The sequence below is a fragment of the Girardinichthys multiradiatus genome, chromosome 2 (genome assembly GCF_021462225.1).
Source record: "Girardinichthys multiradiatus isolate DD_20200921_A chromosome 2, DD_fGirMul_XY1, whole genome shotgun sequence".
NCBI classification, from domain to species: Eukaryota; Metazoa; Chordata; class Actinopteri; order Cyprinodontiformes; family Goodeidae; genus Girardinichthys; species Girardinichthys multiradiatus.
Window position 1 is genome coordinate 22,456,288 of NC_061795.1, and position 72,089 is coordinate 22,528,376.

The 72,089-nt window shown below is 39.4% G+C and overlaps 1 protein-coding gene across 1 annotated transcript; it reads right to left on the reverse strand.

The window, feature by feature from the left end:
- Window positions 1–15,535: 15,535 nt before the first annotated feature.
- LOC124878515 (homeobox protein aristaless-like 4) lies at window positions 15,536–42,632 on the reverse strand. Its single transcript, XM_047382498.1, has 4 exons — window positions 41,962–42,632; window positions 28,182–28,495; window positions 18,785–18,913; window positions 15,536–17,036 (listed from the first exon to the last, which is right to left on the reverse strand). The coding sequence occupies exons 1-4, from the start codon at window positions 42,281–42,283 to the stop codon at window positions 16,716–16,718; spliced, it is 1,086 nt and encodes a 361-aa protein (XP_047238454.1). The 5' UTR covers window positions 42,284–42,632; the 3' UTR covers window positions 15,536–16,715.
- Between the last annotated feature and the right edge of the window lie 29,457 nt (window positions 42,633–72,089).

Below are 72,089 nucleotides of genomic sequence, written 5' to 3' on the forward strand. Positions count from 1 at the left end.
TCATAGCCTGCTTGCATTAGGTCAGATTGATCTTTATTAAAATAAATAAAAAGGAAAAAGTGAAAAAAAAACATTTGAAACCAGACTGAAACTGATGCTAACATTCATAGAAAAATTAAAAACCCTGAAGAACAGGATGAACTGTGAGGTTTTAAATCTAACCATTGTATAAAAACTGCACTACTTTGAATGACCTTGGATGGATCAAAACATGCTGTCATTGCAAGACGTAAGCAGAGCTTCTGTCAGGTAGTGATTAGTCGACCATGGGGATTGGCTTTGAAAGGAAGATCCACCTACTTGTTCTCCACTCAGAAGTAGTTATTTTCATGTCACAAGCTCTGATACCTCTGATCACCAGCCTGCAAGCAACTCTGGTGCTGTAGGTGCTGTCCCTGTTTTCTCTCTGCCATCCCGGTTATGTCTCCAGTCCTTTTGTAACACTAATTCTTTTCCGAATCTGCATTTAGCGCTCCGGGTGTTACTAGAGCCAACTGTGTGCAGCTTCCAACCAACCAACGGTTTTTGGCAGTATTTGGGTCTAGACAGCATGCAATACAGGCACCGCTATATTAGTATTCGTGCATTTCGCCTCCTCACCAACACCACTGTTGAACTGTGGAACGAACCATTGTACTGGACAGAGGCAAACAGATTGAAATATCAGGAACTGTCCTCTGAGATTTTTTGTAAATTTAGAAAATTCATCGTCGTACTCGTCGTCTTCCGCTTTATTCTGGACCAGGTTGCGGGGGCAGCAGACTCAGCAGAGACGCCCAGACGTCCCTCTCCCCAGACACCTCCTTCAGCTCCTCCAGGGGGAGCCCAAGGCGTTCCCCGGCCAGCCGAGAGACATAGTCCCTCCAGCGTGTCCTGAGCCTCCTCCCGGTGGGACGTGCCTGGAACACCTCCCGAGGAAGGCGTCCAGGAGGCATCCGAAACTGATGCCCGAGCCACCTCAACTGGCTCCTCTCGATGTGGAGGAGCAGCAGCCTCTACTCCAAGCCCATCCCGGATGGCCGAGCTCCTCACCCTATCTCTAAGGGAGTGCCCGGTAACCCTACGGAGGAAGCTTATTTCAGCCGCTTGTATCCGGGATCTCGTTCTTTTGGTCATGACCCAAAGTTCATGGCCATAGGTGAGGGTAGGAATGTAGACCGACCGGTAGATCGAGAGCTTCACTTTTTGGCGCAGCTCTCTCTTCACCACAACGGACCAGCACAGTGCCCCCATTACTGCGGCAGCCGCATCGATCTGTCTGTCGGTCTCCCGCTCCATTCTTCCCTCACTCGTGAATAAGACCCTGAGATAGTTGAACTCCTCCACTCGAGGCAGGAACTCCCTTCCAACCTGAAGAGGACAAGCCACCCTTTTCCGGTCGAGAACCATGGCCTCGGACTTGGAGGAGCTGATCTTCATCCCGGCCACTTCAGACTCGGCTGCGAACCACCCCAGCACATGCTGTAGGTCTTGGCTAGAGGGGGCCAGCAGGACCATGTCATCCGCAAAAAGAAGAGACGAAATCCCTTGGTCCCCAAACCAGACCCCCTCCGGCCCTTGGCAACGCCTAGAAATCCTGTCCGTAAAAGTTATGATCAGGACCGATGACAAAGGGCAGTCCTGCCGGAGTCCAACATGCACCGGCAATGCGAACCAAACCCCTGCTCCGCTTGTACAGAGACCGGATGGCCCCTAATAAAGGGCCCCCTATTCCATACTCTTGGAGAACCCCCCACAGGGCACCACGAGGGACAAAGTCGAATGCTTTCTCCAGGTCCACAAAACACATGTGGACCGGTTGGGCAAACTCCCATGAACCCTCGAGTACCCTGTAGAGGGTATAGAGCTGGTCCAGTGTTCCACGGCCGGGACGAAAACCACACTGAAGCCGAGGTTCGACTATCGGCCGGACTCTCCTCTCCAATACCCTGGTGTAGACCTTACCAGGGAGGCTGAGGAGTGTGGTCCCCCTGTAGTTAGAACACACTCCCCGCTCACCTTTCTTATGAAGGGGGACCAGCCCCCCAGTCTGCCAGTCCAGAGGCACTGTCCCCGACCGCCACGCAGTGTTGAAGAGGCGTGTCAACCATGACAGCCCTACAACATCCACAGACCTGAGGTACTCAGGGTGGATCTCATCCACCCCCGAAGCCCTGCCACCGCGGAGCTTTTTAACCACCTCAGTGACTTCAGCCTGGGTGATGAAAGAGTCTAACCTCGAGTCCCCAGCCTCTGTTTCCACCAGGGAATGCGTGATGGCAGGATTGAGGAGATCCTTGAAGTACTCCTTCCACCGCCCGATAATGTCCCACTCCCACTGTCAACAGTGTTGGTGAAGCGCTGTTTCCCCCTCCTGAGGTGATAGACAGTTTGCCAGAATCGCTTCGAGGCCAACCAGTAGTCCTTCTCTATGACCTCACCAAACTCCTCCCAGGACCAGGTTTTTGCCTCCGCCACAGCCCGAGCCGCGGCACGCTTGGCCTCACGGTACCCATCAGCCACCTCAGGAGTCCCACAAGCCAACCAGAGCCGATAGGACTCCTTCTTCAGCTTGACAGTGTCCCTTACTGCCGGTGTCCACCACCGGGTTCAGGGATTGCCGCCGCGACAGGCACCGCAGACCTTACGGCCGCAGCTACGGACGGTGGCATCGACAATAGATGCGGAGAACATGGTCCACTCGGACTCTATGTCGCCAACATCCCCCAGAATCTGGTCAAAGCTCTCCCGGAGGTGGGAGTTGTATACCTCCCTGGCCGAGGGCTCTGCCAGACATTCCCAGCAGACCCTCACTATGCGCTTGGGCCTGCCAAGTCTGTCCGGCTTTCTCCTCTTCCAGCGTATCCAACTCACCACCAGGTGGTGATCAGTGGACAGCTCAGCCTCTCTCTTCACCCGAGTGTCCAAAACATGCGGCCGAAGGTCTGAAGACATGACAAACAACAAAGTCGATCATCGACCTCTACCTAGTTCTGGTGCCAAGTGCACTGATGGACACCCTTATGCTTGAACATGGTGTTCATTATGGACAATCCGTGACCAGCACAGAAGTCCAATAATGAAACACCACTCTGATTCAGATCGGGGATGCCATTCCTCCCGATCACGCCTCTCCAGGTGTCACTGTCGTTTCCCACGTGGGCGTTGAAGTCCCCCAGCAGAATAATGGAGTCCCCGGGAGGGGCACTATCCAGCACCCCCAACAGGGACGCCAAGAAGGCCGGGTACTCCGCACTACCGCCCGGCCCATAGGCCGGAACAACAGTTAGAAACCTGTCTCCAACCCGAAGGTGCAGGGATACGACCCTCTCATCCACTGGGGTAAACCCCAACATGGGAACAGCTGAGCCGCCCAATCCTCTTTGCACCGGTCCCTCACGGTTCCCCCTGCAGGTAGTGGGCCCACTGGGGGATGGCCTCGTGTCTCTCCATTGCGCTTGGCCCGGCCGGGTCCCACGAGGAGCAACCCAGCCACAAGACACTCTCTGACTGGTCCCAACCCCAGGCCTGGCTCCAGGGTGGTGACCCCGGCTCCGCCATACCGGGCTACATCACGCATCACGTCCCTCGATCGTATAGTCCTCATGAGGGTGAATTTAGAACATTGTTAATTGGAATATTGTGATCTAAACAATGGAGTACCTCAAGGCTTAGGTCTTGGTCCCACACTTTTTAGTTCTATACAGTGCCTTGCGAAAGTACTCGGCCCCCTTGAACTGGTCAACCTCTTGCCACATTTCAGGCTTTATAGATATAAAATTCAAATTTTTTGTGAAGAATCAAAAACAAGTGGGACACAATCATGAAGTGGAGTGAAATTTATTGGATGTGTCAAACCTTTTTAACAAATAAAAAACTGAAAAGTGGGGCGGGCAATATTATTCGACCCCTTTACTTTCAGTGCAGCAAACTCACTCCAGAAGTTCAGTGAGGATCTCTGAATGATCCAATGTTGTCCCAAATGACTGATGATGATAAATAGAATCCACCTATGTGTAATTAAGTCTCCGTATAAATGCACCTGCTCTGTGATAGTCTCGGGGTTCTGTTCAAAGCGCAGAGAGCATCATGAACGCCAAGGAACACACCAGGCAGGTCCGAGATACTGTTGTGGAGAAGTTTAAAGCCGGATTTGGAAACAAAAAGATTTCCCAAGCTTTAAACATCCCAAGGAGCACTGTGCAAGCAATCATATTGAAATGGAAGGAGTATCAGACCACTGCAAATCTACCAAGACCCGGCCATCCCTCTAAACCTTCATCTCGAACAAGGAGAAGACTGATCAGAGATGCAGCCAAGAGGCCCATGATCACTCTGGGTGAACTGCAGAGATCTACAGCTGAGGTGTCAGAGTCTGTCCAAAGGACAACAATCAGTTGTACACTGCACAAATCTGGCCTTTATGGAAGAGTGGCAAGAAGAAAGCCATTTCTCAAAGATATCCATAAAAAGTCTCGTTTAAAGTTTGCCACAAGCCACCTGGGAGACACATCAAACATGTGGAAGAAGGTGCTCTGGTCAGAGGAAACCAAAATTGAACTGTTTAGCCACAATGCAAAACGATATGTTTGGTGTAAAAGCAACACAGCTCATCACCCTGAACACACCATCCCCACTATCAAAAATGGTGGTGGCAGCATCATGGTTTGGGCCTGCTTTTCATCAACAGGGACAGGGAAGATGGTCAAAATTGATGGGAAGATGTATGGGTCCAAATACAGGACCATTCTGGAAGAAAACCTGTTGGTGTCTGCAAGAAACCTGAGACTGGGACGGAGATTTATCTTCCAACAAGACAATGATTCAAAACATAAAGCCAAATCTACAATGGAATGGTTCACAAATAAACGTATCCAGGTGTTGGAATGGCCAAGTCAAAGTCCAGACCTGAATCCAATCCAGAATCTGTGGAAAGAGCTGAAGACTGCTGTTTACGAACGCTTTCCATCCAACGTCACTGAGCTCAAGCTGTTTTGCAAGGAAGAATGGGCAAGAATTTCGGTCTCTCGATGTGCAAAATTGATAGAGACATACCCCAAGCGACTTGCAGCTGTAATTGCAGCAAAGGTTGGCGCTACAAAGTATTAACGCAAGGGGGCCGAATAATATTGCTCGCCCCACTTTTCAGTTTTTTATTTGTTAAAAAAGTTTGACACATCCAATAAATTTCATTCCACTTCATGATTGTGTCCCACTTGTTGTTGATTCTTCACAAAAAATTTGAATTTTATATCTTTATGTTTGAAGCCTGAAATGTGGCAAGAGGTTGACCAGTTCAAGGGGGCCAAGTACTTTCGCAAGGCACTGTATGTCCTATTTTCCTGTCTTCCTGAGAAAACCACTACTTAAACATTGAGCTACAAAAATGCTAGCAATGTTAAGAAAGAGAGCTCACATCAACCTATTAACAGTCTGCACTGACTTCACCTATTAAAATTGATTTTAAGTAGTTTTTTTTTTGTTTTTGAAATTAATGATTGTTTTTGTCCCATCTATAGCAGATTTGCTTTTATCCTACAGACCCTTCCATCTCCTCGCATCTTCTGGAAAGGGTCCTCTGTTTGCGCCTAAACTGAGAACAGAAGTTCCGAGAGAGACTTCATGTTGTTATTGCGGCCCTCACCTGTAGAGCAGCCACCCTTACCACCTGAGGGCAGTTAAGAGTGTTGATGCGTTAAAGGCAATTTATAAACTTATCTTATCTACTTAGCAGAGCTGCTCGTAATTAAACTTTAATGAAATATTAATATACTTTATCGTATAATTCTTTTCTAATTATGTTGTACTTCCAATTAGTTTAGATTTTTCCTCAGATATTTTTTTTTTTACTTTATTTAGGGTTAATATTTATGGTTTACTTTTCAGAAGTTTTGTCTGTGTCAATCGTTATTATTATTTTTGGTTTCTTCACAACATAGTTTTTCTCTAGTTCCTCAGCCTAAATTTATGTACTTTTTTTTTACTCTTAGATTTACTTGGATAATTTCTAGAGTGTCTTTTAACAGCATTATGCCTGTTTTTAGTCTGTGCAAAGCACTTTGTGTTATAGTCTTTTGTATGAAAAGTGCTTTACAAAAAAAGTTTGACTGCTCTGTAATTGCAGCAACAAGTTATATATTCTTGCAGCTGACCTTAAATGGCATCTTGTTGTGCTATAGGACATCATGAAATGTCCTGTGAGTACTGGGTCCCACAGATTAAGTGGTTTTTGACTCAACCAGACAATTTCTGTGACTCAGAGTGTAGTGGTCTGAAGTGAAGCAGGAAGTGAGCTGAGCAGGCCAGGAAACTGCTCTATAGGGACTAGTTGTTTCTCAGGCCAAGCAGCACGGCTGTCTGAGAAGTTCTCTTGTGCCCGGTGACTCACTTGCTGAGCATGTGTTTTCAGTCCCCAGGACTTGAGTATAGCTGATGAACATCACTAAATAGCTGAAGCTGTCCCATGTGAATAGACCACAAAGTAATCTTTGGTTACAATGAAGAGGAGTTATGCAAAAGAAAAAATAACACAAACGATCGCCCGTGTGATAATGGCTTTTGAGTATGCTTAATTTTTCTTCTTTTTGTATCTGTGATTCAGTTTCACAGCTGGAGGCTGACCCACTGCTTAGTCGCTCTTTGCGCAGTAACCTTTCTCACAGTGTGGTGTTTGCACTCGAGCCGTCATCTTTGCCTGTCAATCACTTCCAGAGTGACATGGTGCAGAGGCATCCACCAGAGGTCAACTGTAGTGTGTGTCTGACCTTTGTGCTCTGCCACAGGATGCCTTCATGTGCGACTGCACTGAACAAGACTGGACTTGAATGTGGAATAAATCACACACGTGCTCTACCATCCACATTTTCACGAGATTCATGATTGGAAGCATATTGTCAATGAAGAGGGATGAAAAGTTTCTCTGAAGCAAAGAGGTAGAGGGGTTGAGAACGCAACCGGAATAAACTTGAAGAGTTTAGGATGGAACTCACCACTAGAATTTGCCTTTTAATGGTTCTCTGACTGCTCACTAGCAGAAAAAAACTATTATTTAGAGAAGGTCAGTAGTCATGTGAGCCTTCATGAGTACCACATGTACTGTGTCTTTCAAAAATATCCACTGTCTAAACCTTTTCACATTTTGTCACATTACAACCTCAAACCTAAATGTGTTTTGATGACATTTTTAATGAAATCCCAACACAAAGTAGTGCAAGATTGTGAAACGGAAGGAAAATGATATACGGTATATAAAGTATTTACTTTACAAATAAAAATTGGAAAAGTGAGCGCTGTTCAAGCCATTATCGGAAAATACAGAGTGGCACAACTGCCAGCTTGCCAAGACATGGCCATTCTTATCTAACTAACAGGCCAGGCAAGGAAACCATTGATCAAAGAGACAGCCAAGATGCCCATGCTAACTCTGGAAGACCTGCAGAGATCCACAGCCCAAGGTGGGAAAATCTGTCGACATAACAACTATTGTGCTCTCTACAAATCTGTAGAAAAAAAGGCAATAGTGAAAGAAAGTCCTGTTTAAAATGCTCCACAAGCCATTTAGGGGACACACCAAGGATGAGATCAAAACGTAACTTTCTTGTCTGCATAGAAACATTTTAGTAGAAAACTATGACTGCAAATCATGCTAAATACACCACCCCCTCAGTGAGACACGGTGGTGGCAGCCTCAAGCTGTGGGGATGCTTTTCTTTTACAGGGACAAGAAAGCTGGTCCGAGCTGATGGGGCTAATAAATGGAACTGAAAGGGCAATCCTGTAAGAAAACCTGCTAGAAGCTGCAAAAGACTTGAAACTGTGGGAGGTGTTTACCCTCCATCAAAACAATGACCCTTAATGTGACCCTAAGTGCTCAAGTAGCAGGCAACTGGACTCCTCTTGTTTCTTGAAGATGGCTCAGCTCTCATCCAGACGGCTTCTTCAGTTCGAAGCAGTTTGGGTTGTCATGTTCTGTCATGATAGTGTACACATGGTGTGGCATTTAACATGCAGCTCCACTGGAATGGTTTAGATAAAATTTTATTTATATGTTAAAATGCCTAAAACCAAACTCATTCTACGTCTGAAAATCTGATGCTCACAATCCAGTCTAAATGAGCTTTGGCTACTTTACAAAGAAAAGGGTCAAAACCTTCAGTCTCTAGATGTAAGATCTCTGGTAGATCCATAACACTAAGGAATTGCAGCTGTAGTTGCAGCAAAAGATTGTTCTGCAAAGTGTTGTCTCAGGTTGGCTGAAAATAAATGCATCCCACAATTTTCACATTTTTAATTGTAAAAAATATAAACATAAATTAAAAAAACTTTGCATCCACTGTTTTTTGCTTCACAGTTATGCACAAATTGCTGTTTATCTCTCAGAAATCCTATAAAATACATTGAGGTTTGTTGCTGACAAAATGAGAAAACAGTTCAAGGGATACATACCAGTAACTACCAAAGAAAAAGCCTTAAGCATCCATTTTCCTCCTGTAATTTCTGTTTTATTTATAATTTTGAGATTGACTGTGACAATCCAATCAACCTTTTCCATCTTTATTTTAAAAGATTTTTGCATAAATTCTATTCATCTCGTTTAGTCTGACCAACTTTGTTCCCACGTGCATTTGACATTTTATATCCATTCATAGTCTGTTTATGTTGGCATCTTAAAAAGCCACACTAAACATTTTGACAATGTAATAAACTAGACTTTTCATAGCAGGAGTCCAAGAATTATTTGAGCCTTAAGGCTGTTTCTATGGTTATGGCAGAACAGGGATGGCTGTCAGACAGCTGACAGACCTTTAGCTGTTTAGCAACCACTGATTTTAAAAAAGGGAGCACAGTCCAGAGCCTCACGGCTTATTGTCAAAACAAGCTAACAGCAGCTTTAGCATGTTTAAAGGGTGATTACATAAATAGGCCACAAATGGTGTGGTTAAATCTTTGATATTAAATAAATGTATTCCTGAAAGTATTCCCAAACATATTACCAAATAATTTGCTGCACCTTTCGCCTTACGACTGCAAGTCTTTCTGAGTATGTCTCTACCAGTTTTGCATTAAATAAAAATGTTAACCCATTTTTTTTTTAAGTCAAACTCAGCAAGAGAAAAGGGAGACCATCTTTTATTACAGTCTATGCAGGTTCTCTGCATTGCTCATGACAGTCTGGGCCAAAATTATTAAATTTAAGGTTGGAAACAGAGTTAGAATTACCTACTATATTTTGGGGGCATTTTTGACCTAACGATGCCCTAGATGTGTCATCAACGTCACATGAATATGTGTCAGTTTGGGAAAAAAAAAAAAATAATGTGTCAGATGTTTTTAATGGCATTTCACCCACCTTAGCTGTTTTCCAGCTGATAGATAAACAGGATTAGCATATACTAACTGTTGCTCTTAGTGACCACACTAGTTACTGCAAGCAAAACAAATGACACTTTTTTTCTTTTTTATTGAACAGTACAGTGTGTAAGTGCATAGTTTTTTTTTCTTTTATTGTAGCTATCTTTTTATGAGTTTTGAAAACATAGTGTTAAAATAGGATCACTAAACATTTATATCCTCTTTGATCTCATCTCTAAGCTCGCTGCTCAACTATATGGAGCAACTTTTTTCTTTCCTTTGGAGTTTCCTAGAAAGTATAGTCATTTCCTTTGAAACCCTGACAGCAGAAATTTACAGTGCCCTGCAAAAGTATTCACACCTCTTGAACGTTTCCACATTTATGTCACGTTACAGCCACAAATTATAGGGTATTTTATTAAGATTTTATGTAATAAACCATCATAAAACACTACATAATGGTGAAGTGAAAGTAATTTAATACAAACAAAATGTCATGGATTTGTATACAGAACACCAAATAAAATCCAGTGCAACCATGTTAACAGTTAACCCTTGTGTAATTCAATCTCAGTATAAATCCAGCTGTTTGCCTGAAGGCCTTAGAGGTTCGTTAGAAAAGGTTAGGGAACAAAAAGCATCACAACAATCAAGGAACACAGCAGATGCAAGGTTTTGAGAAATTTGAAGGGGTTATCACACAATATCCCAAGCTTTAGAGATCTTGTGGAGCACTGCTCAATCCATTATCTAAAAATGAAAAGAGTATGGCACAAGTGGAAAGGTGCAAAACTACTAAAGATATGGCTGTCCACCTAAACTGACAAATTAGGAAAGAAGAACATTAATCAGAGAAGCACCAAAGAGGCCCATGGTAACACTGCTTGACAACTATGCACCACTTTGTGTTGCCTGATCACATAAAATCTGAATAAAACACACTGAAGACTTCTGCAAGGCACAGTATGTCTTTCTCAAGCTGCCCCCCTCTTCCTGTGTGCAAATCCTTTCCATAACACGTCTCTGTTCAAAGATCGGTCATTATTGTCCTGTGTGATTGATTTCTTATGCATGTCAAAAGTTAGAGCTAAATATGAATTGTTTTCTGGAAGTCTAGGCCTGTAATGAGGAACCTTTGACTGGGCAAAGATCTATGTGTTCCTTCATCTTTAACCACCCATTCCTCTCCATGTGGCCAAACAGAAGGGCTGTGGTGTTTGCCCATGACCACACCAGGAGGCTGCTCCTCCTTTGGATGTCTCATTGGACAGCACTTCAGTGGAGACTGTTTGAATGAGGGAACGACACTTTGGCTCCAGTCCTTTAATGTTTTTAGGAGTGAGGAATCTGATTTACAGTGCAAGCACCACCCTTCCTCTGAAGGATCTTTTAACACTGTAAACCTAAGTGCAAGCCTTTAAAATATGACCTAGAAGAGAAAGCTGAAATAAGGGCAGATTTACTGCGTTGGTCTTGCTAACGATGGCCCTTAATGAGCAGCTCAGACTGACTGATGGGTCAACTGGTAGGAAAATAAAACAGTGAATGAGGAATTGGATATTTCCCCTCTTTGCTATATCAGCCAGGCCCTAATGTAGAAGGGTGAACTTTGAAGTGCCCTAATGGTCTTAATGGTCCTTCAACTATGCAGGCCTATATTAGGAGTGCCAATGGTTTAATGAGTTTTTCTCAGGGCACAGTGGTTTGCTCTTCTTACTTGTGTTTATTTATCATTTAGCTGTGAAACAGAGGAGTTACAAGGTTTGGGTAAAGTCTCTTTAATGAGCAATCTATTGTGTCCCACTCTTTTAAACAGACCAGTGCACGAGAACAACATGGTTCAACAGAGTTCATAAAGTAGACAATAGTACATGTTCTATTTTTTTTATTACCAAAAACTTGTCCTTACAGCAGTATGTTATGTTAAATTTCTATGAACGCTGAGATTTCCATTCCCAGAAACCTATTTTTGTCATTTGAGAGTAAATGACTATTTTGTATATATTTTTTGATTTAAAAAATACTAAGGTTGTCAGGGTGTGTCACCTTTTGGACTCTGTGTTGACTTTGTGTTTTGTTTTCTTCTCAGTTATTTTGAGTGTTAGGTTGTGTTTCTCTCCCTCCTCGTTCATAGCTCCTTTAGTTAGTGTTATCTTTCTTAGTTATGACTTAGTATGGTTTTCTCTTTGTTGTCATTTTTGTTATTATTATTATGTTTATTATTATTGTGCTCTGTTTATCTTCTCCAGCCCCTCTGGTTAGGTTAGGTTGTGTTTACTTATTGTTTACATTTTGTTTGTTTACATCCTAGTCCTCATGTTCTCTGCTTCCCTTCCTGTCAGTTCAATCTGTGTGGTGTTAGGTTTCATTACTCTGTAATCTGGTTTGTTTTATGGGTTCCTTGTTCGTTCATAGGTTATGATGTTTCTTATGTTCCCTCTAGTTTCTTGGTTCATGATTATTCTTTACTCTCGTGCTTCATTTGGTTATTTGTTTATTGCTTCGTTTTGGTATTGTTTATTAGTCCCTGGTCATGTTTTAATCTATGTATTGTTTTCACCTGTTCCTCTCTGCCTTCCTGCCTTCTTGTCACACCCGTTCTTAGTTCCTTGATTACCTGCCTTTGTTCTCGCTCTGTATATTAGTTGGTTTTGTTTCATTGTCCTTTGCTGGTTCCTCATTTCACACCCGATCACAACCCCTGATTAAGTTCAGCCTTTGCTACGTTTCTGCAGTGATACTCGAGTAAGTTTTGGACTATTTTCATGCTTGTACCTGCATTGAGTTTTCACACTACCACTAAAGTGTTTTGATGACCCATTGTCATTCAACAGCTTTTCCTTATTTTATTTCAGTTCACATGGTAGGCACATACTGAAAACATCAAAATTATGAAGAAAATTGTGAAATAACTCAAAACATCCTTTATGTTTTAGATTCTTCAAAATAACCTTCCTTTGCTTTGATTGCAGCTTTGCACACACTTGGCATTTTCTTGATGAGCTTCATGGGTTATTCATCTGAAATGGTTTTGAATGATTTCCCAGAGGTAGTAAAACACACAAAGACAAACCATTGAATGAGAATTTGTGTCCAAAATTCCCTAATGTTTGTGATAATAGGGTGACCTTTACTCAAACTTCTCTGAACAGATCCAAGGTTTTTTCCAGCTTTGTTCCACTTCTGACAGAATTAGGACTAATCGAATCAGTGTAGCACTTATAGTGAAAAATTAACCCTTTAAAGAACAATCTCTTCACATTGTAATTCTTTAGAGAACAATTTATTTCAAAATTCAAAACCAACAATGACAGAAAAACAGAGAAATAATTGTGTACAAACTCCAGCACCACGAGGAAACTACTCTGATGCTGTTCTTGGTACTAAAAATGGACGGGCTTAGGAGACATTTCTTCAAAACTGGGACCACAAGCTGCTCAACCTCTGACTTGAGGGTGGAGACAACTGCCCCAGTAACAGTCTTTAAAAAAAAAAAAAGCACAGTACGTGCAATAACTTATTGCATAAATGGAAACCATCAAAAGTAAAAATATTTGATTAATATACAAAAAAAGCTGCTTAAAACCATGAAAAAGAAAGCAATTGGTTTTCAGAGTAACAAAAAACCTTTACATATTTAGCGTTATTGCTGTTATACTTCATTGGTTTAGAACTGGAGGTCCAATATTAGAAAGAGAAGCAAATTCAAATGTACAAATAAATGAACAATCTTAGTTATATTGTTCACATTCAAACAACACGGCATCTTTAACTTGAACTTAATTGCATTATTTCAGTAGTATCAACATAGATGATGCGGCAGAGGAGAGGAGCACTGAGGAAGAACACTGTCAACATGACTAATGAGGAATCTGCTTAGTTGTGAAGTCAGTCATGGATTTAGATTGGCCACATATTATACCCAAAAAGTGCGCCTAAAGGTGGTTCTGCAAACTGCATGCTAAACTTTATTAGCATTATTTTCCTTCCACCTCACAATTATGCATTATTTTGTGTTGGTCAATCAGAGAAAATCCTTGTAAAATACACTGACGTTTGTAATTGTAATGAGTATACATTTGGCTTAGCCAGTGTCACAGAGAGAGATCTGTCATTAGGTTCATCCTGGAGCCCAGCTCTGGTGATGAACCCTTTGCAGGCATTGTTAACACTGCGCTCTGGCTCTAACGCGATCCCGTAAGCCAAGCTTTACAGAAGACTGTTCAGGGGGGCCAGTAGATAGCCATGCAGTCTGTGGTAGACTCTGAACGACCAATGTTTAATAAAATATTGAGGATTTAAGAATGTTTTCAGCCCTGCAGGCTGTGATTCAACCTGGTGTTTACAGGACAGGACAACTTGGGTTGATACTAATTAAGTTTGTCTCTTTCTTTTGGTTGCTGATTGAAGCTGGCATGGTAGGGTGGTGTTGAAAGTTGCTGCAGCGTGTCTGCCAGCGGGGACTCTGTTTCCTGAAACTCAAGGCCTGAGCCCCGTGGAGGCAACCCTGGGAGAGGGAAATGACAGCTCGGTTTGAAATTACTGCCAGCCTACAAAGCCAGACTAAATTGAAACGCCATTTTTTTTTCTGGCTTAGTTAGCTTCACCTTACTGCATTAAACCTTTGGCCTTCTCTGCAGGGGAAAAAACTCCCCACAACAGGCTCGGACAAAATGATTGTTTTCTGTCATAATTGTAGTTTGCTATAGAAAGTGACAGGATATAAACTGTCTGTCCTGTGTATGCATCTGGGAATGTTCACAGTGAGCGGGCTTGTTCCCAGACAGCTTACAAAATGCCAGCTTTGTTTAGAAACATACTTAAACAGGTTTATGCAATCCGAGGAGAGATCTGAAGTGGCAGCCATATCCATTGCAGCAGAATGGTTGAAATGAAAACATAATAAAGGAGGAAAGAGACATGAATCCTGCTCATTGCTGTAAATTAATGTACTTTATGATATGGCCAATTTTTTATCAGATTCTACATACTTTGTAATGTAGATGTTTTACACCTTTTTTAATTATTATGTTTTTAAACCTGTGAGCATTTTGAATGTAACCCATGTTAAAAGGTAGTAAAACCCAGTAACTCAATGAGACCTGAGAGATTAAGGAATGTGAGCAACAGTCCTGTAAAGATGTGTGAAAAGCCTTAAAATGAATTAACTTTTATTGCAGTAACATAATCTCATAAATCTCATTTAAATCCTATCTTTAAATGAGTACCAATCATTCAGTTAAAGAAAAAATAACATATTGGGAAACAATTGCTTCTAACAAAACCCTCTTTGACAGTTATTGGCTCTTCTGATGTTAATACTTGGTACAACCCCCTTTTCCAAACAGGAAAGCACTTATTCTTCTAAAACCTTCACAAAGCTGGAGCAAACAGAAAGAGATAATTGACAATTTCTTTTTACACAATCTCTCTAGATTCCTCAGAGTACTGGATCTTTTCTTCAGCTCAGCCTACAGCTTTTCTTCTGGATTTAGGTTCTGGGACTGAGATCGCCATGTATGAAGGTTGATTCTGTGTATGGTGAACCATTTCTTTGTGAAAATAGCCACATCACCTGTTATGGATCATTATCCTGTTGAAAAGCCCAATCAAAACCCAATTTTAGCTTTTAGTTTTGGTCGGTAGAGTACATCAGGGCCCGTATTCACAAAGCTTCTCAGAGTCCTCTCAGCGAGCTCCTAACTTTGCCTAAAAATGTCTGGCTAGGACTCCTATCTTAACAGGGATTCAGTTTGCCGATGAGAGCGACTGTGCGAACAGACGACAGAGATTCCTATCTGAGTAAGGAGGTGTGGTTGACCCTGTTGTTAAGTGTGATGCTGTCTTCAAAGAGCTGTGATTGGTTGTTAAAAGAAACAAGACAAACAAACACTCCTAGTAATCAATGGAGAGAAGCTAACCGATGACAGAATTTAGACTGGATTCGGAAATGTGTAAATCATGATTATAAAACCTAGCAAAATCAAATTAATCGTCACACAGCATCAACATGTTGGAACGTAGCTTATTTACATGCTCATAATTATTCTAATTTGCTTATCATTATGTTTACTCACCACGCTGGTCGTTTTCATACTGCATCTATTTCCTATTAATTAATTTCATATTCATATTAAAATTTTGCATTTTACTGTGATTAGCTTCTTGTATAATGAGGCTTAGTTTGGTAAAATGGCCAAAACAAAATGGAGAATAAAAGGTGGAGAAAACTGAACTGAACAGAGGAGCAGAGCCTGCTGATGGAGGAGAAGAGAGGAGTGTTGAAAGGTAGATTTGGTTCTGGGATCATGGTGCAAACAAACAGGCATTCCCGAGCAGATCAATGCGTCTTTCCCTCTGTTTTCAGCACCAGCCTAAAATGTGTGCAGCGCTGGTACCTGCTGCATTCAGAAGCTAGAGAGGAGATTGCAGAACACCAGCGAACTTCTCCACAGACGGGGAGTGTTGTAGATGACCATTTAGGCTTAGGCTGCTGACATCATCATGTACAATAAAGCAAATACTTATTCACCTCATGTACATCTTCCTTCTATTTATATTTGCTTAGATTATTGTACTTTATCTTGTGTGTATATCTTGTGTGTATTTAAGTGTGTATTTAAGTATATATATATACTATATATTATTTGTTGAAAGCATTTCACATTCTGTGAATATTTAAATAATTCTGTACGATATTGATCACAATTTTGTAAACTTTTCATTCATGGATATTAATTATTGTTTCTATTATTTATTTATCCTTCCTAATATTACCTTATTATCGTTATTATGGAGACTTGGGGACCCCAGATAGCAACTTATTGCACTCTAAGGGTGAGCTTTGGATATTTCTTCTTTTACTGTGATGCCACATTAATGCCCAGCCATGGATAACTAATATAAGTTTCAAGACACTCTAACCAACTTAAAAAAATAAATTGCAATAATGGTTCAACTAAATGCATTTTAAAGGAATTGTTAGTGGTACCAAAAATGGCACCACTGGTGATTTGACTAAAAACTGTTATTTCTCAAGATGTAAATTAAAGGTTGGAGACCATGTTACTACAATAAAAAAAAAAATCTTATTTTAAGGCATTTTACACATCTTTTATCGGGAATGTGAATAAGTGCAGAGGGTGATGTTTTTTGAAAGTCACACAGCTGTAATACAGCATCTGCTGATAATCATTGTCACAGTTATCTGGCTTGCATTGGCTGCTGTTTTGGCCCCTCTTATCTCCTCCGTCTCCCCCTGTTCGTTTGACCTGTGTTATCAATAGTGCTCTCAGGAGAAAGCCTCTCCTGCTTCTCAGTGCTCGCTGATGGCTGCTCCGGAGATTAGGCCATTGAGGGGACCAGGGTGGGTCTGCGCTGGGACATCATGTAGCCCAGGAGATGGCCGCGCTGTGTTCCTTGGCCTTCATCCGCAGCGCAGCTATGCTGGAGGACTTGCGGTCTGGATCAATATTGAGATCATAGCCATTGATTCCCCCGCTGATCCCAGCGCCCCCAAACAGGCTGCCCATGTGTGTCTGTCCCATGTGGCTGCTCCCTGGACTGGGGACACCCAGGAAGTCAGAGACACCTCCGGGAGCATGAGGGTGAGGTGTCATGCAGGAGGGGACGGAATCGCATGGCACAACGCAGCCTGGCACCGGGGAGGCTGCACTGCTGCTCCCGATCCATGAAGGGTTCTGGATCTGAAGAAGAGTAGGAATTATGGTTTGGTATTACAGGTAATAAATTTGATCAACAATCTGAAAAAAAAAAATGTAATGGCACGAACATCATTGAATATGCTTCTTCGCTTAGCTTTTTAAACTCATTGTGGTAATAGAGCTCATGTATGGGAACCAAACTGGTAGCTTAATTTTAGTATCTAGGAATGCTGATAAACACAGCTGGGTGCATGTTTATCAAAGCTTCTATCACCTACTAAACTATATTTAATTTTCAACTATGATTCAGAAGACTGGGCTTCAGACGATTGGTTTAGGAATAATATGCATAAATAAATCAAGACCTTAGTGTAACTATTACTCATCACCTCCAACTAATAAAAGCATGCTACTGAACACACAACACAGCTTTAATTTCAGAAAGAAAACTAATTAAGTTGATACTTTTCAAAGCTTTTCCAATCCAAATAGATTAAGAATTTTGCAAAATGTTTTACAACAATTTGACTTCCACCATTTGCTTATTTCTGTACTGGATTCACAAAACAGATTGCACCAAATACATGCAGAAGCAAACAGCCATCGAGTCCAGCAGACGGGAGCAGTTGAGATAGAGGTTGTCCTCTCTTGAGGCACAAACACAGCAGATGCGGTGTTGCGATCAAAGAGACAGAGAAAAATGTTTTTCTGTATTAATAGTATTTTATTTAACAGAGAACACCAGGTCTTAACTGGCAATGTGTTCTTCAAAACTTTAAGAATAACATCTGACTTAAAAAATGATGTCAGAGTGGCCCTTCAAAATTAGAAAGTGATGCTGTAGAGTGTAAAAGTGAGTGGAAGGATTCATTCCTAAGACATTGCTTTAAACTAAAAATGTATCAGATTATATAATTTCTTGTAGTCAATACAAAGATACCAACATAACTTGGAATTATATCAAAGTAAAAAAACCCACTATTACATCAAGATAATATCACATATGAACTTAAAATGGTCTCTGGTTTCCAGTATGAGGTGCTGACAGTGTGCTCGCTGTTTATTAACCTGTGCTTTTAAGCAGCAGTTGGAACGTTAATCAATCATAAGGTTTCCATTCAGTGTTTAAAAACTGAAAACATCAATTTAAACACAATACAGTTTACTTGAATAGAAAAAAAATACTTGTAAAAATATCAGCTGCCTTACAACCAAACAGAGGATGAATTTTCCTTCTGGACACCCCTGACCTGTTTTTTTATATATCTTTTTTTGTTAAACTAGCAGTATAGCTGGTTGCTTTTTTTTTACTTTTTCTTCTCTTGCACCAAAATCACCACCAGCTTTTCAGCAGGTGGTATTTTTCAACATAGTTTTCATAAGACAAACAGCTTTGGTCTTTATGAATGCTTATGTATTTGCTCTGTCTGTAATTTACAGAAATATGATCAGGATTCATCCCAAATGCATGCATAATGCCTGATTTGAGTGTGGGCAACCTGCACAGGAACAGAAAGATGCTATTTTCCTTTATGTCCATGTTTTTAGCCAATAAATGCTGCTGAATTCAAATGAGACCATCTAATTCACTTGCTCATTACTATATAAAATCCAGAAAACGCTAAATACAAACTGGTGCACCAGATATTTTCTCTGGCCCCGATAGAGAGCATAACACAGTGCTAAAACAAACTGAAGCTCACATTGTTGATATGATTTCAAATGGTTCCTTTCCAGAACTCATAAATGTTGGAGGTAATTGATTACTACTTGACCGTGGAAATCTTTACCTGTGCATAGTTTTCAGGTCGAGTGAGAAGTGGCAGTTCGTAAGCAGTAGAAAAATGGGTGCGCACTTGTTGCATCTGGCCAAAACGCTCTCTCTTCCTCCACTTGGCTCTGCGATTCTGAAACCACACCTGCAAAGAAAGCAGTCCATCAGAACCACCACTTTATATTGCAAAGGGGTGTCAAAATTTAAAAGAACAACAAATGTTTACATCTTTTTTTAAACATATCTACTAAAGTCTTTATATGATTTAAAACACCAAATTAATATTGTGGGAAACTGGGCATTTTTTGCTGATCTAGACACAGTAAAAAAAAAAAAGCTATATTAATTGAATATAGTCCAGAAAATAAATTGTGCTTCACATGAAAGTCGTTTTGAGACTTGACGTGTCTTTAAAGTGTCCTCCCTGAACTATTGATGACAAAATGGTGAGTCTCCCCCAGTGCTGTGTGTTTCAGCTCCTCCCTTTGATACAAAGCCGTCTGCCTCCCTTCATGCTGCCAGCGTCGACAGATCCACATCTGGGACTGCAGCTGTTCATAAATCACTCTCATAAAGGTGTGCTCTCTCCCATATGTCAGCACAGGGAATCCCGTGGTACAGTCCGTGAAGTAAGTGCTGAACATTCGACCAGGATTATGTCTTAACTAAATGTATCTGAGTAGAGGTGTTGTTTATATTGCTTCAGGTCGATTTGTCCTTGTCTTCTGGATCAATAGATGTAAAAAAGACTGCTTTAAGTAACACACTGACAGACTGCTGGCTTCTCAGCATGGCAGTATTGTAAGAGAGTATGACTAAAGAGTCAAGGTTGAATATGATATGTGCTCTAAGCATAAAGATATCTGCAGGCTGAGAGAATTCCTCAGGAAGATTTTTAAATGTAATTCACAGTGGCAGGTTTTGATGTTACTGATATGGCTCACCACCTAGGGTGGCGTTTTGTTGAAGATGCCGTTAGTGTCATAAGTTGTGGAGTTGGAGAAAAGACCAAAATGCAGACTGATGCGACAGTGGTGCATAGTGAGTCTCACACAGAACATGGGCAGAGAACCAGCCAAAACCAACGGACATGAAAAGGCAGGCAACAGTAAAATCCAGTAGATAACAATAAAACCAGAGAGTTTAAATACAGTGGAGGATGGAGAAATGACCAATCAACCAGAAGAGCTAATCAGATGAAATGGGGAGCAGCTGGTGGTAGGGAGAATACAAGGCAATTGAAGGAGGGCGGCTAATAACACAGATGAGCAGGAGCACAGAGAAGTCCAGGGGAGTAACAGAAATTTAACAGAAAATTAACTCTAAATGGATTTAGAACATTGAAACACACACAAAAAAATAAACTAATAAGGAAAGCACCTAAACGACAGCGTAAAAAAAACAGTAAAACAAAATCAAAACTTCAAACACATGCAGATCGTGACACTGAGTAAGTTTTCTACTGCTTTTTTGAATATAGGCTGCTTTCAATGGAAAGGGATTCCAGTCTCCTGTGTTATACAGGTTAACCTGCATGCTGCTATAATAAATCACTGCTCTGTTCCTTTATTTACGGTGACAGAAGATATCAGAGATGCATGTCTAAAAACATGAATACCAGGCTCAGGTAAGCGTCACTTTCAATGACATTTGCTGTATACTTTTCTTTGTATGCTGTGTGGTGGGTGGCACCCTCTGCCTGGCAGTATTACTATTACTGTTGGTGTACACAGTTACTCACCAAAATCTGACCAACATGTGAACATCCATGAGAGTCCTGGCGACCCTAGTGGGCATGTCCAGATGGCAACATTTATGTTACACAGGCTTTGTGGCCTAGTGGACAGTAGAGGGGACTAGGAGGTATGAATTAGGCCTTCTGTAATGTAGCCCTTTACCTTCTAAGTTTGACTTGTTGTGCATTCAGGAAAAATATTCCTGGCATATTGGTTGTAATGAGTGGTTATTTGAGATACTTTTGCCTTTCAATCGTCTCTCACCAGTCTGGTAATTCTCCTCTGAGCTCTGATGTTACCAAGACATATTCATCCATACAACGACTGCTCACTATATATTTTCTATTTTTGGACAACTGTCCGTATACCTGAGGGATAGTTGTACATTAAAGTCCTAGTAAATTAACAGTTTCTAAAGTACCCACACCTACCCATCTGGCTCCGACAACCATGCCACATTCAAAGTCATTCAAAGAAAATCTTTCTGAGTTTCTCAAATGTTCCAGAAATGATGACAATATGTTTTGACATTTGACTGTTGACAAGCATTTGACCTGATGTATCTAGTAAAGCGGCTGGTGAGTATATATCCTGATGATGTGGTGAACGTCTGTTAGGTTAGTTCCTTTGTATAAATTGCACTTAGGAATAACTGTATGCCCATGGTTGTTTTTTCCTGTGGGTCTCTGTGTTGCGCTGTGATTAACTGGCGACCTGTCTAGGTTCAACCCCACCTCTCACTCAATGATCGCTGGAGATAGCCCCCCTCCAGTTCCTGTAAGGATAGGCGGGTATAGACGATGGATTTTTGGTGTATGTAAAATAATAATAAGTTACTTATTTTTAAAGGTCCTTGATCAAAGTTTTGTTGAATGCAGGCTATGTGTTTATATGTTTTATTTAAAAACATAATCACAAAATAAATAAATATGTTGTAAAAAGTACTTTTCTCCCAGAGATTATCTTTTTTTCCATTTCATTGAAGAACAACTGAATTGAAGAGGAGTGCATAGTGGGAGTCTCCACATGTTTGTTTGCATCTATTTGTTGGTTGTCTGAATCTAATTCTCTCGAGAGAAAAGTGGAAACATCTTCAAAGAGACAAGAGACAGCAATCCTGCCTCGGCGCGGGGGCTTGAACCCGTATTGTGGGTTGATTCCCAGCCCAATCAGCTTGTGGTTTTCACAGTCCCCGATATGCTATTTTCCCTGTTATTTCCTTCATATGCCACCAACCCCACCCCAACCACCCATGTTTTTCTCACTGTCATTTCTCTTGCACATCAAGGTTTAGAGACAGAACTTAGCTGTGTCGCACAAATGTGAATTTGCAGGATGCGCATGGTTGGATAGCTGTATTTTGATTTTCCAGTAAGTACTGGGATTCACTTAGACGAAACTAATCGATCAGAAGTACCCCAATATGCACCAAAATATCTCCTTTCTTTAGATACTTTCAATAGATTAGACCAAAACATCTTGTTTTTATTTATATATGAGAGATGTTGATGACATTAAATTCTAACATTCCTCAGTTCAACTGTTGAGATTAGAGGACTTCTCAGGGAAGCAGAAAACTGAGCTGGTTTCTGGAACCCCTGATGTCAAAGTGAAGGGTCGTTGCCCTTTGTATTATGTCATATGTTTGAAATGGGGCTCTGAGTCTATGTTGCATCTCCTCTGAAGGTTTGGGGTCTATTATTGTTTTCCATGGGTTTCTTTTAGTGGAACTTAAATTACATGAGCTCAGGTTTCCATAAATAAGCCCTCACCCACAACAGGGTCCTGGTTGGACTGATGTCTGCTCACACTGGATTTATATTTAGAGATATAGGAGAAAAACATAAAAAAGAAAAACGAAAAATGCCTTTTTTCAAAATTATCCAGCTGTTTTTTTAACCCTAAGTGTTATTATTTCATTCAGCATCCCTAGGGTCTGAACATGCAGACATTTCATTTGTATGCATTAAGCACTGTAAAAAATGGGATCATTCAAAGATTAATATCAGAAATGTCAAATGTTTTTAAATGCTCTACTTTCCTTAAGAGATTGACCATTTTCAGTTTATTGAGCCGTCATCTTAATTATAACAAATCATGATAAAGTCACTCCTTTTTTCCTCCTAATCTCTTTGCAGAACTCCCATTCCTCTGCCAAAGCTCATCCTCTTCTGTCCCTCAACACCCCTGCCCCCATAACACTGACCCCTTCCCTGTCTCCAAATGTCGCTTTCCTCCCACCTCCCTTTTAACTCGGCCAAGGGAAGTGGGGATATTGGAAAGTGAGATGGGAGAATGTTCAAACTGGGGCTTGTTTTCATTTCATGTTTAATTTCCTGACGCCTAAGCCCTCGGCTTCTACGCGCCTAACCTTCTCAACCTCTGGAAAGCGTACAGATGAGAGCGACAGACAAGGGGCGTCCACATACACACAGAAAGCAAAATCCCCCTTATACCTAATTCAAGTAACCAATATTTTTAAGCTGGATTAAAAAAAAAAAAAAAATGTACAAACTATTTTTGGGAACTACTATCCCCCTTGTTTTAATTCTAAAGTAAAGTGTTTTCAAATACTTTGAAAAAAGACACGATCTTCAGAAGTCAGATGTTTCCTTTGCTACTCATCGTCTTCTATATTTATGAGCATTTAGTCTTTTGCATTTCTGAGAATAAAATTTCACTTTTTTAAAGGATAGTTCACAATTTTTTAAGGAAATTTTATTAAAATGTTATAACCAGTTAATATAATCCCTGTAGCAGATAAATTCCTCTGTGTCTTCATTTATAATAAATCTAGATTAGTAGGTCCCAGAAGCTAAAGCTAAGCAGATTTCCACCATTTCAAAACAATTCCAAGCTCCAAAACATTATAACTTTTCATGCAAATGCTCTTTTCTAAACCTTTACAGTAAATGTCAGGTTTGCAATGGGCCTGATTTTAGACTACAGTAGGGTACCCTTTGTCCTGTTCGATTGTAGCAGTTCTGGTATTTAAAGCTAATAAATCAAATTTCATTCACAATTCTTTTTTTCCCCTTCAGATTAACATTTGTATAAGAGCTTGGGAATAAAGCAGTGAAAATGTTTTCTTTAAACTCCTGGGAGATTAATTAACCCCTGATAAATCTTACACTTACATCAGTTTATTGATATTTGTAATTTTAGTTCCCTCACCATAAAACTTCCCCCTGGTAATCTTAACTATGAATGACAAATTGGTGTTAGTATCGTTGTTCTTCAGATTTGTTTGCTTTGGTGTCTATTTTTACTTAATCAAAACATTGATAAGTAGTTTAAAGAAAAATAAACCAATCCCTCGTCTTGCAGCAAGAAGGTCCTGGGTTCAATTCCTGGCGGGCGGTCTTTCTGCATGGAGTTTGCATTTTCTCCCTGTGCATGTGTGAGTTCTCTCCTGGTACTCCGGCTTCCTCCCACAGTCCAAAAATATGACTGTTAGGTTAACTGGTCTGTCCCAATTGCCCTTAGGTCTGAATGGGTGTTTGGATGGTTGTTCATCCTGTATGTCTCTGTGTTGTTCTGCGATGGACTGGCCACCTGTCTAGGGTGTATCCATCCCGCCTTTCGCCCGTAGACTGCTGGAGATGGGCACCAGCTCCCCCGTGACCCTGTACGAAAGAAGCGGGTATAGAAAATGGATGGACGGACAGACGGACGGATGGATGATTCTCTGTGATTTCATCAATTGCAGCAAGTCGTCCAGGTCCTGAAGGAGTATTGCTGCCCCAGACAATTGCATGAACGCCACAATGTTTCACTTTCAGTATTATGCTCTTTTCTGAAATGCTGTGTTAGTTTTACAACAGATATAACAGGACCCACACCTTCCAAAATGTTTTACCTATGTTTTATCATAAGTGTTAGGGATCATCAGGACGTTTTTTTGACAATGGACCTTTTTGTTCTTTTTGGGCCATCAATGGTTTTCACCTTAAAACTCTCCACAGGATACCATTTTTGGCTCAGTTTTGTTCCTATTGTTGAATCATGAACTCTGGCCTTAACCCAGGTAAGTGAGGTCTGCAGAGCTTTATCTGTTGATCTGGGTTCTTCAGTGACCTCTTGGAGGAGTCATCAATGTACTCTTGGAGTAATTTTGGAAGGAGTGGCCCATTATATGTTCTTTCCATTTGTGAAAATTTGCTCTCACTGTGGTTCACTAGAATTTCAAAGCCTTAGAAATGACTTTGTAACCCTTTAATAGATGTCAGTGGCTTTGGTTCTAATCATTTTCTAAAGTTCATTGAATTTTGGCATGAGGTCGTGCTTTCTGAAATCATTTAGCCAACATCATGTTGTCAGACATTTTCTATTTAAGCAATCTCTCGATTGTATAGGTTTGGATGTGGCTAGTGAAACAGACATTAGCTTCCTAAAACGTTTGTTGATCACTGTTGTTTCATGATTTTCTAAGCGGAACAATTGTGTTTTCACAACAATCCAGGATGGCTTGTATAATTTTTACCCTTAATAAATAAAATCATCATTTGAAAACAGCATTTCATATTTGTTCAGGTTATCTTTGTCTGATGTTAAGATTTTTTTGATAATCTGAAACATTTCAGTGTAACAAAATCAACTTACACTTTTTCACAGCACCGCAGCTTGACACCATTACAAGACTTTCCAGTCAGAGTGAAACTATGAGTGTCTGATATAAAAATATCATTTTGTGATGCACCTACCCATGTTTCCCCCTTTTACATAAATAACCTTTCAATGCAAACTTGATGACAGTTCAAAGGCAAGTAAAAAAACATTTGCTCAAAACTGCTGACATTTTTCTGTTTAGTTTTGTTTTACTAAGATATAAGTCTGCTTTAGTCTTGCCCCTCTTCAACTAACAATTAGTTTTGGGCTCCAGGACATACTAATCTGGATTTATACTAAATGAAGACCTCAAGCGAGTCATCTACTGCAGATAAGATATTAACTGCTTATTACTCTTTAACGTAACCCCGCTTACAAAATCCCAGACCTTTATCTAATGCAGCTTTTTAATTTTTATACCATACTTTAGTCAGTTATCATGATGACCTTCAGTGCCCTCATCCTAAAAAGCATACCCACCAGAATGAAATCTACTGACTGCAAACACTTACTACTTTTGTTTGTTTTATTTAGCAGACATCTGCAAGGAAGGTGGCTCAGTACTCTTGGAGCTCAAAATGCTTGGCAGTGATATAGTAATTGCTAAAGACGCTGACAGCAAAATGCAGCTTACAGAACCATTATGGAGCTTTTATTTATGCGCCAGAGCCAGCAGGCAGAGAAAAAGAGAGAAAGAGGAAAAGGGAGAGAGGGAGGGCAGAGTCCACTGCTCCGAAAGCAGCTTTGAAGTCCAGCCGTCTCACCTCATCTCTGTCATCCAGGTCCACTGCAATTGATAGAGTGCCTCACTCCTTTACTCACACACGCACAGCCCCCCCCTGCTCCATTAAAACGCGGGCAGCGGGGTGAAGTCCAAGACTGAGGCTCAGAGCTAATTGTACCAAACTGGTGGCAACAAAAGTCTCATGAGTGATTACAGAAAGCTGCAGCCAGACTTTATGAAGACATTCATCACCAAACTGAGGATGAAACTTAAAGACTCTAATGGTGGCGTTTAGGCAGAGAACATCTGTAGTGTGCATTTCAATAGCTGTTCTACTGGGGATGAAACGGATTCTCCAATTGCTTGGCAAGCTCCGAGTGCCCCACAGACCTCAACAATTAGATATATTCAAGGACTTTGTCTCCACGGACCTTCACTTGAAATTGTGGGGTTTACTCTTGATTGCATGCATATCTGGGACCGGATTTTAGAAGTTTGGGTCAAACTTCACAGTGACTCTGTTGTGCGCTCACGGGATGAAAAACTTAATCATATTCATCTGGGGGAATGGACGGGCCTGTGTGAACACTACATGAATGTGCTTATTTTACTGTACCACCACGAGGACCAGGCCAGGTTCCTCCGTTCCTGACTATGTCTCAGGCCATGTGTGGAAATTGAAACTGGCATCTCATAGTGTCTTTTATATCCATGCCAAATTGCTTTGATGACTTTTCATGTGTTTTCCAGAGCTGTGCAGTGAATTGGTTTGAACATGGTAGTTGCTGCAGAGAAACCCTTGGCCTCTGACCATCATGTGAAGTTTGCACCATGTAAGTGCAATGAGCAGAGTATTCCCTTAGTCCCACCCACCCTATACTCTGATCTAAAACTGGCAGGGGGAGAAAGACATTCGAAACAATAGGCCTCTCTTTTCTGCTGATCAGAACAATCTCTGTCAGCTTGCCAGAGTTAACTCTCCCAGCTTTATCTGTCAGGTCCCCAAGAGAACAACTGTCCTTATACAGGATGCGACGTTTGAGCCCGTCCGCCTTAACAGTATTCTGTACCAGAGTTGAAGGCACAAAGTTATCTAGTGCATATAAGCAGAAAACATCAAACATTTTCAAGGTTTGATCCACCTTCAATTACCGCTCTTATTATTGTTCCTACTATGAAAAACAGTCATATCTAAACTTAGTGTCAAGAAGTATAACATTGTTTCATGTAAAATAAAATTAACATGCCAAAACCAAGTTATCCTGCTAATAGTGCTGCTCTTTTGTCCAGAAACAACAGATGTATATAAAACCTAAGCAGAGTGGTTAGTCTGTTTTATTTTTTACATGAAACCAACCTGACATTGTCAATTAGCAAACAGGCGCACATTTTAAGTTTGCTGGTCTGGTGGTTGTTTTAGTCATTGGACCTTCATCTGAGGCTCTAGAGTCCTGCATGATGTCAGTGTGGTTGATTTTAGGTGTTGTCTCTCATTTTTGTTTAGTTTTATCTGTTTAAAAGTGATCAGATGTGACAACAAAACAACTTAATGTTTTGAAGAGTTGGTAAAGAAATGATAAATCATATGTTGCCAATAAAAGGTGTCTAACGGTCTGATAAACTTAAAAAAAGTATAAAGCATATTGGTTCATTTCCATTTACTTTTGAGGAATTACTAGGCATGCCAATACCTTTGGTGCTGGTGATATCGTTAAGAATTTCTTAAAATAATTTTTTTTGTCTGTAGGTTATTGTACCCAAATAAAGTTTAAACGCTTCATGATTTTTCAAGATTTTAACTCATTGTAATTCTAAATAAGGCAGCTGCTTACAGGTAACAATGGTATTATTTTCAGAAATCAGATGTTATTTTCCAGGAACTTAGAGATTGCTTTTTAAAACTTACCAAAAAGGACGTTCTTTCCTGGAACTTTCAAGAAGCTTTCTGGTTACTTTTGTGGAACTCAACACATATTTTGCTGAACTAACCAGGTACTGTCAAGAAGTTTCATTAAACTTAATGGTTGCCAGCTACAATACCTGGTAAGCTCTAAAAAAGTTTCAGAAAATAACCTAGTTAGTTCTAAGACAAATCTGGTAAGAATCTGGTAAGAAGAATCTGTAAGTTCTGGATATTTCGTTGTTAAGTAGCTGGTACATTTCTGGAAGGTAACCAGTAAGTTCCAGGAAATGTATGGTAAAGTACATGGGAAGTTCTGTAAAGTGTGAAGCAAGTTCAGGAAAGTAATCTCCAAGTTCTGGGAATGCATGCTCTTGGAAACACAAAATAGTGTTTCAATTCCAGGTAGACTGGATCAGGGAGAGAATGTTTTTTTTAACCTCACCTGAACCCGAGCCTCTGTCAGGTCGGTCCTCAGCGCAAGTTGCTCACGTGCATAAACGTCAGGGTAGTGTGTCTTCTGGAAAACTTTCTCCAGCTCTTCTAGCTGATAGCTGGTGAATGTCGTGCGGTTGCGTCTCTTCTTGCCTTTGTTGCTCTCTGCCTCACTTTTCTCCAGAGGGCTGGAAAGTTCAGACCCTGGTCGCTCGCTTGGACCCTTTACGCCGGGCTCCTTTAGGTTCAGGTAGCTGCCTTCCATCCCAGGAGGATCAACGTTTGGTGGCAGTTCAGACTCTGTCAGGCTGGTGTTGTCTTTTCCTGTATGTATAGGGATAAGAGAAGAGAAATGTATGAGGCTTTTATCAACAGATTTAAACGGAAGCTGCTACATGAATTTCAGTATGATCATCATGTGATCTTTAGATATTTAACAAAAAGAAGTTGGGACTGCAAATTGAAGAGTGGCCACTGGAAAATGTGTGTAGTCTGTTACTCTGCGTACTTGTAACTGCTACAAAGAGGGGGTTTGACATTTGGCAGACACTAAAGGGCATAACTCAGAGCTGCCTACTATATACATTATGTGTTTGGACTATGGTTTTTCTGGGTTCTCCTACTCAAATGGTGTAAGTATAGCACAGAATGCACTGCACAGAAATGATGGCAAAACTTTAAAACATACTGAGAGTTAACAGTACATAAATAATACTGCAAATATGAACAAACACATGCAGTTTTTATCTGAAGCAGTAACAAACATCGGAATCAGTGGCTGTACTCATACATGCTGCAGTCTAGCACCTCTAGGCTTTTTGCAGTGGACATGTGAGTCTTTTTGCTTTTTGTTAACTAAAAAGGATAATCATGTTTTTTCTGTGATGTTACTAATTTCACACATTCGTAACTAGATTATGTCATCTTTAATGCTGCGATTCTGATTACTTGTGAGGGTCAGTGTTGCAGTTTTTAATGTGGTCCAAAAACTGTCATGCCTCACATTCACAAAAGGATGTTTTTTCTACTGATCATCACATTACAACTTTCCCATGAAGTAGAAGTAACACTCAACTTACAACCAAGAATTCCTTTGAATTTTTAAAAGGCTGGAAAACATGTACTTTGATTATTATAACATTTTTTCAAGTCTGGACACGTATGGAAAAATTAAAATTTTGTATGGCTCTGAATAACAGAATTTTATTATATTTTGATTTATATTTAGATGACAAGCTTTTTTTGAGTTTTTGTCCACCTTTTTAATTATTTATATTTTTGGGTTACAGATTACAAAAACATAAAAAAATAAAATAAAAAGAAAGGCCATTTCACAGCTTGGTTTGGCATCTAGATGGTTTTAGTTATACATTTGAGAGTTGACCCAAGGTTTTTGAACTTGATCTGGTTTAGCACTGAAGTTCCCATTTTTTGGAATTTTATACAATGGTATTACTGATTCTTTGATCTAGGATGATCAAGTCCACTTTTTTTCATTATTTACTGATCCATTTGTTCAAATGCCCCCCCAAAAAAATGTTTGTTCAAAAAATTTAAATTAATAAAGAAAAGAAAGGATTTTTAAAGGGAAATCCTGTGAAACCCTGCATATCATCTTAGTCATGTTTCATTTCAACTCCCAAAGAGATCTAGTCTAAATTTCATTTGCTGAGAAGAAGGCTTTTTACATGTTTGAAAGGTTTGTCACAACATGTTGGTCGTGACCTGTGACATGACCTACAAAGTCCCCTCCCTATCATCTCTCAATCATGTTACCTGAAATCCGAGCCAGGTGAAATCTGCTCCATCTTGAGATATGTTTGGCGGGCCTTACAAACAGGGAGGGTGCAGAGGGGGGGGGACCACTCTAACTCTTACCACAACCAGTCTTGCCCTCTCAGTTGTAAACAAAATTGTATTTGTCGCCTTCAATTTCGCGAGCGTCCATTATGGGACAGAACTCGCTCTGTTCCCGTCGGTAAAAGCTGGCTTTTTTTGTGTCTTCCGAGGAGATGAAGAAAGCTGTCCCTTCTGCTTCAATAAACAAACAACTGTGTGGATAAATAAGCCAAGGGGCTGTGGTTGCAGACCAGAAAGAACACTGAGCTCGGTCTGCCTCTGTTTGCCTTTCCTGCAATGGGAACGGGGAGCACCTCTTTCTAAATGTGCTGAGCATTACACTTCTCTTCATAGATTTGTGGGTCTTATGCAACTAATCTTATTTGCCTGTGTGCTTGTATTTAGTTTTTACTTTTTATTTTTGTTTGGAACAATCATAGTACTTCTAATTTTCACTCATTAAAAGCTGTCAATGGAAGCAAGCTAATAATTTCTGGCAGTTGTGAATCTAGGCATTTGTTTTTTATTTGTTGATGACTAAATATCTTTGAACTGATGAAGCTAGGTGGAGGCTGTCAGCAACATGCATGTTTGTTTTCACAGATTAGATCTCTTTTGGCAAGAGTCTCTCTCAATGAAATGTCAATATCTATTGGCTAAAAGCTGTAGCAGCCCTCCTCTGGACTCTGTCTCCAACCTGTCCCAGCTGAGACACTAATGGAATAGCACTGCTCTCCCAGCTGAAGTTCATGACCTCAGATCATCACGGCCTACCTGTCAGACCTTTTTACGGTCTACCCGCAAGCAGATGTTCTGACATCACCAACCCCTTAAATTTGGCCTCTTCTCCTCATGCAATGTGCAATATTTTCGTTCCTCTCCCTTGAGGAAGACGTATAGCTGCCATGTTTGTGAAGTAAGACAGGTCAAGTCCAAGTTCCTGCCTGGCATTTGTGTCTGTGAGGGAAAATACAAGTACAAGTATTCCCTTTGAGCAAGGCGCATTTCCTGTCAGTCTGAGGGTGCACATAACTGCACTGAGCATAGGAGCAGGAAGGTGTCCGGAAATATTTAGGATTCTCAATACTTTTTATTCAAGAATCTCCATTTTGGGTTATGCACATGTTTACTTTTGTCATCATAAAATAGTTCACGTTTGTTAAAAAATAGTAATACAATAAAAAGTCAGCGGCTTAATCTTGCTTTAAAAGTCAAAATACAAGAAACATCACAAATGTGATAACATTTTAACTTTAAACTGTTGTTACATTGTTAGGTAGCGGCTGTGGTAGAATCTTCCAAAGTCACTGAAATGCTAAGCAGATATTACTTACTTGTAAAACAGTTGTATGTCAGAGGAGGCAGAGAAACGGGAAATGTCTGTTTTCTATACCTCTTAGAGTTTAAGTTATTGCAGCTTGTTGCTAACGATCGTTTTTGGAGAAACAAGTTTGCAAAGATGGAGTAGAGCTCCAAAGAAAAGTTTCACAGCTAATAAGAATAGTTTGTAAAGTCATGTTTTAGCTTGATTATTTAAGACAGATTAGGACTGCATTCCAGTATAGAGACTTGAGACTCAATGACATGCTATCAGTTAAGTCATTGTTTCCTTACAGCAAGGAGGTCTTAGGTATTGAGTCCTGGCTTCTCTCTGTGTGTCCGTTTAAAGTTGCCATAGAATAAGAGCCCAGTCCGGTCACCAGTGCATCATACACAAAGACAACTAAGATGAAAAAGCATACATATGCCCTTGCGTTTGATTTCTAGGCATAGGATCAACTCAGCATACTCATTTTTGCACTTAGAATAGGTAATCCTAGAAAAAGCTAATAAAATAGGCAGAGGAACAACATGCAAACCTGAAAATGGTAACAGTTAAGACTCGAACTGAGAGCATTCTTGCTTTAAGATGATATTGCCAAACACTCAACCAAATTCAACAAAATTAAAGCAACAGTTCGGGATTTCTAAAGTGAGGTTCTCTTAAATAATTATAAGCAGTCTATATCTTACCGGCAGATGATAACTCTCTTGGTGTCTCTGGGACCAGATTAAGTGGTCCCGGAGGCCAAAGTTAACAGTTAGTCCAAGAGGAGCCAAGACAAAAGCCGACTTCTGCCGTCTTGAATCAACTTCAGTCTGAACAGTCATAGTCATAGGTTTATGCAAAGGCTACTTAATAAGCCTTTAAACTGTCGTCATTGGGTGGTTACTTACACAGATGCTGGTGATTATTTACATGTGAAAATTACCTAGGAGGCGCTTCGCCACCAATGATCTTCTAGAAAGACATGTACTGAGCACAGAACATCCAAACTGTTTTTGGTCAAAGTAACTGTCTGATATAAAAGTAATGCACTGAAAAAACAACATAATTGTTTTCACCTAAACTGCTAAAATGTATAGGATTTTGTTACATTTATATAAGTTAATCTGACCAGAAATGCTTTAGATGAGGGGTTACCATCTCAGGTCCTCAAGAGCTGGTGTCCTTCATATCTAAGACATGTCTCTGCACCAACACAGCTGATTCAAATGTCTTAGCTCTTTGGTCTGCTGCTAATACTGCTTATGACCCAATGATTTCCTTCAGGTGTGTTGATACAGGGAAACAACATGTAGGAAATAGACTCATAAGGACTGACTTTGGACAACTCTGCTGTTAAATTTTCCATTCTTAGTATGTTTCATGCAGGAGGATTAGTGGTGGCACATCACTATCTGACCCTATGTGTCAATAATCATCAATAATCATGTGCGAATACCTGCATGCTACATGATGATGGTTTAAAGCATTTTAAATAAACCACTATGGTGTTTTTCAGGGCAGAAGAAGTCTACTATCTTGGCCACTCTCAGACTAGCCATTAGTTTCAGCCTCATTGACCAAAGAAACTGGATTTTTACTAAATGACGACCCCTCAGGAGAGTTATTGACTGCAGGTATGATATTAAAATAACCTTACTCAAAAAATCCTAAGCTACTATCTTCCAAACACAGGAGGTTTGTTGACATCTTGCTATGGCTTTTTCATGTCAGCCAGACCTTCTCTTTATATTGCCCAAAAATATGCCGATACTTCCCTTTTTTTAGCCAATACATCCTGTTCAAATTTAGCCTAAACAAAGACATCAAACGTCAAGTTTTCGACCATTTTTCATCAGCACTGACAACCTCATTTAAATATGAATTAGACGAAGAAATCATGCTGAACAAAAGAAAACTTGCTAGCTGGGTCTGCAGAAATTAAACAGCAGCCGTGCATAGTATAGTTAACTAAAAGCACATACTTTTTTATCTTATTATTTGAAAATATGAATGAAAATATTATTTTATTAGACTAATCCTACTGAAAAAATACAATGCTAAAGTAATTTAAAAAAGTCAGGAAATTTAAGATCACTTCACTGAGTTAGCAATCTTCCTAAGAAATAAACACCATTTGAAGGATAACAAACTGGCTTTCAAGCAAGCACTTTGCAAATGTGTTAGATGGATATAATGAAGAGGCTGTACATCTTTTAAAGTGTTTCAGAAGGTTCAACTGCATTGGGAAACTTTAACTTTTTAAAGTTTAACTGATCTTTAACTTGAACAAAACACTTTTAGTTTTATATGTGTTAAGTCCTCATCTATTCTGTCATTTATCTCCACAAAACTCTGCACTAATCAACATATTTTCTTTCTCTGTTATCTAAACCCATCTCGTCTCTGTCGCGATAACCACACAGATGCATTTACCACAAGCAATTTTGAGTTTTTCCCTGTGTGCTGAGCTGTCTTTTCTGAAAAACACAGCCATCAGACAGGGCTTTCTTTGGGGAGCCAAAATTCCTCTGCATTGGCTCTAAATTTTTTTGGCATTCGAAGGAATGTGTTTTTGACAGCGGTTCGCGTTTCAGTTCTCATCAGCATACCATGTACATATATATGCAAAAGTACTGAACTTCACCAGCTTGTCCCGTAATCTGCCTCCGTTCCTGTTCTGTGACAGGCTGCAGACCGCTTCAGTTAGCCGGGGTCAGATGTTTACTAGGGTCAGCAATTTAATCACTGCTGAACACAGAGAGAAAACATCAAAGTGTAATTTAACTGGTTGTAAAGCAACAGGGCACCCTCTTAGTTTTTATGGAATGGGACAGAGAGGGTCAAGTGAAGCCAAATAAAAGAAACACTATAAATTAGTAACCTGGGGAAGGGTTAATGACAAAACACCAAAAAGGGGAATGCTTTTAAACAGAGTGCTCGAAATATTTTTCCCTCTGAACAGTTAATGTTGATTGTTGTTTGCCACAATAGCTCTCCATGTATCACACCTTATATGGAGTAAATGAAAAGCAACCATCCCATTAGGTTTGGTTGTTAACAGGTAACAATGAATTTATGTCTGCAGAAATGTTTCAGGCTGGATTATTATTGTTTTCTTCCACTTCTCAGTCTAAAACCTGATGTTGAGCGTTGTTTCCTCAGTGGAAGGGAGGTTCCCAGATGTTCCTGAGGAGAAATCTATGCCAGCGGCTCATGCAAGAATGCAGATTCCCTGAGAAACAGAGGAATCTTTTTGCTAAGCCTCATCTCCTGAGAAATGTCTATGATCCTGGCCTCGGTACCATCGCAATACTATTGGCCACTGTTGCTTGAAATTGTACAACACAAAAAAAATAGTTCAAGTTAGGTCACCTTTCTTTGTAGCAGAAGCTAAGAACTGTCATACGTGTAGTTGGTGGGAAAGAATAGATGTTCAGGGATGTACAGGGATTTAAGTTTGCTTCCAGCTTTAAGTGGATCAGCAAAAGCGCTTATACTAAAGTCCAACTTGCTAGCAAGATGAGCTTTTTTACCCTGTGTCTGTGTAGTTGAGCCGCTTGTACCTCATAGACAAGCACATCCTCATTATTCCTGAGAGATAAAGTTTCCATACTGAAAAAAGCAGATCCCTCCTCATTGTAGTTCTTAAAAAAAATGCTTTTTTTCCCTATTTTTCTTTTACTTCTTATGCTCATGATCCAACCTGTCTTTGGCACCACCGGCCAGCGTGCACAGCAACGCACACACAATTCTGGGCTGCACACTGACATCTGCAGTGACCCCCAGTGGACCCTAGTAGACAGGTACAGATGACAAAGTTTACATCACACAGGCTTTGCAGTACGAACTAGGCTTAAAACCGTGGACTTAGCCTGAAAATTTGAACAAGTACACCTTACAGGTCCCTCCCCCTTGATCTCTGCTGTGCTACGGCCCTCTCTCCACAGCTCCTCACCCAAGGTGGAGCCTGCCAGTGATGCTCGTTGGCCTGAATGGTTAATAGATTAAGCTTATGCTTTGAGTTTTCATTTGATTAATAAAAAAATATTGTCTGTTGTGCAAAGAATTTATGTCAACACAGACTAGAATAGTTGCAACCGAACTAATTTATCTAATTAATATGGGCAAAATTATGTTGAAAAATATATTATTGAGGAAATACATCAGAAAATTGTGTTTGAATTTAACTAATGTATTCAAATGTCTTTTAGCTGTTAAACAAAATTATTGATTAAAATATAGCCAAATAAAATGTTTGCAAATTGTCACACCAATGTTATTGGCTAAATTGTAACAGCTTGTTGTATAAGTGTCGTTAGAATATCATGCTGCCAGACCTGATCCGCAACGGGTTGAGGCCATAAACAGAATTTAATTTGAAGGCCCTCTAACTACCACCACAGATCTCCATATAAACAAGAGGAGTATAAAATCCGCCAGGCTAATTCTAAAATGTTAACCTAAGCAACAACAAAATACTTCACTTAGAAAAACGTCTTTTCTGTATGATTATACTAATGTATATATGACTTTTTTAATTTTAAGCATCACAAGTTTTTGTATACAGGATTGCAAGTGATGTGTCACAGAAATGTAGTGAGGGGTGGCAAAATGGGGGGGCCACCTATAACCTGTGGATGAAAACCCAACACCCATACTGGAACAGAACAGAACAGGAGATTTATTTAGATATGTTGCTATAAACTAAGTTGACATTTAAGTTTGTAAAACAAAAAATATATTGATCCTCCCAAGGATGTTGTGAAAAAACAACTAGTAGTGTCCAAGTTTGGTATTTCAAGCGCCATGTAACAAAAAAAAAAAAAGCAATTGATTGGATGAATGCTTTTATTAGCCTTGAAAATCTGTGATTTTAAAATACTGTTACTTTCCTGATTTCTGACCTGAATATGTGTCTCTGGTATCTTTTGAGAGAGGGGGTCTATATTACAGACATATTTGCAAAAAATTTGGGAAATGAAGGACAAAAAAAGCAATTAAACAGCTAAATGTTGCAATTCATTATAATGTGTCATTTTTTATTTTTATGCATAAAAAACATTATGCACATAGGACCACCTTATGCATATAGGTTGAGGGACCGGCAAATTGATGCAAGAGGTAATTACCAGCCCTAGGTTGGTTCCCTGGAGAAACAAATGACAATGTTAAACCTGATATGTGTGTCATATTCTAATGCTCTGATGGTTTGGGGTCTCTACATTTGCTAGTATCTTGTGCCCCTCTCTCTGCTTCCAAAAATGAATTCATACAGATAGTACACATTCAAAGGTTTTAACTTTGCAGTTGCACGATGAAGATAATTTTTAATCTTGCTGAATAATTAACAGCCAAAGTAAGGCATGGAGAACAGTAAGGTTTTAAAAGGTTTACTGATGCCTAACATAAAATGACTTCCACAAGAAGAAAGCCATAAAGATCTGTTAATTGTCCACAAAGTGATCATGGTACCTTAGTTAACATGTCGGCACCACTTTTAAATCTAAACGTGGTACTTTGTGGCCACATGACTGCACAGCTCAAGAGCACTTCCCTGATAAACTTGGTGAGGAGTCTATCACTCAAAATTAACACCAAAGGGACTGATTATTATTTGTGCCAACTGAGTTTTTGTTGTTATTCTGCTTTGTGTGCCAACAGTAGCAGTTGTTGATTTTGACAGTATGGCTGTTCAGTCTGGGAGCCATGTGTTTTGGGGCCAGTATGAGCACATGGGAGGAGATGAAGTTTAATGTCAGTTGTGTCCATTTAGTTTTCTATGGCGTGTGTGCCTCTCTGTTGAAGACAGTTGCTGAGTAATGTCACCAACATTGCAATCTGTTTTAAGATTCCTGTTTGGTGATAAATGAAAGATCAATCCCATGTTTAACTTATTTGGACTGTATTTGACTATCTCGTGCTCAAAATGTTAAATACTTATACTGGTGAAATCTGAAATGAATATCATACCTTGATATTTACAAAATCTTAATTTTCTTTGTTAAAGCACAAAAGGGATCTTCATTTTCCATGCTTTTTGTCGTAAAGACTGCCTTGGATTGATACAAGCCCGAATCATTCATACTCCCACAGTTTTAAGTTTAAAGTAGTTTTCAGAATTTCACCAACATGTTTCTTTTGACTGGAAATACTATCATTTTGGACTGGCCCAGCCTGTGTTCTAACATGACTCATAAGGAATCTGTGGAGAGAGGTAAAGATTAGGGTGATGGTAAGGAGGCCTTCCAACCACAACAAACTGGAGCTCATCAGTAAAAATATCATCAAAATTCCAGTGGAAACATGCAAGTCAAAACTAAAGACCAATTTGCTTAATCTGGCAAATAAATTATGAATTGTCAGTATTTCACTGTCTTGTTTATGTTGCATGTTAATGGTTTTTACCAAGTTGCCTTTTTTGCTCTTTACTACAGTCATTTTAAATAATTCTGACTCCAGTTGTTTTTATTCTTATTCTGATCATTTAAAATGTTTGTTGTTATTATTTTGTTTGTAACTGTAACTGGATTGATTTTAGTGTTTGATGTGCTTTTTAGTGTTTACTCCCTGTACAGCTTTGATTTTTCATTAATTATTAAGAAAGGTTCAAATTTTCATTTTTTATTAAAATTCAAAAAGAAACATATAATTTAAACTCATTTTACATTGTTGTTTGTTTTTTTTTTTTTTTTTTTTTTTTTATCTTTTGAAGGATGCCTGTGTTATTTTCTATCCAAAACAAATCTTTTGGATGAATGAAAATTGTTTAAAATCTAAATCTGTCAGTGGTATGAATAATTTTGAAGTTTAAACTTTGACCTTAATGTGAAAACACTGTTTTACTTCCTACATTACATATTTCTTTAGACGTAACAAGTCAGAAATTAACCCGTTCCAGCGTTCTTTTATTCCGTATTCTAATTTATACTGGTGCACAGACACACATGGGCAAGACTATGTCACCTCGTTGCTTTTGTTAACCACACAATGTGTTAGCCATCAGTACATGCATATCCTGTGACATCACTTCCACGAGCCCTTTTAAACATGTAGTCTGAGGACTATATTTTGACAAGATTCCTTTCTGAGGCACCGCTGGAGCTTTTGCAAGGTTGTGTTTTGGTTTTCATATGCTGAGAAAATGTTTTACTATCACAGGATGTTTTTCTGAATGTAGAATTTGCATTTTATATTTTGAAAGTCAAATAAAAAGGGCACATTTGAGCCTTATGCAGAACTACAGGATCATGAAGGTGCTAGAATATTCTCCGTACAGGTAACATTTTCCAAACTGCAGTAATTATTGCCGGTCGGGGCTTAAATGTAAAACCCGAGATTCAACAGTGAGTTCAGTGAAGTACTTGCATGTAAACAGTCACTCCAGCACAAAGTGAGGCTTTCCCAGAAACACTAATTTCTCCAGAGCCTCTCAAATCATTACCCAATCTCCATGACCATTTCTGACTCTCTGCTTATTTGTACAAAGTATTGTTGAGACAAGGTTATGTAAACCAGTCCCATTTTACCATCTCGGGGACTCTGTAGCTTTGGAGATCTGATGTTTTGGGGGAGTATGAATAATAACCGAAAGGAGTTAGTAATGCACATCTGCCTTACATTAATCCAGACCTCTCCAGTGGAGCTGACCTGCATTCCTGAGCTCTCGATCAGCTCCAGGGGCATTTATTTCATTCAGTGCTCTACCAGCAGGTAAAGAGGCCATGTCTCTATCCACACTGTTAGCTCACACAGGGTTGGATGGATTAACATGCTTTTAAATCAACTCAACCCACCAAGCTAAAATTAGACTGTGCAGAAATAGTGTGTTGCAAAAATATTCATATCCCATAAATGTTTTCTCATTCAATCACATTAAATCCATTACATTTTATTGATATTTTTTGTAATAGACTAACAAAGTTGCACATAAATTGGAAGTTTAAGGAAATTGATACCTGGTTTTCAAATTTGTTTTTACAAAAGATGAATTTGAACAGTGTTGTGTTGCATAGCCTATGTAGCATGTGGTCTGCCTGTCCACAGCATGATGCTGCCGCCACCATGTTTCACAGTGGGCATGAAGTGTCGAGGGTGATGTGCAGTGCCAGCTCAAATTTGATCGCATCTGAGCATAGTAAAGTTTTCCAAATATCCACTGTGTCCTTTAGATGGCATGTGGCAAACTACACATGAGACTTCGTATAGCTTTCTTTCATCAATGGCTTTCTTCTTGATATTTTTCCATTAAAGCCAGATTTGCAGCGTGCACCATTAATAGTTGTCTTGTCAACACATTCTCCCACTTGACCTGAGGATCTCTGCAGCTCCTCCAGAGTTACCATGGGCCTTTGGATCACTTCTCTGATCAATGCTCTCTAGGGCAAGTGGACTCTATTAACTCATTAGGTAATTTCTGAATGCAGTTGGTTCCAGTGGATCTTATCTAAGGGCATCCAAGGGGGCTGAAATCATATGCATATCACACTTTTCATATTTTTATTTCCAAAAATGTTTGAAAACCCGTGTATTTTTTTCCTGCAACAACATATTTTAAAGCTTAAATCCTTTTTGGAAAGACTCAGAATGTAACCTATTTATTTAATGCTCTAATAAACAATTTTAAGGGACTTTAAATGTTCATTTTCAGTTTTGTTACTCCATGTTCAATGTTTGTTACGTCCTTTCTTTTAGGTGTTAATGCCTTTATGGTTATTTCTTTTTCTTTTCTTCGCATCAAGCCCTTTTGATGTGAAACCGTGGAGTCAACCCGTTTGGATTACCATGCGAACAATATCAGTTGTAGCTCAAGTCGCCACAGCAAACACTCCTCCCGCGCATGAGATGACTTTTGTCACCAGAACGGAGATAAATCATCAGCATTGAGCAATATATGTCCCATCGAGGACCACACATAACAGCACAACCCTGTTGACGCCTGAGGCTTTGGCAGTCACCCCAAAGCATCCTCCCCAGAGCCACGACGCCTTCATCTGGCTGCAACATTTTCAATAATAACATTGCACAGCTCGTCCTCAAGGGACGCGTGTTGGATTTTAATGGCGGTGTTTAAATGAGGTTGTCAATGCACTTGCCAAATCTACTCGCTTTCAGGGCAGGCAGCGGTTCTCAGACTGAGAAAGGGACAGATCATGCTGCAAAGAAGGGAGAATCTAGTTGTTTATTGTTGTTTCTTATGGGAAAGGAGAGAGGAACAGTTTGCACTTAATAACGTATAGAAAATGTTTCAATGCAACCCTGGCTTAGATCGGCTGCAGAGTAAGAATTAATTAGGTTTTAAAATTTTAAAAAAGTTACACAAGATAAAAAAGCTTATCGGGTTGCCTATAAATTGTTTGCCAATTTGTTTCTTTATCTAAAAAGATATTTAAAAGCTCTGATAATAATTATTTCAATTCAGAATTAATAATGTCAGCTGCTTTGTTCTCCAGTCAAACATCAGGATGAACATCTGGAGTTTAATTAAGATCTAAGGGCGCCAACCAGTCTGACTTGATGCTCAATGAATGACGAACTTAAGATGAAGCGCGCCATCTCTTATAACGTGCGCTTTTACCATTTATTTGGTGTTTCTCTAAATAAGATCGATGTAATTTTTTAAATAATGCATCTAAGAAAGGGCTGCACATAAGAATCAGCAGAGTTTAGAGCTGATTTTAAACGTAATTTTCTTAGAATATAAAGTCAGAAACTAATATTGTACCGTGAGTTGGAGGCCAGTTTATATAATCATCTGGGACATTAACGGCCCATAAATTGACCTCTCTCTTGGTTTGCGAAGCTCCTTGTAATAAATCCCAAAAATATATTTTTTTTTCTGTTTCACCTCAATTGCAATTTATCCACGCTGTTCATATTCGATTTTTTAGAATATTTCTTACCACAATAGTACCGTTTGGTACTCTGGGGTCGTGCCTGAATTTGTCCATCTGGTACAATTATTCTGCAATTATTCTGTTTTATTTATTTATGTTGCTGGTTAAAAGTAACCCACACAATGTCAGTAAAGTCTAAAAATAACAGAAAAACACATCTTTACATCAGTTTCTTAATCTGTGGTGAAGGATAATTTTAATAATAATTATTACTACATATATATATACATATATACATATATATTATCCTGTTTTATTTAATTTACCATTGGCTGTTGTTGCAGGCCGGTGCATGCAGTGCCAGTGATGCTGCGGCTCCGTGAAAGAGGAAAATAGACCCAAAAACGATAAAACGCTGATTCTAATGAAAAATAATTAAGTCAGTAAGTACAAACGCATAAAAATAATAAATATGGCCTACATAAAATAAAATTTAAAAAAATATAGAGAGAGTAATTAATTTCCTTGAATGGTTTAGCTTAACATAATATCAAATGCGCATGTGTGCAAATGTATTTTATGTAATAGCATGCATTTTAAATCAGGTGCATATGATCAGAGAACAAATTATTTTCCTCCATAGCCTAATTAGGATCTTTAAATACTTTTGACTGACCAACTAATGCCTGAAATGGAAGAAGCCCTGATGTATTTGTCATCTCCGTAGACTACATCATGAATCACACAATCCCCTCCTATCAACGCTAATGTGAGTCTCGCCAGTTTTGCTTAGTTTAAAGTGCACCCACCATAGCAGGGGATGAGCGTCCCGTTGTGTCCGCTGTCCGGGTGCAGCTTGCCGCCTTCAGGCGGAGTCTTGCAGGTCGGTCGCTGCATGAAGAGCTGGTATTTATTAAAGCCGCTCTCCTCAGCTCCATCCAGTGACTGGCACTCTGTCTGGAAGGGACTCCGGGATCCTTTACCCGGAATGAACGTGGGGCTGTATTTGGTTTCGTTGGTCTGAAAAGTCCTAAAAGGATTTGTCTGGTGGTCTCTACTCTGCGCAGACGCGCTATAATAAGAGTCCATGGATGTCATGTCGCAGTAGGAGACGCACGTATCTGCGTTCATACCGAAAAAGTTAGTTTGAAAAAAAAAAAAAACTCCAGGCGCTTCTTCTTCTTCTCTTTCACTCCCCTGCCGCGGACTGCAAATAGTCTCTCCTTATTCTCATGCGCTAACCAAACTCACACTGACGCGCTCAGACGCTCGCACTCTCACACTGCAAGGCGCATCTGGGACTGGTTAGAAAAAAAGCGAATCAGATGTTTTCCAGAGACCTCAGACCGAACAAATGCTAAAAGCTCCCTGAAGGTTTGTCGGGGGTGAAAGAGAAATACTGAAGATGATGCTGAAGCTGATGCCGCCTCGGTACCCCGTACACACAGTGGATCAGAAGCAGCTCAGCGCAGCGCTCCGACCTGCAGGCGGGTCTGAATGAGGCCCGAACCGACCTGCAGCTTGCCTGGTGCGCTATTATGCAGCCACTAGGAATGGGAGGTCAGGCTCAGGAGGTGGGAGGTTTGAAGGGGGGATCTTCGTAAACACGCGGGAGACACAACACATGACTTTAATGTAATTAGAGAATGAATATAACGGCTTTGATTCCTACTGTGCCGCGGCTCAGGACCTCTATAACCTCTGACTTTTTGGAACTTTTATGCCGATATTTGAAGAAGCGACAACAAGCACTAAATCCATCTTAAATATTCTACAAATATGTCACAGTATTAACTCGTTTACCTAATTTATTTTAAGGAGACCGCCATCACAAATGTGCAAGAAATAAAGCTTTTCATCTTCAATCGCTGGCAAATAAGACCAAACTCTTGCAATTACGGAAAATGAGCAATAAAATGGTTGCAGAACAGAAAATTATTCACATTAAAAATCTAACTAGAACCTGAAGTGAGAAATGCGTTAGTCCCATCCCCTGAAACAGCTTTAACTCCTGCCAGTTCAAAACAGGGAGCTCCTCAACATGGAATCAATAATAAGTCATTAAGTCTGTAAAGCTCGCCCATAAACCGCCTGCATTGTAAATTGTTTATTGTTAAAATAACTGTAACTCTCTGGCAACAATTATCCAGTAGCTGCTGTATTATATTTCTTCAGTAAAATTAACGGTACACTAAAGTATGTTGGAGCCTCAGTGCATAACAGCAGAAACAGTTTTAAACCCCAACAGTACTTTGAAGATCCTGTGTTGAATAAAATACTACAAACCTCTATTAATGTTCTGTGATTCACGTCACATTTCTGCGGTACAACCTGGTGCATTTATGCGCAAAAATGGGATTTAGATCAAGCTAAACTCAAAGAAATATAGTGAGTCAGAAATATTCCACTTATTTGGGAACAATATCCTATTTCACTCATGATGGACTCCCGACTGCTTTTTTTTTTCTTCTTCCGGTTAGAAAAACAGATTGTAATTCATATCTGAATTCTCCCAGAATGCATTGTAAATCTACAGTAACTAGGTGTAAACATAATATACAGCACAGAGCAGCTGAGAATGCAGTAGTTTTACTGTGGTATCCTGTGCGTTGCTTAAATAGTCAAAAAACAAACAAAAAAAAAAACGGTTCTAAATACAGTGATTGTTTTGTTACAACAGAAAATGTTTACAGCGTGCGCTGTTGCAAGTCAGTCAAAAGACGCAGTGGGAGCACATTGGCGCTTTTATTTTTTGACATTAACAGGCAGTATTTAAAGGAACAAGATGGGCCTCTTTGACTGTCAAATTGGATAAGCTGCTTTAAATAACTTCTGTACTGTATAGCTCTGACAGGCGTTTCTGTGGTCAGGCAGTTTTGCCGCAGGGCAAATGCGAATCTTATGTGGAAGATGAAAGCGTTAATAATAATAATAATAATAATAACAACAATAATAATAATTCTATTTTTTCTTTTATTTTTTTATTGTGGTCTCCCATCCAAAAACTCCTTCAGAATGCTCCTGGAAATGGCCAGAGAGGGAGTGCCAGCCAAATGTGTATAAATAAGGAGATTTGCCTACTGAGAGCTCCTTAGGCACCGAGGAGCTGTTACCTATTGCACTCTTGCCATGAGTTGTTCCAGCTGCTCATCCAGATTCAGGGTGCAATGGTTTAAATGTCTTTGTCTAAAATATTCATTTTTATCGTGTTTTCTATTCATATTTTAAGTATACTAATAGATTCAAGCTTCATTATTTTTGATCATCATTTATACTCCTGTTGTGCTGGTTGTCTTGTTTCTGTATTTATGGACGCGACTCTGCCAAGAAGGCTGAACGGAATTACATTTCTGTAATTAGCTCATTAATTATAGAGCGGGTTGTTTAGTCACACAGCTTGTGACGTCTCCCCCATATTATTATTATTTTTGTTTCTTTTTGACTGCTTTTCTCACCCACAGGCCTTCCTAACAATCTTCTCTTCTCTATCTCTGTCTCTAAAAAGTGACATACTTTTGTGATTCTCAAGGAGTTCAAACTAGTGATTCAAGCGTAAGGAAGGCTCATTCTGTTGTTTCCTGAGCGGTCTACCTGTGCTGGTATTTATTAAAGAGTTCGACCGCCTCCTTTAATTGTTAATTAGTAGATATTTTTTGAAACGCTTTTCTCCCAGAAGGCGTTATTCGTTTTGACTTCAGGTTTCCAACTTTTACAGAAACCGTTTTTTATTTTAGTATCCTGAAAAACCTAAAATTAGGCTTTTTATGCTCTTTATTAGTTGTCTTCAGCGGCGCTTCATTATATAATTTGTTTAAATGATTGTTTACCTTCAAAAGTCCTGAATAGAGCTCAGGGCAATACCTCTTTCACCTACCATCAGCATATAATTAAATGTCAATATTAGAATAACAAGCACTTAAGTTTTATTTGCCAGCTGTTTGCTTTATGTTTGTTAATCATTTGGATTTTTTAATCTAAAATAATTGTTTTTCAACCGCTAAATAATTAAATACATTTTGTGGGAATTGTGTTTTTTTGTTTTGTTTTTTATGATTTTTGCATGTCTTGAAACATGAGCAGGTATTCATTGCTGAAGGAACTGGGGGAGGCTGCACTACAGCAGCTGAGAGCCTTCATGTTGGTACTGTAAACACCAAACGTTGGACTGCTGAGTCCTAACGCCATGTTCAGTTTGGCTCCAGAAAAACTGGGAAGGAGAAATGTTGCTCACAATGTGCTGTTGTATTTTCTGAGGACAACTACTGAGCAAAAAACTTGATTATAGCTGAAATCAGGAACTGAAAATGTGTCCTTGCTGCGAGGCCTATAAGATAAAGATTTTAAAGAAAGTGAAGAAATGTGGGGAATTCATAAACCAGCTGAGACTATCCATTTACAGGCCTGGCATTTCTGAAGAATACATCTGCTCCACTGTGACTGAAGCCGCAGTCTAAATATGGGGTGATTTTTCTCTGTCTCAGAGCTGCACTAACCGTCTCTTCACCTGCTTTTTTTTTAAATGCAGCATTTTTGAAAAGTCCCCACATTTAAAATCTTTAATGTTACACAAAGATGATCCACATAAAGATGCACTTTATGGTTTGAAAAGTAATTCAAATCATACTTAAAATGGTTTGTTGCTTGTGTAAATATTGTCAGTGATTAACAATCCATGAACACAGAATCTACAAACATTTTTCAAAACCATAATATTAAAGGTGAAGGTTTTATACTATGGATAAGATAAGGAGAAAAATCTTGTTCCTGGCTTCTTCTGCTATCTGTATCACAATTCTTCCCCTATCTTCTCACGTCTTCATAATAATTTGTTGAATTATCTAATAAAGATAGGGATGTTTCTTGAATGAAACAGTTATTGAGTTAAACCCCACAATGCATCATGTTTGAGCTTTGAAGTTCTTTAAAAATCTGGATCCTACCTTTGTAATAATTAAACAATAAAAAAGCAAGACCTTTCTTTTGAAATGCCAACAGAACCACTTTTTTTCTTCTGTAGTCCAATATAGTGTATGTTCATTTAGTTTGGGATTATAAATCAAATTCAGGCACACATAAGCTCTTGATCCACTCACTTGTCTCTGTGTAGTTTTTTATTTTATTTTGTGGATTACATGAATTACAGAAAATGCCATTTTGTTCAAGTGTGTTCAAAGCTGACTTCAAGGCCTTATTCAATAAAAACATTTCTACATCCATCGAAAAACTTCTAAGTTAGCACCTGTCCGTTCAAAACAGGATTCAGTTAACAAGCAGTGATCGGTGGTGCTCCTTTGGTTTCCAAAACATGAATCTCAGTGTTTTTTGTAAGTTTTTTTCCACTCAGTCTAATTTTGCTTTCTGGTAATTTCAGTAAAAAAGTGTAGGATCCTTCTTTCCGCAAGCTGATCAGCAGTGTGCAGCAACAGCGTCACTTAAATTTTCCTTAAAACCAAAGAAAACTCAGATACTTTCTTTCAAGTCTCATCGAAAAAGCTTGAAACCGTAGGAATGGTTGGATGGACAATTTTAGCCATTTTGAAACTGTAATCTTTAAGAAACTTTCCCAGGCCATGGCTAGTTGGCATTCTGGAAGTCACATGTTCCCTCTAATTAGATGTTGGTTGGTGATGTGGCCACATTGTTCATTTACATGTAAGCGCGTCACCTTGTTTCACATTTTGTAAACACGACTCATGATTAAGTTCAAATTGTTTTGCTCAGCTGAGGGAGAAAGAACCTGGATGAGCCCACAGTTGCTGCGCCCCGCTGAGATTTCTGAAGGTACATTATATCACAGAGCAGTGTACAAAAAGGCACATCGTGCTATTTGCGTGTTTGAGAGTAAAAGGGACAACAGATTTTTTTCTTTTTAATGCGTAGGTTTAAATGAGTTTCACATGAGTGGGGCACACACTGCATCAGCAGATTCCCTGATCAAATTAAACAGAGATGAGGGGAGAGGAGGGAAAAAAGGAAAGAGGCACTGGTTGTACTGATGTTTAATTCAATAAACAGAACCAAGGAGGAGCAGACAAAGAGGGTGGTGTAAAGCCGTCATCTCTCAACTCTTTATCTGGATGGTTAACCCATGAGAGAGACATGCACACGAATGTTCAATCCATCATTGATGCAGCAGAATACAGACATATGAAACTGATCTTCTTTTGCAGCATAAGGAAACTATTTATAACCCTCTAGCAATACTTTTACATATCTAAATCTTTGATTCTTTTTTAATGCTAAATGTACTAATAAATTATTTTTTGGGGGAAATACAGGCAGACACAAGTTTGGTAACATCATGATCCTTGGCAGTTGTTTTTTATGTTCTATAAGGTCTTGCCATATTCTTTTTATTTTTCTATGTTCATAAGTGTCAGTTCTCACTTTATTTCTTCATTTCTTTATATTTAGTTTCCTAGGTTATTCTTGTGTTCTGTTTTTCGTACATTAGGAATGTATTCCTGTTATATTTCTGTTAGATTTTTCTTGGATTTCTTTGTATCTCTGTTAAGCTTCTTTGTGTTAATTAGTATCCTTTCCTCAGCTTTTCTGCCTTCCTTCTGCCTCAGCTGCTCCACATTATACCCTAATTACTCACACCTGCATTATGTCTCACTGTCCAGACTTCCCTCAGCATATAAGCTCTCTGGTTGTCATTTCTCACTGCTGGATTTTTCCGTTATCATGACTCTTTCTCTATTATACTGCCTCAAAGTCCATTTTGTTATTCAATTTAATTCAGTTTTATTTACATATCACCAACTCACAACACATGTTGTCTCAAGGCTCTTTACAAAGTGCACTGAAATGAATCATACAGATTTGAAGTCAGGTACATACATTCCAATAAATCCTAACTTTCAAACATTGCAGTCAGATTCAGTTTATTGCTCCAATTGGTTAAAAAGTGTTTCTATCTAAGGAAACCCAGCAGATTGCACCGAGTGAGTGACTTGCACCATTCACTTCTCCTGGATGAGCATGTAGCGACAGTGGACAGTCACTTGCGTTGACTTTGCAGCAATCCCTCATACTGAGCATTCATGTAGCGACAATGGAGAGGAAAAACTCCCTTTTAACAGGAAGAAACCTCCAGCTGAACCAGGCTCAGTGTGAACAGCCATCTCCCAGGACTGACTGGGAGTATGAGAGAACAGAGCAGAGACAAAAAAGAACACAAAGTCACTGATTCAGGAGTACTTTCTATGGGAAAGAAAAGTAAAACATTAATGGTTTTAGCTCCTTTAGTGGCTTCATGTAGGAGAGAAAGACAGCAAAGCAGATGAGCTCTGAGTCAGTTTTCAAGTCAAGAGTATGAAAGAGAGCTGTTTAATACATTTACAGAGAAGAAAACCAATAGGTTTAGCAGCTTCTATGTTATTATCTTGTGACAAAAGAAGCCTTTATTAACAGTATTCAGACAGAAAACAAGCAGAGAGAGAAGGGTTAAGGCATGCAGCAAAAGGGTTGCCTGCTCTTCCGCTACGCCATGAACTGCCTCAATGTTTTTTTCTAAAGTTTTATTCACATTGAGTGCCATGCAAAAGTATGCTTGCTCTTTGAATTTCTCAGTTTCTCATATTTTATTTGGTTTTTATGTGAGAGCAACATGAAGTGGATCATAAATGTGAAATGAAAAGAAAACAAAACATAGTTAAAGGACACAAGGATCATACCACCAAAAGACCCATGGTTAATAAAGAGGAGATGGAGAGTGCAGGTGGAAGAGTCTCTTGAGAAGAACACAACTCGTCGTACATTGTAAATCTGGCCGTTATGTGGGAATGCTTTTCTTCATCAGGAACAGAGAGGTTGATCAGTGTTGAAAGAAAAGCTGTTAGAGGCATGAAAAGATTTTAGATTGGAGAGGGAGTTAAACTTCCAGCAAGACATTCTCATTGTCGAGATTAAAAATCATGCAGAAAGCTTTTTGAGAAATGTAGACAATTTTATTGCAAAAAGTATGGATGTGAAAGATAAAACTCTTAATATGGTATTCCTTCTTTTTAGATTCAAGCTTTCAGCAGCAATGCTTTACTTAAAGGTTTTTCTGTCTTGAGCATGCTCTTTTAAATTAGACTGCAGCCGCATTGAACTGAGATCAGGTGACACACTGAGCCCCACTGAGGACATTTTACTGCTTTACTTTTACAAGTTCTTCAGTAAATCTGTACTTTTGTTTGAGACTGTTTGCATTTTTTCCCTTTATCATCAAATCTGACCTTTCTGTATTTGAGGTTTTCTATTCCACTGTGCATCTTAACCCTTTTTGGGCCTTGGTTACGGAGGATTCAACATTTTTGACTTGCTTTGCAGATCCAAAGGTATTCATTTTTTTGTAATCGTTCATATTTACAGGCCTGTTTTACATTGTAAGTCCATATTTAATCTCTTTCTTTTTTGCTACATTTTGTAATTTCATCATTTGTATGACCCATTTCTTAACTTATCACAGCAAATGTCATCACAGTCTGAACTCCAGTCAGCTCTGAGATACATCATGCACAATTTACAGCTAATGGTAAAATTACATGCTGCTGTTCAAAAAACATTAAGTAGCCTAATTGACCAAGTACTTTTTAAACTCTAAGATCATCCAAGCATGTTGCTAAAGCAATTGCTAAACCCACTACTCATGGAGGTGTCTCGCTTTAATAATAAGAAACTGAAACAGCTTGTTGATTGCTGAAAATGCAAAACATATGGAAGACTTCAGATGATCAAGTGGAGTAACTGAGGACATGCAAGTGATACCAAAAGTGGAACACATGCAGAAAAAGCAGTAGATCTCCAAAGAAGAAATAAAGACACCTCAATTCACTTTTATTATACAATATGTCTTTATCCTGGTCACTCTTTGATGACGACTAAAAGCCCATTTTTGGCATGAGTGTATATAATATGAGCCTGTCCAATAATCACAAGTTTAAGGATTTAATTGCAAACAGAAAGATTACAGTTATTCTGAAAAGATTCCACTGATTACTTTTCCCATTATTCTACACCATCTTACAAAGGTATTTATACAGTTTGACCTTTTCCCATGTTTTCACATTGCAACCACAAACTGAACTGCATTTAATTGGAATTTACTTTACAGTCAAAGAAGTACATCATTAGAGTTTAGCTTTAAGAAGTGATATAATTCATTTTCAGAACAAATGCAGAGGTATTCTGAAGGCCTCAGAGGTTTGACGTCCAAGGAACGCTGCAGACAGGTCAGGTTTGGAGTTGTGTTTAAAGCAGTGTTAGGTTGTGAAAAAATTGCCCAAGCTCTGAATATCAAACAGAGCACTGTTTAAACCCATCATCTGAAACTGAAAGAGAATAACACAACTTCAAACCAACCAAGACATGACCAAGCACCCAGACTGTCAGGTTGGGCAAGTAGAGCATTAATCAGACAAACAGCAGGGAGACCTTGGCTTTGGAGGCTTTGGAGGAGCTCCAAAGATCTACAGCTAATAAAGGAGAAGATGCTAAGGCGAAAACTGTTAGTTTTGAACTAAACAAAACTGGCTTTTATAAAAGAGTGCCCAGAAGAAAGCAGTTGTTAAGGGAAAGTCATAAGAAGTTAACGGTAACAGTTTCTCTCAAGCAATGTAGGGGACAAAGCAAGTGATTGGAAGAAGGTGCGCCTGTCTTTTTTTGGCCTACATGTAAAATGCAATGCGAGGTGAAAAACTAAGATTGCATGTACTGAAAAAGTAATTTCAACAGTGAAACATGATGGTGGCAACATCATGTGGTCATGCTTGTCTTCTACTTTGTGTTAGTCTGTCGCATTAAAGCCCAGAAAAGTATATTAAAGTTTGTGGTTATAAAAGAACCTGTATGGATACTTTTACAAGCCACTTCATCTGTGGAGAAAGCTACACATGCAACCAGAAAGAAAGCATAGCACATGTTAATAACTGTTAATAACCTACTATTAATAAGTTTACTGCATGATAGTTTTGCTATTTTTGTCAAATATGTCTAAAAACTATGTTTCATTTACATTACATGTTAGTGTATATCTGCAGAGTTTACCTCCTGACCGATTTCGCACAAGGACTGAAATTCAAGACCAGTCTAATGCAAGTCAAATGCTTTAAGTCTGAAAATAGAACTTATTGCATTTCCATGTGGTTTTGTTAAGTGCTTCCAGCACTGAACATGCTAAGTTTTTGCGCTTTCACCTGCGAGGATCATTACAATTCCATTCTTTATTGTATCATATTGTAAAAATGTTATGTGCATTTGCGTTTAGTCTCCCTTAGTCAATACTTCGTTGCAATTACAGCTGCAAGTGTTATGGGTAATGTTCCCACCAGCTGTTGGACATCTAGAGGCAGAAATATTTGCTCATTCTTTTTGCATGATAACTCAAGCTCAGTCAGATTTGCTGGAGGGCATCTTTGAATGTCATTTTTCAAGTGTTGTCACTAGTTCTTAGTGGTATATTTAGGTCTGGACTTTGACTGGGCCATTTTAACACAGCTGTAAGAAACACGTCATCACAGCATGACACTGCCACCACCCTTTGGTGAGGAAGGCATGTTCTAGATGTGCAACGTATCTTTTCTACCACACATTGGGTTCTGCATGTAGTCCAACAAAATCTGTTTTCGTCTCTTCTGACCAGAGCACCTTCTTCCACATGTTTGCTGCTTACAAATACTCCACAGCTTTATCTGACCTGTCTGGTATGTTCTTTGGTCTTGGTGATTGTCTTTGTTCACTTCACTTAATTTTTAGTACAAAGTTAATTTATACAGAAATTAAATTACAAACACATAGCATTTTCCTTTCACTTCAAACGTATACACAATTTTTTTTGGTCTTTCACATTGCCATCTTAATGAAGGTTTGTTTTATCAGTTGTATAATAGGTTACTATTAATCTTAACACTCTAATTACATAATTACCTAAAACACAAGGTTATAACGTCAATAAAATACACTAGAAAATAGCCTCTGCACTCATTAGTTCACTTGTTAGTAATTTGTTTTTCAAGATATCCCTATGTTACAATTTACAGTCCTAATTGCATCATCTAAAATCTAAGATAGTGCCTAAAATGCTGCAACATTACATTTTCACACTGCACTTCTGCAGTCTGCCTCTTTGACACACTTATGGTGGATATTTGTATTGTAACCAAATGCCATGTGTGGCTTGATCCAGGCTGATCTTCCCACAGCAGTGTCTGGTCCAGGCAAAGCAGAGTGCACAGAGGCGCAGGGTCAAAACAAAACAAACGTGTCTGAGAGAACAAGTCTGTCAATCCGGGGTTCATCGCTGCCACACAGGGCTTGGGGAGGACTCCTATCTAGATGAAGAAAGAGTCACATTCCCCTGAAGTGAGCTTCTATGGGATGAAAGCCTTGTGTGAGCTCCCCAGATGACCCGCGACCCCGTCTGTATTTGTGCAGGGGGAGAGCCCTGATCCCGGGCTCTCCGCTTCCCTGCCGGGATCCTGGGGATTCAGGTTAGGGTGGCCAGACAAGCCTACCATTCTGCCCTCGGGTGTTTTGCTTTTGAGGTAAAAGAGAGTCCCTCAGATGAGCAGGCACTGTCACAGCAGTAACCTTTCAACCCCACGTAGTTTCAGAAGTGGACCACAGGGGGCAGCTCCTGGAGCGCTGTGATATCCTGTGTCAATCTGCTGCACTCTGAAATTTTGGCCAAACCTCGAGATCTGCTTTCAGCATTTAATTTCAAAGCTCTTTTTAGAGTTTAAAATAGCAGAAAGATTACATGTGGCCTTACTGGATGACTGTTATAATGTGTTTCAAACTGCACAGGCAGCAGGATGTCCATATTTTGCTTTCAATGATTTAAAACGTTCTGCATATCTAAGCAAAATAGAAGATGTCCGTCAGAAAGCACAATCACATGTTGTACCCTCACATCTTTGGACCTTGCAGGAGAAGAAATCTGGAGAAATCATATTCAGTGTGAAATCCTAAGGCTAACACATGTAGTGCAAGAATTCATGGCATCTATAAAACTAAAACGGCAGTTTATAAGCCTGAGCCGAGTGAACACCGGGTCTACGACGACTAACCTCTGCCCTACCCCTTAGGCTCTTCAGGATGTTGGATTCAGTCCCAAACATACCCACTTACAAACAAACACAGATGCCCCGAATTCCACTTTCACTTGAAACAGTTGGTTGACCCCTCTCTACCCTCTGTTCAGGTTACTGCTGCCCACTATCCCCTCCCTCAGGCCATGTTTAATCCAATAGAGTTAGCTCAAAACGGGGTAGATCAGGAGGGCAAAGTGGGGGACTAAGTGACAAACTGAACTGCCATGTGCTTCCTCCCCCAGCTTATATGTTCAAGAAGCGCTAGAAATCAGCAAACATTGACCTGATCTTATCAGCAACAATAACCAAACAACTTCAACAGTCTTGTTATGGACTCTCTTTTAAAACTTTGTGAAGTTGATGTTTCGATTCTTTGTCATTGGGGGAGGAGCAGTAGGAGTGTGCACACTACTCAGTAGATTCTTAAAGTACATATTTTATGCTGTTGGGACAGAAGTTAAGTAGATTTAACCAAGCAAAAATAGTGACCCCAGTTTCTTTTTGCAGAGAAGAAACTAAAAAGGAGCCACATCGCTCTTTAGAGATAGATTTTTTTACCTACAGTTAAAACCAGATATTTACATACACTGTATAAAATTCAATTCAATTCAATTTTATTTATATAGCGCCAATTCACAACACATGTTGTCTCAAGGCACTTCACAAAGGGTTTGAAATGGTATAGGGTTGTTGGGGAGGTTAGATTAAACTACTGAGTGTTAGAGTTTGGCCATTTTAGAAAGGGCTTTGTGTAGGGGTACTAAGTAAAATGACAACTTGTTTGTTTTTACTCACTGACATAAAAATTTTATTGACTTTTTCCTCTTTTAGGTCAGTTAGAATTACCTAAATTATTTCTATTTGCTAAAAACCAAAATAATGAGAATAATATTTTAGAACATTTTCTTTTAATTCAGAGTTTTTACACACAATGGTTATTATACCTTTTAAGAATTTGGAAAGTCCCAAATACTGTTGTCATGATTTAAAAGCCTCTGATAGGTTAATTCACAACATTTAAGCTAAATGTAGGCCCACCTGCGGATGTACTGAATGAAATACATAGAACACAACTCCTCCTTAGCTGTCGTCATGAGAAACACCATGGGGATATATTTATTTTTTTTGTTTTCTTTTTCAATTTTGCAGTTCCACCAATTCCATTATCTGGTAAAAGAATCGTAAAAGAATCTGTACTTTGGCTAAGTGTAGTTTACTCACTGTCAAATACAATGAGTAAGCAGAGCATGCTCTTGATGCCCTAAGACCCACCAGCAAGAATATTGGGGCCTCACTTCAACATTGTGACTGAAATAAAAACAAGATTTTCTAGGTGCCAAGATAAAAATGTTGTCTTAAACCATTAATGGAGTCAAATAACTGGGTATATAGAGTATAATCAATATCATTGTATCAAACCATATTTTCTTGTCAGTGGTATATGATTTAACAAACTTAGACAACTGCCTGTATTCGTTTCCTACTGAAAAACGCTTTGACCTGCATTTAAGAAAAAAAGAATTGAGCTATTTTAGCCTAAATCAGTGTTAAGGACAAATGACTTGTTAATGTAACTAGAATCAGTGGGTAAACTGCCTTTTTGTGACAAACTTTGGCAGCTTGGCTGTTTAAATGTGCTAACTTGAATTTCTACAGACAAGTTTATTTGTCTATTGTTTCCCAGTGTGTAAATTACCAGTACCCTCTGTGGGTAAACCTTATGAACAACCTTAAACCTTTTGGCGGATTGGGTAAGGCATACTGCTTCACTTCTTGTTTATGTTGTTGCGCTTGGTGGGTCTGTTTGAAGTTTCAGACTTTCTCAATTTAGTTTAAATTATCTTTACTGTATTTGATTGTTCTAACACATCAGCCTATTAAACACCTATTTTGTTTGCTGCACTTTATGTTTGAGAACCCTCACATGGTTTTTCTTGGCGCAGTAAAGGGTCAGTAGTTTAGCGTTAGCTTCAGCACTACGATGGCTACCCTTTTTGACTCTTTGGTGGAAATGACATCCAGTTATGCCAATTGGAGGCCACTAAACTTAATGTTGCTTCGGTATGTAAGTTTGCCAAAATAATATTGGACTCCTTAATTTTCTCTAGTCCTCTCCCTGATATGACCATTGATGACATGTTTAGCCGCTTGCTGTCATTCAACCGCTGTGTAACACGCTGCCTGTCTAAGTGGTGTCCTGAAAATGATGTGGGCTTCTTCTTTCTAGGAATCTGCCCAAATGTATTAGTTCTTCAAAACGCTGACAACCCAGGTCCATATTAAGAATCAGAGTCATAGTTTAGAACACCTCTGGTTTAACTAACAAGGACTTTGTTGAATGACTTGATTTTGAAAATCTGATTGATGTGTTTTTTTCACATAGAAACCTGGCTGCAGCAAGAAGCTTATGTTTGTATAAATAAGTCAACTCCTTCTAATTATTCAAATTTTCACATTCCTCGAAATACTGGATGGGGAGGAGTAGCAACAATCTCTCAGTCAGATTTATTGATTAATCAGAAGCCAATTAATAGCTACAATTCTTTTAAATATCTAACACTTAGTTTTCTTTATCTAAATTGCGAATGGAGGATTACAGTGGGGGATATTAACATTCATGTTGACGCTTAATAATAATAATAATAGACTAAATGTCGCCTTTAACAATGTCTTAGATCGCATTAGCTTTGTACAAAACATCCACAGTCCTACTCACTCCTGTCTTCATACCTTGTGCTGACATATGGCATTGAACGTGAACAAATAACAATATTTCCCCATAACCCTGTCCTGTCTGACTATTTTTTAATAACCTTTGAGTTTAATTTAACCGATTACTTTGCCCTGAAAGAAAATTTTATTACAGTAGATCTTTATCAAACAGTGCTATAACAACTTTAAAAGACTCTGTTCTATTTCCTCAATATCACAGAAAAACACAGCAGAGGCAGCAAATTACTTTCTACCATTTCACAAATTGATGTTCTTGTTCATAGTGTACTTTCTCATTATGTGTGGCATTAGACATGGTAGCCCCCTTGAAAAAGAAAGTAATTATTCATAGGAGGCTGGCTCCCTGGTTTAACTCAGAGCTGCATACTTTAATGCACAATGCTAGGAAATTGGAGGGAAAATGGTGCTCTACACATCTAGAGAAGTCCTACTTAATCTGGAAAAATAGTATACTGTTGTGTGAAAAGACCCTTCACCAAGCTAGAACAGTGTTTTTTTATCATTAATAGATGAGAATAAGAATAATCCTAGGTTTCCTTTCAGTATCGTTCAGTAACCTTCTATACACCTTAGGGGTCACATCAGAATGATAATGAAAATTATCTCGCTTGTGTGTTTTTTGTGAATATGCTCTGTCTTCTTAAACCCCAAGTCGGTCATGGCCGATGGCCGTTCACATTATGCTAGGTTCTGCTGGAGGTTTCTTCCTGTTAAAGGGATGTTTTCCTTTGCGCTGTCACTACATGCATGTTCAGTATGAGGAATTGCTGCAAAGTCAATGACACAATGCAAATGACTGTCCACTGTAGCAATATGCTCATCCAGGAGGAGGAATGGTGTGAAGTTTTCATAGATTAAAAACCTTTTCTCCAATTTGAACAATAAACTGAACTTGACTACATTGTTTGATAACTAGGGTCAGTTGCAATGTATGTACTGTACTTGACTTGGAATCTGAATGAGTGAATCAAATAGTTTTTTGATTTTTTTTGTAAAATCCCTTGAAACAAGATGTGTTGTTAAATGGCGCTATATAAGGAAAGTAAACTGAATTGAAAGATTTTATGGTTCATACTTTTTTCTGGGCTTATGGTTAAAGACTTTGCTGTTTTTAGAAAGCCAAGCATCCTGGGAGGCTGTACCCAGAATAGGTTTTCGTGGTGGTACTATAAAAGACATTGCTGTAATGATGTTCCCTTCTGTGTTCTTACCTAGAACTCAAACTGAGCCAGAGACTCCCAGCTTCAATCATGTTTCAAGCTACATTTCCCTAGTAAACATTTTTTTCCATGGAAATGGCAAATATTATTAAAAGGTTTTTATTTTATTACAAAACACCTATATTTTTTTACTTCGCAATGGTAATAAAAAAAGGCTAACAGTTAAAATCTGCACTATGGTGACCTGTGGTGGTTTAACCACATGCAATGCATGGATGTTGTCAATTTCAACCTCCCAGGTAGTCTGCAAACCAATGGTCAAGGTCGCCTGCAGGAGACAAACAGAGCTGTACACATCCTCCTAATTGTCAGGAATGTTCTTGTTGAGACGAGAAAGAGGCTCTTTCACATGGCATCTAATCAGAGTCATGCTCCATGCACATAATTTCGGAGGACACTTGCTGAACAGTTGCCCTGTCCTCTTTCAAACAGCTGCAGAGACTTGGAGTTCCTCTCACCCCTGCAGTATCAACACAGCACAATGTTAGTTCACAGCCTGGCCTGTGTCACCATCTCTGTAATGATACATCCGGTCACTGCCACATAAACAATGTCTGAGTATTGTCTGTCATGCTGCTTTGATTATTTGCTCCTGGCTTGCAGGTCTGTGAAGAAAATTTAAGAGAAATTATAGATCAGCCAGAGTAGTGATAGTAATCTGGTTTGTGCTAGAGATGAAGCCAAGGACATATTGTGAGAAGAGAATCCTTTGTGGATTTTTTACTCTTTAATGAAGTTGTATTTTACTTCATGGATGGATGGACGGACAGATGGATGGATGGATACTTACTGCTGGAAATACTATCAGTTCTCACTGACACTCATGGTTAAGCGATAGCAGTCCAAAATACAACAAAAGCATTGGAGTAATATTAAAAAAGTAGACGTTTATTCAGACCAGGCCGTTTTGATAATTTGTTTATTAAATCATTTTTGGACTGTGTTCAAGTTGGCTTTGCAGCACAAAGGAATTACTGTTATAACAATCCACCTGGTAGACTTTCCAAACCTTGTCGTAATCTCAGTTTACAACTGTTTATTGCGGCTAGGTTCTGATTTGTACTATCTGAGTAAGTTTCAGAGTTTTTCTTTATTTTGACAAGAATAAATCTCTTAAAAACAATAAAAACATTTTGAAATTAAACTTTTCAGAAAGTAGACCTAGATTGGATTATCCTACGATGAATACACATTTTTTGAAACTCAGAGCAAGAAACCTTAATTCTATTTGGGAAACGCTAAAAAGGTTTACATTTTTGGAGTATTTGTATTCATCTGTCCAGATTAGAGCTCTCTACGAGGTCTGAATTAAGTTAGTCTTGATTCATATAAAAGAACTAAAATAGCTCCTCCACTCTCTGGGGCTAGCTCACCAGGCAGGGTGGCACTGTGCCCTCACTCCATTTCTCCTTCGGAGTCCCCGGCAACCTGATAGACTGGTGCCTGTCCAGCTTGTTGGGGGCCCTCGGGGGTATACCCTGCTTGGTGCTGGGTGTTCTTGCTGTCGGGGGGTTGTGTGGCGATTGCGTTACGGGCTTGGCCCACACAGGTGGAGGTGGCAGAGGGTTGATACCTTAAGTCTCTGCCTGTCCCTGTGCTTTCCTGATGACCTAAAACTGTGTTGAGCGTATGGCTGATCTTTAAGTTATCCATTGTGTCTGTCCGCCTGGGGCGGCTGCTGCCTTCAGGAGCCGAGTGTACCTACCCTTAGTGTTGCAGGCTTTAACAACTTTACACCTCCAGTTGACAGATGTTCGCACACACATCCACTTAACACAAATGCACTTACTTTGACATACACAAGCCCACCCACTCATAAAACATTTGTTTATAAAGCCACTTTTAGTGGCAATGACTTTATATAGTACTTTTCTGCAAGTCTTCACTAGTCTCTTAGATTGTTGTTGAGGAATGCTGGAGCTCTCTTCTTTATAAGCAGAAGAATTAATTTTGTTAATCAATCTGTGCATTATGAACAAAGAAATACACATTTCCCAGTACCTTATCAATTATCTGTATAGTTATAAATGACAATGTGGATTTTCAGGTTGAGATGGTAGCTAAGTAGATTGCAGTAGTTTTCAGTGCTTCCAAGAGTTTCTGACAATACACAATGAGCATGTGGACTGATCAAGCACTCAAGACACGTGTTGTCAAAAGGACTCGTCTCCCCTCACATTTGCTTACATTGCTTCCACAAGCCTTGAAGGTGAAAATAAAAGTTATATTTCCGCAATCCTGGATTTCAGCATTTTATTGAGCGTGTTACGATCACACTTGGTGTTCTTATGAGTTTTGTCTGCATTTCTCTCTGAAATGTTATAATGGCCCATGATTTACACACTTGAGTTCCTGTAAAGACTTTGATTAGTTCAAAATTCAACTGACTTAATTTATGAAACAATCCTATGACTATACAGTAACATTTTTGAAGATGTGACTATCATTCTGCCAATTATTTGCAGCCATACAGGTGCTTCTCACAATATTAGCATATTGTGATAAAGTTCCTTATTTTCCATAATGTCATGATGAAAAGTTAACATTCATATATTTTAGATTAATTGCGCACTAACTGAAATATTTCAGGTCTTTTATTGTCTTAATACGGATGATTTTGGCATACAGATCATGAAAACCCAAAATTCCTATCTCACAAAATTAGCATATCATTAAAAGGGTCTCTAAACGAGCTATGAACCTAATCATCTGAATCAACGAGTTAACTCTAAACACCTGCAAAAGATTCCTGAGGCCTTTAAAACTCCCAGCCTGGTTCATCACTCAAAACCCCAATCATGGGTAAGAATGCCGACCTGACTGCTGTCCAGAAGGCCACTATTGACACCCTCAAGCAAGAGGGTAAGAAACAGAAAGAAATTTCTGAACGAATAGGCTGTTCCCAGAGTGCTGTATCAAGGCACCTCAGTGGGAAGTCTGTGGGAAGGAAAAAGTGTGGCAGAAAACGCTGCACAACAAGAAGAGGTGACCGGACCCTGAGGAAGATTGTGGAGAAGGGCCGATTCCAGACCTTGGGGGACCTGCGGAAGCAGTGGACTGAGTCTAGAGTAGAAACATCCAGAGCCACCGTGCACAGGCGTGTGCAGGAAATGGGCTACAGGTGCCGCATTCCCCAGGTCAAGCCACTTTTGAACCAGAAACAGCGGCAGAAGCGCCTGACCTGGGCTACAGAGAAGCAGCACTGGACTGTTGCTCAGTGGTCCAAAGTACTTTTTTCGGATGAAAGCAAATTCTGCATGTCATTCGGAAATCAAGGTGCCAGAGTCTGGAGGAAGAATGGGGAGAAGGAAATGCCAAAATGCCAGAAGTCCAGTGTCAAGTACCCACAGTCAGTGATGGTCTGGGGTGCCGTGTCAGCTGCTGGTGTTGGTCCACTGTGTTTTATCAAGGGCAGGGTCAATGCAGCTAGCTATCAGGAGATTTTGGAGCACTTCATGCTTCCATCTGCTGAAAAGCTTTATGGAGATGAAGATTTCATTTTTCAGCACGACCTGGCACCTGCTCACAGTGCCAAAACCACTGGTAAATGGTTTACTGACCATGGTATCACTGTGCTCAATTGGCCTGCCAACTCTCCTGACCTGAACCCCATAGAGAATCTGTGGGATATTGTGAAGAGAACGTTGAGAGACTCAAGACCCAACCCTCTGGATGAGCTAAAGGCCGCTATCGAAGCATCCTGGGCCTCCATAAGACCTCAGCAGTGCCACAGGCTGATTGCCTCCATGCCACGCCGCATTGAAGCAGTCATTTCTGCAAAAGGATTCCCGACCAAGTATTGAGTGCATAACTGTACATGATTATTTGAAGGTTGAAGTTTTTTGTATTAAAAAAAACTTTTCTTTTATTGGTCGGATGAAATATGCTAATTTTGTGAGATAGGAATTTTGGGTTTTCATGAGCTGTATGCCAAAATCATCCATATTAAGACAACAAAAGACCTGAAATATTTCAGTTAGTGTGCAATGAATCTAAAATATATGAATGTTAAATTTTCATCATTACATTATGGAAAATAATGAACTTTATCACAATATGCTAATATTTTGAGAAGCACCTGTATTTCCCTATGCTCAGGCAGATTTTCAGTGAACACATATTTGAATGCGGTAATAACGTGCACATGCAACAGTATAAATTTGAGCTGGAATAAGCTGAGCAGCATTTGAATCAGATTTCCTGACCTTGTGGTATGTGCAAATGTTTTAGGCAGGTGTGAAAAAGAAAAAAAAGCAGTAAACAAAGAATGCTTTCAATAATGGAAATGTTTCATTCATCACAAAATGCAATGAATGAACAAAAGAGAAATGTAAATCAAATATTTGGTTTAACAACCCTTTGCCTTCAAAACATCAATTCTTCTAGGTACCCTTGCACAGTTTTTGAAGGAACTAGGCTCCAAACATCTTGGAGAACTAACCACAGATCTTCTGTGGATGTAGGCTAACATCCTTCTGTCTCTTCATGTAATCCCAGACACTCCATGATGTTGAGATCAGGGCCCTGTGGGGGCCAGACCATCACTTCTAGTAAGTCTTGTTTTTCTACGCTGAAGATAGTTCTTAATGACTTTGGCTGCATGTTTGGGTTTGCTCACTTAGCATTTTGTAAAATGATAAAAATAAACAATTTATATTTGCAAAAGCATTCTTTTACAGCATTTTTTTCCATTTAATTTTCATTTTTTTTGCCTAAAACGTTTGCATAGTACTGTCATTATGTTCGAAATAGCTCGGACCCACACACAGAAAACACTCAGGGGGAAGAAGTAAAATAAAGGTTGTTTATTGAAGATATAATCAGGAACGGAACGGACGAAATATCTCACTGTAAGGAGAGAAGTGAAGAGAATAGATTAGTACGGGTAACGGAGGGAAAAACGAAACTAAGAGCAAATAGTTTGATACTGAGATCGGCTTACTGAGTTATGATGGTCAGGTCGCCAGGGGGAATGAGATTCAGGATCCAGGTCTTAAGCAGGTATATCCGTAGAGAGTTCACTTGGTGCTGTTCTGTGGAGCTCAGGTTACCGTAAACAAGTTTGATGTGCGGTGGCTTACGTTGGAGGGTGGACAGGGTACGCTTGTGTCTTGGCTCAGGAGACAAAGAGGACAGGAAGCTGCCAGCTTGATGCGAATCCAAACGAAGGTAGATCACAGGATAGGAATCCTCAGAACAAAGACAGGCTTGATCCTCCAGAGTAACTTTCAGAACCATAGTCCAGAAAACTCAGTGATATAGATCCAAAGCTTAGGTTTTCAAAATCTGCAGAGGAGCAAAAAACAAAGTTAAACGAGGTCGAAGTACGACGCATAACTTGGAGTGTGGCTTGAGTTTGTACCACTGTGGCAAAACACTCTCGCATTGAAGTGCTGGCAGCCTCCTGCTTAAGTACTCCTCCTGGCAATCAGTGGAATAAGTCGCACCTGTCACCCAGCACACCTGAGCGCTCCAGCACCACCTGAGAATGAGCACATGTAGCAACCACACAAACACAAACACACACCCAGATCCTAACAAGTACTGTATACCTTGGAAATTCAAAGCTTTTTCTGTACTTTTGCAGAAACTTTGAGTCAGTGAGATTGTACAGTGACTACAGCTGCACATAAACTTTTCTAGAGCCCACCCTATGACTTTAACACCTGACCAGCAAACTTTGATACTTGCATAATCGAAAAAAAGTGTTTAGAAATTAATTTTTATTTCATGGCTTTTACCCAGTCTCAAATTCTCTTTTTTATGGTGCTACACATTCTCCATGTCTCCATGCAATTTGAGACTGCATGAAGTTTACAGCAACTCATCATTGGCATGACTGTTATATTATTTAGGGACTTTTATTGATATACTTGAGCTGTTCTGTTTTGTAATGAACTGAAAACACAACAGTTTCAATGCTTTTAAAAAAACTGAAATTTGGTGACCAACTTTATTTTTATTTTGGATAATCTTTAATTGACACATACAGGTCCTTCTCAAAAAATTAGCATATTGTGATAAAGTTCATTATTTTCCATAATGTCATGATGAAAATTTAACATTCATATATTTTAGATTCATTGCACACTAACTGAAATATTTCAGGTCTTTTATTGTCTTAATACGGATGATTTTGGCATACAGCTCATGAAAACCCAAAATTCCTATCTCACAAAATTAGCAAATCATTAAAAGGGTCTCTAAACGAGCTATGAACCTAATCATCTGAATCAACGAGTTAACTCTAAACACCTGCAAAAGATTCCTGAGGCCTTTAAAACTCCCAGCCTGGTTCATCACTCAAAACCCCAATCATCGGTAAGACTGCCGACCTGACTGCTGTCCAGAAGGCCACTATTGACACCCTCAAGCAAGAGGGTAAGACACAGAAAGAAATTTCTGAACGAATAGGCTGTTCCCAGAGTGCTGTATCAAGGCACCTCAGTGGGAAGTCTGTGGGAAGGAAAAAGTGTGGCAGAAAACGCTGCACAACAAGAAGAGGTGACCGGACCCTGAGGAAGATTGTGGAGAAGGGCCGATTCCAGACCTTGGGGGACCTGCGGAAGCAGTGGACTGAGTCTGGAGTAGAAACATCCAGAGCCACCGTGCACAGGCGTGTGCAGGAAATGGGCTACAGGTGCCGCATTCCCCAGGTCAAGCCACTTTTGAACCAGAAACAGCGGCAGAAGCGCCTGACCTGGGCTACAGAGAAGCAGCACTGGACTGTTGCTCAGTGGTCCAAAGTACTTTTTTCGGATGAAAGCAAATTCTGCATGTCATTCGGAAATCAAGGTGCCAGAGTCTGGAGGAAGACTGGGGAGAAGGAAATGCCAAAATGCCAGAAGTCCAGTGTCAAGTACCCACAGTCAGTGATGGTCTGGGGTGCCGTGTCAGCTGCTGGTGTTGGTCCACTGTGTTTTATCAAGGGCAGGATCAATGCAGCTAGCTATCAGGAGATTTTGGAGCACTTCATGCTTCCATCTGCTGAAAAGCTTTATGGAGATGAAGATTTCATTTTTCAGCACGACCTGGCACCTGCTCACAGTGCCAAAACCACTGGTAAATGGTTTACTGACCATGGTATCACTGTGCTCAATTGGCCTGCCAACTCTCCTGACCTGAACCCCATAGAGAATCTGTGGGATATTGTGAAGAGAACGTTGAGAGACTCAAGACCCAACACTCTGGATGAGCTAAAGGCCGCTATCGAAGCATCCTGGGCCTCCATAAGACCTCAGCAGTGCCACAGGCTGATTGCCTCCATGCCACGCCGCATTGAAGCAGTCATTTCTGCAAAAGGATTCCCGACCAAGTATTGAGTGCATAACTGTACATGATTATTTGAAGGTTGACGTTTTTTGTATTAAAAACACTTTTCTTTTATTGGTCGGATGAAATATGCTAATTTTGTGAGATAGGAATTTTGGGTTTTCATGAGCTGTATGCCAAAATCATCCGTATTAAGACAATAAAAGACCTGAAATATTTCAGTTAGTGTGCAATGAATCTAAAATATATGAATGTTAAATTTTCATCATTACATTATGGAAAATAATGAACTTTATCACAATATGCTAATTTTTTTAAAAGGACCTGTAGTCAAAACTTTTCATGCCCAAAGGCATACTATACCACCACTAATATGTCTGCAAGGGTCCCCTTTCCAAATTGCTCAGAAACCTCAAGGTTTTCGTAGTCCTTAACAAAAATATTTTAACTGCTATCCATCCATTGTCTGCCACTTATCCAAGATTGGGTTTTGGGTCTAGCCAGAAAACCCAGACATCTCCATGGCAACACCCTCCAGCTCATTCTGGGGAAACCCAAAGCGTTCCTTGCTCTCATTCTGGCTAATTCACACTCAATTGGCAAATTCAAACATGGGCACCTAATTGATGAAAAAATTAATTGGACTAATGGTGATTAATTAATTATTGAAATAATCATCAACTAATTTAGTCATCGATGGAGTATACAGACTCGATAACATGTAATTTGCTGAAAGAACAACCCCCTCAGAGCAGTAATTAAGCCGAAACTGTACAAAAAATATATACATTTAGCATTTAAGATGAAACACCTTCTTTGTCTGTGAATATGGTCTACCCAGAACTCAAGTGGCACAGCTTTGGCTTCACCTGGCTCAAATTGTGTAAAAAATCTCCTATTAAGCACCTTTTGCTATCCGATTAGTAATCGGTTAATTGCAAAAATAGCCAACAGATTAATCAATTAGCAAAATACTTGTTAGTTGCAGCCCTACACCTAATTGTAATTTTTAAATATCTTTGAAGTTGTATGTTGTATAATCCTTCAACCCATGTTAAGTAGATGTAAAACCACTAGGACCAGAACTGCACAGCATATGACAACTTGACAGTTTGACGTCCACTTAGCTGATTATAGATACTCCTAAAACTGCATAAAGGGTTTAAAGAAGTTCAGCTGACAGACGATAAACATCGGAATGCTTTAAGTAGTTGAGTCCTGTCTAAAGATAGTGACTCAAATGGCAAACACAAGACATTGCAAGCCTAAGCCGTAAACCTGTAAAGTCCGTGGTGACTGAAATTGGTGGCCAAGAAAATTAGAGCAGAGGGTTCCAGATAGGGGGGCTGGCTGGAGGCCTATCAGTTTGTGTGATTGAGGCTGATAGGCAGCAGAAATGATGTAGGGTCAGAGACAAAAGGTCCACTCACCAGTGCTCTTTTGCTTTACGCCTCAAACTCACGCGCACTGCCCTTCGATAGCTTATTGAATTACATCTAATCATTCAATTAAAGTCACATGGAAGAGGAATGCACATTGTCTGAACCGACCCACTGGTTGCTGGATAACGGGTGTTGTGTTGTTGCTCGTGGGAAGTTTCAAAACAAGATGTCTGAGATGTTAGCACTGTGACAGACGCCTGAGTCTTCAGGCTCAGCTTGGGAAAGCACCATCATGAAGCTGGATCAAATACCATCATTTTTCTCCATCCTATTCATACAGAAGCATGCTGATGAATGTTGCACTGAAGGAATTGTCACTATTTTAACCAGAGTTTGCAGGAAATGTTTTTATTTTACATTTGCAGGAAAAGTGGCAAAAGGTCATGTTCAATGTCAGCAAAACACAAAGAGATAAACCAGCAGTTTTTGTAAATTGTAACAAAAAAACATTAAAATGATTTAATTTAAACTAACCATATTTCTGTGACATGTGAAGATCAGAAGGATGGCTCATAGAGCCAACCTCTTCCAGCCTTCTGACAGGAGGTGTGAGAGCCATATTGAGCACAGTGGATTAAAAATAAAGTTCCAGTAAATTGAAATAATCTTGTCTTTCTTGTTCATTTAAATTGAGAGACACTGGTTGAATTTTGGGTGGTTTTTCAAAAAGTTGTCCTTCAAAAGTGCTTGACATAATCTTTTTGAATCAGACTAGTTATTAGATAGTTCCAGACATACAATTTGTTTTTCCACAGACTTGACTGTCTCTCGAAAATCAGGCTGAGATGTCAAATTAGACTACGTAGGGTGTATGGTTCAGTTAAAGATACAGTTCAGATTTTTCAAGCTGAGGGTCTCTGAAGTTATTATCAATAGTTACACAGCACTGTATCCCAGGCATGAACATTTCATTTTGAGTTAATTTAAGTTAATAAAATCACTCTGACTAGCTGTTAGAGATCCACAGCTTTGAGGACTTTGTTTACCTGGGTTGGGTTTTCAACCAAAATAAAATATTTAAAGCGTAAGGATGACCAAGAATTGGGTTCAAAATAATAACCCTGGATCAGAGCTGGACCTAGGTTGTATGAGGGCCTCAGCAGAATTTCATTGAGGGCCCACTATCCACCACAGTACTTCTTACCTCCGGTTTTGTATTGCCATCTTTTTTTTAAATTTCCAAGCAACCTCTAAAAACAGGCTAGTAATCGCTGATCTATTCACAGTTTTTTTGTTGGTTTAATTACATTAATATATATTTTACTAAATATTATCCAAAAATTCTACATATTTTATTATATTTATAAACAACTGCATGTAGAAAGGTTTTCCAATTCAGACAAAATTATGACTAAGCAATTTAACTGTCCAACCCTAGATGTTTTTCTAAGTGTGTGTACATACTATTTGGTGTATTTGTCAACATGTCCTGGGCCCTAAGGCAAGCAGAGGGTCCTAAGCAGTTCCAAAGTTTGCTAACGCCTTAAGACGGCCCTGACCTACATTACTAAACAAGTGACATTTGCTTTAACGTCAGTTATTTTTACTTATTCATTTCCTATACCTGCTTTATCTTTGATAGTTGCTACTGCCTATCTCCAGCGTTCAAAGGACGATTCAGTTTGCCCTGGACAACAATGCATGCTTAATCTTACACTTTAAGTGCCAGTGAAAAAGATTGTGAGGGGGAGCTGGAGAACTCACAGATACCTCATGTAGTTCCTCATTTGTGAGTGAGGAGGAAATGGGGTCTGACATGTTGACTCAGGAGTAAATCCCCCTGGGCTTCTCAAAAAGGCTGCTATTACAGTTTAATAACCCTGTGATCCTGAACACTTTCTGAGGTTGGGAAGGATGAATGATGAGTAGGCAGCATGCGAACTGTCAGTATCAACTCATCCAAAAGCTGTGATCAATGTCTGAGATGGATGAGGGCAATCCAGAAACAGAAAAAGGACTACAGAAATAAAAAAGTACAGTTTTTTTTATCATTAATTTATTCAAAATCAATAAAAGGTTTAACAGTTAGCTACTTTGTGCTATTACTGAATTGCAACAGAACTCTAAACTTGAAGGACTATCCCAAGTTATTTTGGTCCTAACCTTAACTTTATCACTTTAACTTTCCAAAGCCATTTGCATCAGTGATCTCAGTTTGCAACAAAATTCCGGATTTTTTCTTTCCCTTTCTCACACAACATTTCAGACAAAAGGTCTGTTGTGTTCTCTGCAAAAGCAAGAAAAGCAGAAAACACAAGTGAATTGTTTCAAGGGAATTTGCATAATCATTAACTGTGACTATTTTAAGCTGAATTTTTTCCAGACATGGCTGCTTGTGCAACCAAGGAGAAGAGAAAGTGTGACCAAGTGTGGATGCAAATGCACTATCAAAGAAAAGAACCAGATGTTTTCATGTTAGAGCGCATTGGTTGTACCATTGGTACCAGGTGAGGGAAGCTATTTACAAAATCCAAAAAGGATGGAGATCTTCTGAACTGATGATACATTAGTAGAGTTTATATATTAGAGCAAGATGTAGAGCAGCAGGTGCAGCCTACTGATGAATTGTTGGTATGGCTTATGCCATCTCTGTGACACTCTCTGTTCAGAAAAAGGACATTCATGTATTGACATGAGTACACATCCAGTTTAGCCAAACCACCAAAATTACAGAAATGTAAAATATTAGTAGTAAAATAAAAGAAAGACGGTTCAAACGTCTAACATTTTCACAGACTGATGTTTTTTTTACTTCTTCACCCTTTTGTATGTTTGACGTTTTGGTCTTTTCATACCCAACTTCTTGGGATACAAAATGATGCCGTATAGGCCTACTGCAGGACAATTTCTATCAATGATGTTTGGATTTGCATAATATTCACCAACTATAGTGTAACAGTATAGCGGGTAGTAAGCATGAGGTCGTAGTAGATTATTACTGCAGTAAAGATTTACGGCATAAACATGACATGATACCAGCATGTACCATTGTGCTTTGGCTGTTGAAAATGTTAAACATGAATATTAGGTACGTGACATTATTGCCACGTGACACCAGTGGCAGTAATGTCGAGCTAACCTAGCTTATCACCCCTAGCGAGCAGGAAAAAAAATTGTATTTCTGTACTTCTAGTTTTGAAAGATTTGTAACATAATAATCACTTCATGCTGGTGGAAGTTTCACAGACCTTCTGCAATCCAGTCACATTAAAAAGGTTGTGGAAACTTTTTTCCTATCCAGTATGAAGAATTTTGTCGAGTTGGATATAACTAAAACTTCAGACACCACTGTAATGATCAGTTGTCAAAGTTAGTAGTATGAGAAATTGTAGCTACCGGTATGTGCTTCATATAAAATGCACTGTGATCAGAAGATTTTACAAGATTGTTTGATCCTAAATAACCTCATGGTCCTCTTATGTTGCAAAATATAATGTCATTTTCTTAAAGATCAGATTTATTCGCCGATACCAAGTCCCAATTTAATACTTTGTTAAAAGCAATTCCATGTTTATACTTCAGAACTCAATAGCTTAAAAGTGCTGTAAAATAACGCATTGCATTTGTTATATTTCATTTAACAAACTCACCAGTTTCAGACGCTACAGTATCGGTTTTTCTAGTTTCTCAACACATACAATTAATGTCAGAAACTCACCTCTTGCTGCTGTTGACAATAGACATGTTTACATGGACGTAAGTATTCAGAATAAATAATTAAGCCCGTAGCTTAATTATGCCTCAGTCGGTCTCAGAACCTGGCCAGGATCCATTCTGGACACTCAGAACATTGCGTTTTTTTTACAGCACAGCCAGAAGTACAACTTCTTGGTTGGTTTAGGGAAATACAACAACTCTGCGCTTAACAAAGCACTTCTATTCTGAATAAAGTGTGGTGCATGTGAGCACACATCATGATATGATACACATCATATTTAATATTGCGGTCAGATTTATTTATTCAGATTTATTTATTTGAATCCGATCATAAACTTTTGTGCATGTAAACATAGCTAATGTTTTCATGGAGCAGTTTCTTAAAGAGTGATGCTAATGTGAGCATGTTTCCTCATTATCTTGATAATACTTGATAGTTTGGCTTTTTCCATATTTCATTGCATTTCTGGGTAACCATGTGCAGACAATACCTACAGACAGAGTTATCTTCTTGCTTCTAAAATGTTGCCCTTTGCTTTGGATGTCATCAATTTTAATCTCCTGCATTTTAGCTGATCTCTGTGTGAGTTTCTTTGCACCAGCTACCGTCTGGACGCAATGCACAAAGCAGATCAAATGACCAAGACTAACAGGTAGTGATCGTCAATGTAAAGGTTTAAAATCATGGGGAACCCAGATTTTTTTAGATCACCAAATGTGCACAGCTTATAATACAGTTATGCAAGCTGCGCACACGAAAATAGGCCACGATTTCTTAAAAAAAGGTCTGTGCTAAGCATTGTGTTATGCTGCAGGTTCAGGGTGTAGCTAAAATACAAGTGAAGACAATACAGCATCAACAGGTGCCATGAGTACATGTAGTTAAGGAATCTGATACTGATCATAATGCTTTGACCTAGATATGATGCTTGGGTTTGGGTCTGGACTAATTCATTTAAATAGCCCCAATTCACAGCAGAGGTTATCTCAAGGCACTCCACAACACGAATTGGTCCTATTCATATTCAATTATATAAAATCAATTAAAATGAGATAGACACAATTAATTCCAGTGCAATCAAATAAGGTAGTCACATTCAGATCTAAGAAAATACAGTTCAGTGCATCAAGTAACTGACAAATGATAATTAAAGCATGACAAAATGGCTAATTGATCATTGTGCTACAAAATCTGCTTAGATAAAGTTAGCATAACTGTCAAATGTAGATTGGCTGTGTTGGGACCACAGCCATGGGTACAACATGATAAGAACTTTTCTGGAACTTTCAAAATAAATCGCATTAACCTACTTCCAGCACAGCCAGGAACAGGGAATAACAGCGGGCTTCCCGTGACGTCACTGTCCAAATAAAAACACCGTTTTTGCAACAAACTGACCTCTTCCACGCAGGTCCCCAGTGGAACTGGATGGAGGGACACAGCGCGCTAATGTCTCTTTGCTGGCAAACAGACATAACTCTTCATACTGGATCCAAGAGTGTCATACGATCACACGATCATATGCACTAATGAATTGCTGTTTGTGTGTCCGGTATTCATTCATGAACGGGGTAATTAAGGTACAAGCGTGGTTTGACTTTTCTCTCTGAGGTCTACAGAATCAAACTGTGTTCCAGAGAGTTCCCAGCAGAGACCCTGTCTCTACAACGCCAAGTCAAGCAGTTTTCCCGATCTGAAGGAAGGACAAAGGTACCGCATCACCGTGGTTACACCAGTAACGTGCAGTTTGGCCGGCCCGGCAGAGCTAGCTGCCCCACCCCCAACAGCTACGGAGGTTAGCTGAAGCTAACCCTATGTTCACTGTGGATGCTTCCTTCAACTTCGTCGCCCCGGACAACTATTCCTCAACACGGTTCACGTAAGAGGTTGTGTTTTGGGCAGAGAGAAGTAGTTTAAAATGAAATAATCTAAACATTTTTCGTTTTATGATGTTTGGTTTTGTTTGTGTTGAACACTCAGCCATCTTAGTGCTAGCAGATTATCTGCTCAGCACATGTACTCAGTTTATGTGTTCTGCGTTTGTGGGTTTTTTTTAAGTTAAGACAAACTTTATTTAAAGGGTGATTTTAAACACAGAAGATCGGCCAGAACACCCCGCCCACGCTTATGCATTTGAACCTTTTCATTAGTAGTATTTTAAAGGTATGTGTTTGATTCTGATGATATAAGCTTCTTTTGTTAGCTTCAACCGCTAACATCTAAGAACACATGCTTGCCTGCTATGATCATTTACCCAAAAAGGTCGTTAGTTTTCAATCTAGGAAATAATATTTCCCAAAATTGTCATAATTTCAATTTGATGGTGAACCAGAGGTGCAGCATCAGTTAGTGAGATGATCACTCTTTTGATGAAGTGAGCCTACTTACAAATTTCGGTCCAGGCTTAACAGGAGATCCAGGTAACAAAGTTTATGAATAACAGTCCTGGTTTCTGGATCGCAGCACAAACTTCAATGTAGCAAGAACGAAACAAACTAAATAAGAATAACGACACCGCATGGAACAAAGGAC

What these genes read in the sequence shown, in the direction of transcription:
- LOC124878515 (XM_047382498.1), bottom strand. Translation starts at nt 42,283, where the DNA reads ATGAACGCAGATACGTGCGTCTCCTACTGCGACATGACATCCATGGAC. An exon ending in GACGCTCATCCCCTGCTATG is followed by an intron (nt 28,496 to 41,961) that starts GTGGGTGCACTT and finishes CTATACATACAG; the next exon opens with GAAAAGACAACACCAGCCTG. An exon ending in TGACAGAGGCTCGGGTTCAG is followed by an intron (nt 18,914 to 28,181) that starts GTGAGGTTAAAA and finishes CTTTCTTTGCAG; the next exon opens with GTGTGGTTTCAGAATCGCAG.